The sequence below is a fragment of the Pinus tabuliformis genome, chromosome 9 (genome assembly GCF_031772625.1).
Source record: "Pinus tabuliformis cultivar Carrire ecotype Pingquan chromosome 9, CPIR1, whole genome shotgun sequence".
Taxonomy (NCBI): domain Eukaryota; kingdom Viridiplantae; phylum Streptophyta; class Pinopsida; order Pinales; family Pinaceae; genus Pinus; species Pinus tabuliformis.
Genome location: NC_142307.1, coordinates 490,345,301 through 490,417,389, shown reverse-complemented (window position 1 = coordinate 490,417,389; position 72,089 = coordinate 490,345,301). Strand labels below are relative to the sequence as shown.

At 36.7% G+C, this 72,089-nt stretch overlaps 1 protein-coding gene across 2 annotated transcripts; it reads right to left on the bottom strand.

The window, feature by feature from the left end:
• Positions 1 to 62,453: 62,453 nt before the first annotated feature.
• LOC149149353 (ribulose bisphosphate carboxylase/oxygenase activase, chloroplastic-like) lies at positions 62,454 to 67,409 on the bottom strand. 2 transcript variants are annotated; one of them, XM_089441013.1, is made up of 7 exons: positions 67,253 to 67,409; positions 65,622 to 65,947; positions 65,238 to 65,343; positions 65,055 to 65,140; positions 64,051 to 64,523; positions 62,978 to 63,259; positions 62,454 to 62,840 (listed from the first exon to the last, which is right to left on the bottom strand). In XM_089441013.1, exons 1-7 carry the CDS (start codon positions 67,295 to 67,297, stop codon positions 62,716 to 62,718), a joined length of 1,443 nt encoding a protein of 480 aa, XP_089297139.1. In that variant the 5' UTR covers positions 67,298 to 67,409; the 3' UTR covers positions 62,454 to 62,715. The 2 variants fall into 2 exon arrangements, with proteins under 2 accessions (XP_089297139.1, XP_089297138.1); XM_089441012.1 differs by having other exon boundaries at positions 65,622 to 65,950; positions 67,253 to 67,407.
• Positions 67,410 to 72,089: the final 4,680 nt, after the last annotated feature.

Sequence of the window (72,089 nt, the reverse complement as noted above, 5' to 3'; positions counted from 1 at the left end):
TAGTATCGTGACTTTATATTATTATTCTAAAATAGAGAGAGAGAGGAGATTGTGTGAGAGTGAAGAGGAAATTACATCAGATTTATTATAGGTTGTATCTCTTCATTTTGCTGGATAATATAAAAGGAAGTACTGGTCGTTTCTCCATAGACAGACTAGTTGTTTCTTCATGGACGTAACCCAAATTAGGTGAACCATGGTGTCTCTCTTTTTTTATGCATTTTTTGTATTTTTGTTTCTACAATATTTTATGTATTTCATTGCTCCATTAATTAATTTCTAACAACTAGTATCCAAAGACTTATTTGGCTGATAAACTCACAAGAGAGAAGGTTTCCTAGTTCAAGTGGGAGCAATGGTGAAGGATGGTAGGTTTAGGGCCGGGAAATTTAACAACCAAAACTACCAACTGTGGAAGATGCAGATGGAAGATTATATGTATCAGAAAGATCTGTACCTACCATTGAGTGGAAAATAAAAGAATTCGATGAGTATGATGGATGTAGAATGGGAGATTCTTGACAAAAAGGCACTAGGAACAATACGATTATGCCTGGCAGCACTGGTGGCATTTAAAATTCAAAGAAAATGACAAAAAAAGGTTTAATGATGACACTAGAAAAGATATATGAAAAACCCTTAGCCTCAAATAAGGTATTTCTTATGAAGCTTCTATTTAATATAGACATGTCATAAGGCAGATCTATTGTTGATCATTTAAATGAATTTAACATAGTTACAAGTCAGTTAAGTTCTGTTGGGCTAAATTTTGATGATGAAGTTAGGGCTCTGTTATTTCTGTGCTCATTTCCAAAAAGTTGGAATGGCTTAGTTATGGCTATTAGTAACTTTGTCTTTGGATCTAGTACTTTAAAGTTTGATAATGTTCTTAGTGCCATTATTAGCAAGGAAATGCGACAGAAAAGCTCTAATGAGACATCAAGTATTGCTTTGACTGCTGAGATTAGGGGAAGAAAAATGGAAAGAGGAAGTAGCCTAGGAAACACAGTAAGTTAAGAAAAGATAGATCCAAATCCAAATCAAGGATAATGTGCTGGAAATGTGGGAAGAAAGGACACCTAAAGAAAGACTACAAATCTCGGAAAGGAAAAGAAGGATATGGACAGTAAGAGAACAATCATGAAGCGAATGTGACAGGTGATGTGTTACAAGATGGTTTGATTCTTTCATTAGAAAATGTTTTTGATTCTTGGGTGTTTGATTCAGGGGCTTCATTCTATGCTACACCTAAGGAAACACTTTCATGACTATGTTCAAAGATATTTTGGACATGTTCATTTGGGCGATGATAAACATTGTAAAATGATTAGAATGGGTAAGGTTTTTATAAAGAAACAAAATGGAAACTAATAGATATTGAAGGAGGTAAGGCGTGTTCCAGATCTGAAGAAAAATCTAATTTCTACAAGGCAATTAGGTGGTGAATGTTGTGTAACTACATTCACATACACAACCTGGAATGTCACTAAAGGAGCCCTGGTAATAGTAAGAGAAAAAGTTGCTGCATTGTATTTATGCAATGGTATTTCTTATTATGTTAATGCTTTGACCTCCACAAGAGAAAATACGACATTGTGGCATCATAGGCTCGGGCGCATGAGTGAGAAAGGGATGTAAATTATTCATTCAATAAATTTGTTGCTAGGTCTGAAGCATATTGATTTGGATTTCTATGAACTTTTTGTTTACAAAAAAAAAAAGAGAGTGAGATTTATCAAAGTTGGGAAGGAAAAGAAGAGAAAAAAATTAACTTTTTTGCATACAGATGTATGGGTACCTTCTTAGGTATCATATCTTAGTGGGTCTCACTATTATGTTACTTTTGTTGATGATGCAGCTAGAAAAATATGGATTTATTGTATTCTAAATAAATCTGATATATTTGATACTTTTGAGAAATGGAAAGCTTTGGTTGAGAATGAGATAGGAAAGAAGCTGAAGTTTCTCAAACAATGGAGGTGAATACTACAACAAAGAGTTTTATAACTATTGTTCATAGAATTGGATTCATAGAGAGAAGATAGTTCCAGGAACACCACAGTAAAATGGTGTGTCTGAAATGATGAACAGGACAATCATGGAGCATGCAAGATGCATGAGATTTCATGAAATATTTCCCTTACAATTTTAGGCAGATGTTGTAGATATTTTTGTTTATCTAATAAATAGATAACCCTCAAGTTCCTTGGAGGGTGGTATTCGAAAGGAGGCATTGACAGGTAAAATGGTAAACTGCTTATTTTTAAAGACTTTTAGTTGTGAAGCCTTTTTCCACATCCATAAGGTAAATAGAACAAAACTTTAGGAGAAATAAAATAAATGTACCTTTATTGGATATGGTGTAAATGATTTTGGTTATCACTTATATGGTTATGAAAATCAAAAAATCATTAGGAGAAGAGATGTCATATTTAATGAAAAGGTCTTGTATAAGGATCATATGCAGGGAAGGAAACATAAAAAAGAAAACAAAAAATACACAGTGCTTGATGAGATCACAGAAAAAGTAAAGGTTCCTGAAAATCATAATGATCAGTGGCCACAACAACAACAACGACCACAATAGCAACAGACACCTCAAACACCTTAAAATGGTGTTAGAATATCTACCAGGATAAGTAAACCTCCTGAATGATACTCTCATTCATTATATTATGTATTGCTAACTGGTTCTGGTGAACTGGAAAGATATAAAGAAGAAATGCAAGTAGAATCTAGGAAGAAGTGGGGGCAATCTATCGAAGAAGAGATGGACTCCTTGATGAATAACCAGAATTAGGACTTAGTCAAGTTACATGTAGGTAAAACAACATTACAAAATAAATGGGTTTACAAGTTGAAGGAAGAAGATATTGAGAAACACAAGTATAAGGCTAGACTTCTGGATTCGCATTTCTCTTCTAGATTCGCATTTGTCTATTTCTTCTATGGCACGTCAATATCTCAAGATAGATTTTTCAACTACGATTCAAAGTTTTCATTTGCCCTTTAATTCTTTGCGGCGATCAACTGAGAACATTATGGAATTATCAGGATCTTTAAAATGAAAATTGGAAGAACGGGGTTTACTAATTTCTAAATATTATGGAGATTTTATGTTGCCTAAAACTATGATCACCCATATCTTGATATTGATCTAATGGTAAATTGTATCAAGCTATTGGAATGCATCTTTAGACGTACTTTTATCAAGTATTGTGAACCAATTCAAAAGCTATACATACCTGGGACTAGATAGGGGGTTTCTCGTTAAGAATATCTGAACACTTACATGGATCTTCTGGATTTGCATTCCTCTTCTGGATTCTCATTTCGGATCTGCTGGATTCACATTTCTCTATTTCTTCTGTGGCACGTCAATATCTCAAGATAGATTTTTCTTAGGGTTTCATGTTATTTCCAATCTTCTGTGGCACATCAATATTTGAGGGAAGATTCTTTGGAGAAACCGCAGCCTCAAAAATCTTTGGTTACCCTAGCCGCAGGGTTTTGGGGTTAATTTTACTGTTAAATCAAAATTTTCCAAAGGGCTTCTAGCTATTTCAAGTTTGATTCCACAAAGACCTATAATTTCAAGCCTAAAATAATCCAAATCGAAATATTTTAAAAACTTTTGTTTCTCTCTTGGACAGTTAGGGCTCTAGTTGATTAAAAGTAGATTTTGAGAGCCATTGTCTTTTTCCTAGCAAGATCGAGGTTTCTCTGGGGCAGATTGATCTATTCGCTGAGGATCGTCTTTGTTTCTGGACGTTGGTTTTCCTCACCACAAGTTTTGAAGGATCCTTGTCATTTATACAAAATTCCTTGGGCGTTCTCTGCAACTAGAACAAAATTCTTTAGATGGATTATCCGTTTTGATCTGGAAGAAATGTGAAAGCCTTCAGCGTTGAATTAATTCCTAGCATATCCCTTGGCTATAGGATCGAATTATCTTGAGGAGTCATGAGTACTTTTATGGGAGATATCTCCTTAGCTGTTCACATTCTTTCGCACGAGCATACATAAGCTTGGGAATCATCGATCATCTTTGATCCAGATGGCCCCAAGCTTCACAAAGATAGTTGTTGGCTTAGTTTCGTCCACCTCTGGGGGGCAAGCTTCTTCCCATATCATCATTGAAGCCCCAACTCCCTCTGTCTAGGTGGTCCAAACCTTACTCGATGAGGCTTTGAAGTTTTCTGAAAGTGCCCTAATTTGTCAATTCAATGGTTTTTGGTCATGGTTGAAAGCTCTCCACAATTGGATCTCAGAGGTATGGAAGCCTATCATTTCTAATGTAATTAATATCCACCCCTATGTTAGGGGTTTCTTTATAGTAGATTTTGAAAACCCTAAAACAGACAATGTATTCTAGATTCTAACCCTTGGTTTTGGGAAAACTTAGGCCTATTCATGAAGCCATGGAACCCATCATTCGATCCCTCAAAAACAATCATAACCTCAGCACCAGTTTGGGTGAGATTGCCAAACCTACCCTTGCATCTCTGGAATCTCCCCTCGCTAAAATCCATTGGAAATGCAATTGAGAAATTTACTGCAGGTCCCCAGAAACAAAGGAATATGCCAGAACCACCTATGCACGCATCTGTGTGGAAATGGATTTCAACGCCAGATTCCCAACTAAAATAAACTTAACAAGTAAAGACTATGTGTGGAACCAAAAACTCGATTATGAAAGTGTCCTCTTCAGATGCCAATCCTGCTTTGAGACAAGCCATCTAGCCAAAAATTACCCAAAATCCTCCTAGAAAAATTCTACTAGAAAGAATCACCACAAATCTACATGATGGGAAGGAGCGCAAAAATAACATTACACTGTCATCAAGGAGGAATACTCTCTAGAAAACTCTGAATCAAAAGAAATCAGGCACGAAAGAAACAACTCTCAAGACAAGAAGGGGGAAAGCCCCATCCAATAACAAAAAAGTGAACTCGAAAACCCCTCAAGCATCAAAAGTTATGATGATTTGAATACCATACAAAATAAATCCTCATTTAACAGCAAAGAAAATCTCCCAGACCAAACTTTTTCTTCAACTATCTTCGAAAGGACAAACACAACATATCGTGAAGCTAAAACACTTATGTCCCAAGAACCAGAAGAGATGAAGGAGATGCAAGATAAAGAAAGTTGGAAGATCATAAAGAAAAAAAGAAAGCTATAGCACCAATCTCGCCAAGAAAGACGAGAAGCCAAAAAATTAGGAACTAAGAAAATTATAGGTCCAATAGACCAATTTGGTCTCAGTGGACATTTGTAGGAATTTACAAGGTAAGTTCCTCAGATATAACACCAAAGGACACCACTCACAAATAGATCACAGATCAATACACTAGTATTGTTGACGTGGTTAAAACCATCAAAGAGGGAAACAGTCCATAGCCTGAGCCAACGTAGCCACTTCAGGAAATTTATTAATAAAAGAATGAAAATTTACATAAGCTTCTCTCATGAATGGTTTCCCTACAAATGACCCTCCATGCTCTTTAAATAGAGATCATGGACCAATCGAGTGCTAAGCCACGGATCAAGTGTCGGTAATACCGAGGAGAGAATGAACCATCATACCACTGAATATCATGATTGTTGGATTGTAAGTCACAAAAGTACATAGTAAAGAAACACACTTTACCTAACTCTACAGTAGACCAAGTTATACTTAAATATTTCCTATGTGTCAGAATATCCTAACATCCCCCCTTAAGAACAACTTGGGGTAGGATTGAAGGATGTACAAATATGACACAATAGGAGAAGGAAGGAGGCATTAGAGCCTATCTCCCCTTAGTGACAACTTCCTAAACTCCAACCATAAATCAAAGTTTAGTAAACTTTGCCTCTGTGAGAGCCTTTGTAAATATTTCTGCAACTTGATCATCTGTTGAACAATATTATACTTCAAGAACATGGTCGTGAATGATCTTTCGGATGAAGTGCATGTGCAGTTCAATGTGTTTGATGCGTTGATGTTGGACTGGATCTTTGCATAGTTGAATGGCACTTTGATTATCACACCAAAGTGTAGTCGAATGCTGCTTCTGAAAGCCAAACTCTGATAGGATCTGATGAAGCCACAGGGCTTCCTTACTAGCTTCTACAGCACCACAATACTCTTCTTCTGCTGAATAAAGAGAAATGACACTTTTTTTCTTGCAATCCTATGTAATACGTCCTGAACCAAAAGTGAACACATAAACTGCGGTAGACTTTTGATCATCAGGGTCACCGGCCCAATCAGAATTAGTGAAACCAACCAACAGAGGAGATGCTTCTACACTGTAATGAATCCCAAACTGAACTTTACCTTGAACATAACAAAGTATTCTTTTAGTTTCTTTCCAGTGACTTTCATGTGGCTTTTGCATAAACTGATCAATAAGGCCAACAACAAAGGAAAGGTCACGATGATTATGGGTCAGATACAAAAGTTTTTCTACAAGTTGACAGTATAAGGTAGCATCAACTTTAGGGGAAGTACAAGTGACTAAAATTTTGGCTCCAGATTGAAAGGGAGAAGGGGTTGGCTGACAGTCTTCCATGTGAAAATGGCGTAGAAGATCATAGGCATACTTGGACTGGGAAAGGGAAATACCTTCCTTGGATTGCAAGACTTGAAGACCAAGAAAATAATGCAAGTATCCTAAGTCTGTCATTTCAAACTTCTTTTTAAGGTTGGACTTCACATGGTTTATAAGGTTTGGATCACTAATAGTAAGGATAAGATCATCAACATAAAGAACAAGAATGATAAGAGACTTGCCACTTTCTTGGTGTAGATAGTATTGTCAGAATGACACCTAGAAAAACCAGTTTCTAAAAGAAAGCTATCCATTTTGGCATACCAAGCCCAAGGAGCTTGCTTGAGACCATAAAGGGATTTCTTAAGCTGACATACAAGGCTGGAGTTTGTTTGTATAAAGCCAGTAGGTTGTTCCATATAGATTTCTTCATGCAAATCCCCATGCAAGAAGGCAGATTTAACATCCATCTAATGGACTTCCCATTTGAAAGAGGCAGCAGGGGAAAGAACAAGGTGGATAGAGTTCATTTTGGCAACAGGGGAGAAGGTTTCAGTATAGTCAATGCCTTCAACTTGTGAAAAACCCTTAGCAACAAGATGATCTTTATGTTTATCAACTTTTCCATCTGGTCCATACTTGGTTCTGTAAACCCATTTGCATCTAATAAGTTTTTGTCCCTTTGGTAGAGGAACAAGATCCCATGTATCATTTGCCAATAATGAACGATATTCTTCATTCATAGCTATGTCCCAATCTGGATGGCCTCAAGCTTCTGCAAAGGTGTCAGGATCATAATTTGTTGAAGCTTGAGCGAGTAAAGAAGAGGCTCTATCGAATTGAGAACGTGTACGTCATTGATCTGTAGGATCACTGGCAAGAGTGCCTGCTGCATCCCGAGTAGCATGGACCCATTTTGGAAGATGAGGAGCTAAAGGAGGATCCTTAGAAGGTGGGGCAGGATTGTCATCCTTGCTTTCATCATCTGAAGAAGAAATATTTTCAAAAGTAGAAGAGATAGAGAGAGGTGGCACAGCCGTCGAACTAGGCTCGTAGGCCAATATATTTTCAGAAAACTTTACATCTCTTCTAATGATAACATTTTTGGACTTAAGTGGAATAAGTCTATATCCTTTAACATCTTCAGAATATCCAACAAAAATACATTTTTCACTCTTAGGTTCTAAAGCTTTATGTTTCTCATCTGGAATATGGGCCCATGCTTCACTTCCAGAAACACGAAAGTGAATTTCGTCCGGTTTAATTGAGCTCCATGCTTCTTCTGGAGTGATATTCTTTAAAACCTTAGTAGGAATGCGATTTATTATGTAATTTTCACAGTTAATTTCTTCTGCCCAAAAATTAAGACTAAATCCTTTAGATTGAAGCATACAATTAGCCATTTCCTTTAAGGTGTGATTCTTCCTTTCAGCTACACCATTTTGTTGTGGAGTATATGGAATAGTATGTTACATTTGAATTCCATTCTCAGTGCAAAAGTTGATGAATTTGTTGTTAACATATTCTCCGCCATTATCAGATCTTAGCTTAAGAAATTGATGTCCAGATCGTTTTTCAACAAAGGCCTTAACGGCCAAGAACATGTTAAGTATTTCACTCTTGAGTTTTAAGAAGTATACCCAAGTGTGTATGGAGAAATCATCAATGAAAGTTAAGAGATAGTAGTAGCCAGAGAATGAAACAACTGGAAGTGGACCACATAAATGATCCAGTTGGCTCTAGAGACACACAGGAAAAAGAGGACTTAGGGAAGCTCAAAAATCAAAGTGATCATAATGCTTTCAAACCAAGACCAAAGCATATATCTTGTCTTCCTAATCATGGTGGTGTGAACGGTTCGTAAAACTGAGCCCATATGCGAAAGTTAGGAGCAATCAAAGTTGAGTTGACTTTTTTATGACTGGGAAGGCTTAAGGAGGCCACAATTTTCACCAAACCCAGCCACTAGATTCCGGCCAGCTCTGGCAAGATTTCGAGCGAAATTGTGGGATCGTTAATTTGACTCCCACAACCTAAAATTCCGAAATTTTCAAAGTGTGTTATTATATAAATAAAACAAAAAAAATATTATTTAAGGCGAGTGGGGGCCACCAACCCCAACCACCACCCCCCCCCCATACCATAAATCAACATAATAAGATTTGGGGGCCATTGAGGGTCAAACCCGCCCGGCCCATGTGGGTTGGTCCCCGAGTGGGTAGCCCCATACACTTTACCAAATATAAACCAACAAACATCGCCTTTAATACTTGCACCCAAAACGGTCGGTTATAAAATGAAACAGTGTAGGGATTTGGTGGCGGGCCGCCCAATGTGGACCTAACCCCCCTTTTTTAACCAAAAAATATACAACTATTGTGTTAAGATAAGTGGAGGTGGGATTTGACCACCCGACCTCCCCCATAATAAATGGAGACCATACCAATCGGCCCGAACGAGCTTATTGAAAAATCTGCCCATATTTTTATATAGAACCCGAAAAACTTTGCAGTGCACATAGTTCGAGACAAAGATGGAGGAACCAAGAGCAGGCATGCAGATTGACGTGAATTAATTAATTTTTAATGCAAGAACCATGAATTTTGTAGGAGGGCCAAGTTTCCACTTTGTCAGATTTTGACAAATTTTATATGGATTCAACACCTCTCGTCGCCACGAATGCAATGGCGTTGTCCATTTCTCCATCAAATTTCTGCATTTTTCGGCCATTTTTAGGATGAAGGTGGAACCATGATTGCTGCAAAAATAGGGAGTGGAACCATGAGCCTTGAGATTTTCCCGAGAAGGTAAATTTTCTCCATGCCGGAATATAGTCAAGTTTATACTTGTTTTTCACGGTTTTCCACAGGGATCACAATGACAAGGTCAGATTCGCCATTTGAGTTGCAGATTTCCAATCCACCCATGGAGCAGAGTCTTTGAGGAATCCTGGGGGAATCTAAAAGATTCCTTGAGCCCCAGATTCTCAATTTTTCAGAATTCAAATTTTGGACAGTCGATTTTGCACTATTCGATGCCACAAATCTGATGGTGCATTTAGATTTTCCATTCTCTCATTTCATTTTTTAGCCACTTTTCTAAATGCCAGTGCAGGTGTCCACATTCATGTGTGAGTAATCATTTTCATGTGATCAATGCCGTGAGATTGATGGTCCAAACAGCTTCAGCAGTGTGACATCCTTTTCTTTAGATGACCCCTGGTTGTGAGGTATATGATTTGTTCATGTACTTCTTCTTTATGCATTATGTTGTAAAAATCCTTGATTGATGTTGGTGCAGGATCTTGTTTCTTACATGTTTTCTTGATTCCTTGCTTGATATGATGCGGAATCATCTATGTGATGTACTTGCTATCATGATTCTTCATGTTGTGTTTTGAGATCCCTTTGTTGTATGTTGATGGGATACTCATGTGTCGCCATGCATGTTTGCTTTGAGATCCCTTTTGTGCCATGTTGGCGAGATGCTCATCATGCATGAGTTTTTGTGTCATACTGATAGGGATCTTTTGACTGAGAGTTCGTGTAGTGGAACATCTCTTGGAGCCACTCCTTCGTGAGGGCATTTTCCAGGTATGATAACGACATCACCTCTATGTACATCATCACTATTGACAACACTTAATGCAGCGGCCTACACCATCTTGACACCGGGGCTTGGAGACATAATCCCTCCTGGACGAACTCCATTATCAACATCTTGAGTTTATGTTGCTGATGATTGCCATGTTCCTCTTCTTTACAGCATGCACATGTATTCACTCATGTTCTTTTAAAAATGCAATTTAACACATCACGAAAGTAAAAGGTCTTGGAAGGGCCCTTCATCACACCCAGACCTAGATCAATAAATCACTATGCACATGCTATAAAGGGGCTGAGGCGTGCCAAGAGGCACGTTTTTCAAAACTATCCCGATGATGTTTTCCGAGTACAGATCCGGAACAAACACCATCTCTGTAAGATACCATTGGAAGGCTTGTCACCATATTTTCTTTACATAGATTCTAAAGGGAGCAATAGTTTAAGTGACCAAATTGCTCATGCCAAAGTTTGCTCACTTCATCATTATGAGCAACAAATACGAAGGGAAGATTTGATGACCCAAAGTTGTTAAACTTATACAACCTTGTAGAATCATCAGCAATGCTAGTAGCTAAAATCTGTCTAGGATCTCATAGGTCCTTAATTACAACATTGTGAGGTGAAAATTCAATGATTTTACCTTCACCTAAATGAGTTATCTGATATACAGATAGAAGGTTGTTGGATAATGTTGGAACACATAATACATCATTAAATTGACCATTGTCTATATGGACAGTTCCATTCCCTACAACGCTAAGAGATTTATCATCACCAACATATATATTTTTGGTGTTACAATCATTTAAAGAAGAAGACATGGCTTTGTTTTTGTCCATGTGATAAGAAGCTCCAGAATCAATGAGCCACTCATGAGAATTAGAAGAAGAACATACATTTAGTACATATCCAGACTGAGATGCTTGACAACCACATGCAGAAAGTGTTATTCCTAAAGATGAAGTTGAAGTGGAAGAGTGCTCCAATTGGATGTTATGCTTCTTCATTGTTGCTTCTAAGGCTTCCATCTTCTTAAAGCATTTGGATTCTAAGTGGCCATCTTGATTACAAAAATGGCAATGTCTATCAGTCTTCTTCCCTTTGTTTTTATTTGCCTTATCATTTTGTTGAAATGATTTTTCATTTTGAGGCTGAAATTTTTTAGGACCCTTGTTTGGTTTAGGACCATTATTTTTAGGATACGACTTCTTAATATTCTTTGAATTTGGTTGCTGCTGGGCAGCTAAGGCTTTCTTAGAAGAGTTTCCAAGATTAAGAAGACCATGGTGTAAGAGTTTCTCTTGTTCTCTTATTAGAGAATCACAAAAGGAATCAAAGGATGGGGACTTGTAGTCTTTTCCTTGAGAAATGAAGGCTTCTCTTATAGAATGGAAGGTGGAAACAAACACAGAGTAGGCTGGTCCCAACTTAGTAAGAATGGAATAGATAAGGTTACCATCTTCTTTCTTAACCTTAACACCTTCCAAGATAAGTCTAAGGGTCTTGAACTTGGACAAAAAATCTTCAATGGAAGAAAAAATATTAGGGTCCAATGTAAGCAACTCATTTTCGAGCTGATGGGCTCTAAGTTCATTTCTAATTCCAAAAACTTTAGTGATCTGTTTCATTGCTTCGTTAGGAGTATCAAGTTCTGCGATATGGAATCTAAGGTATAGAGAAATAGACATCCCTATCAACCCACGTGCTTGATCTTGCCTATTTTCCCATTTAGCTGCCTTATCTTCATCTTTCGATTTGGTTTCTTGGCCTAAGGCTATTCTGTGAAGACCTTTACTTCTAAGTAAATCCACACTGTAGGACCACCATTGGAAGTAGTTGGTGTTGTCAAGAATAACTTGGCATGGACTTTCCATTTTAACAGAAACTGAAGCTATAGATGCTGAAAATAAATGTTCCAATGGAAAGATCTCAAAAAAATAGGCTGATTAAAAAAACGGCTCCAAAAACGGCTTCCAGATGAAGAAGTTATGGCTTTTTGAAGAAAAGTTGTTGAAGATGTCGATGTAGTGCGGGAATGTGCGAAAATGAATGATATTGTTATATTTAAAAAAATCGCCCCCTTTCCAAACTTAATCTAATTAGTTCAACAAAAATAAAGACTTGAACTCAAGCCCTCTATTCTCATAAAGTAGCTTTGGACCAAGTGAGCTAGATTAAAAGGTTAGTAGTTTTTGGAAAAGAGAAAGGTGGGTGGTTTTTTTTTTCTTTTTTTTTTTGCTTAAGCCACTGAAGCATTGGGATGCATGCTTACTTGAGAAAGCACTTTTTTGCCTACAAAATAAAATAACACAAAACTCAACACAAACATACAAAAAAAACAAACCTTATGGCTTGAAGTTATATTTACCCGGAAACTAAATATTTTCCTCATTGTTTCTGATTTTCCGAGATCACACTAAGATGCAGTGGAAAAGAGCATACGCATGAGAAAAAACCTTCCTTTTTGTTTCTGATTTGCCTAGATCATACAAATTTGCTGGGCAAAGATCATAAGAAGAAATGAAAGGTATAGATTCAATAATAAAAAAAAGAGCTAAATAAATTGAAATAAAAAGAGAGAAAATAACTAAAAACTGCAAATAAACACTATATACCTCCAGATCTTAAAAATGATGTAGCTAGGGATACCAAAAACATTTTCATGTGAAACAAAAGGGATTCCTCACTGGAACAGATGCTCCTAGCAGTGAGAAACAGTAGATCTAGGAAATGGCAGTCGGAAGCAGTTCTACCGGCTTTAGATTTGGATCACCAATGGATACGGCCCTTAACTTGGCTCTGATACCATGTAGGAATTTATAGGGTCAGTTCCTCAAATAGAACAACAAAGTACACTGCTCACAAATAGATCAGAGATCAATACACCAGTATTGTTGATGTGGTTAAAACCCTCAAAGAGGGAAACAGTCTATGACCTGAGCCAACGCAGCCACTTCAAGCAATTTATTAATAAAAGAGTGAAAATTTACATAAGCTTCTCTCATGAATGGTTTCCCTACAAATGACCCTCCATGCTCTTTAAATAGAGATCATGGACCAATCAGATGTTAAGCCACGAATCAAGTGTCGATAATACCAAGGTGAGAATGAACCGTTGGATCACTAGATATCGTGACCGTCGGATTATAAGTTACAAAAGTACATAGTAAAGAAACACACTTTACCTAACTCTACGCTAGAAAAAGTTATACTTAACTATTTCCTATGTGTCCGAATATCCTAACCACCACCACCATCATCATCATCACAAAATAAAGGTACAAACTTTGATAATAAAAAGATCTTTTGTTGTTAAAATGAATTTAATCGGAACTATTTTAAGTCTAGTGGCAATAGAAGATTTACATCTTGAGCAGTTAGATTTAAAGAAAACTCTTCTCCATGAGGATTTGGAGGAAGAAATATATATGCAGAAGCCAGAAGGGTATGAGGTCAAATGGAAGGAGAAGTTAATGTGAAAATTGAAGAAGAGGTTGTATGGATTAAAGCCGGCTCCAAGATAGTGGTATCTAAAATTTGATAGGTTTATGTCTAAACAAGATTATACTAGATGTGGCTCTAACCATTGTGTTTATCCTAAAAAGAAAAATAATTCCAACTATATTATATTGTTATTTTATGTAGATGACATGTTTGTTGCAGGGACTAACATGTAGGAAATAAATGTTCTCAAAGGAAATTTATCAAATTCATTTTCAATGAAGGTTTTGGGTGTTGTAAAACAAGTCCTTGGTATGAGAATAATTAGAGACAAGAAAAATCACAAATTAAAATTGTCTTAGAGTGAGTACATAGAAAAGTGTTGGAAAAATTTAATATGTAGGATGAAAAACTAGTTAGTACATCTTTGCCTAGAAATTTCAAAATTAGTAAGGAAATATCTCCCAAGACTCGGGAAGAGATTGATTATATGTGTAAAGTTCCATATGCATCAACAATTGGAAGCTTAATGTATGCAATGGTTTGCACAAGGCTCGACATTGCACATGCAGTGGGAGTTGTAAGCAGGTTTATGACCAATCCAGAAAAAGAGCATTGGATGGCAATGAATTGGATTCTCAAGTATTTGAAAGGTACCACAAATCAAGAATTATGCTTTGGTGGTTCAAACATTGCTCTACAAGGATATGTTGATGCAGATATGGAATTTGATAGAGATAACATGAGGAGAAGCACATGGTATGTGTTTACTGTAGGTGGAACAACTGCCATTTGGGTTTCAAAGCTGCAAAAAAGTGCACTTTCAATAACAGAAGTAGAGTATGTTTCTACTACAAAGGCTAGTAAAGAAATGATTTGGTTATAAAGGTTTCTAGATGAATTGGGAAAGAAGTAGGAGATGGGCAGGTTATACAGTGACAACCAGAGTTCAATTCATCTTGCAAAGAAATCTGTATTTCATTCCAAGACTAAACATATATAGCTCAAATACCATTTCATACAGTTAGTGTTGGAAGATGGATAATTGAAGATATAAAAGATACACACTAGCAAGAATCCTGTAGACATGTTAACAAAAGTTGTAACCAAGGAAACACTGAGATTCTTCTCACTTTCAATTGGTCTTCAAATATGATGATGAAGATGAGAAACATCTAATTCAAAAGTGGAAACATTGTCCAGAAAGTGAAGCAATGATGGAGTTGCTATAATCAGTCTCCAAGTGGGAGATTATTGGGTGTGGAGCCTAATTATCTTCGTGATTGTTCAGAGATTTTTGTTTCAATCTTGTTGGATCTCTATTCCTATCGGGGTGGAAACATTGCCTGTTTAATCACCATCAGGGGGTGACAATGACTTTTATGAGCCCCCCTAGAGAGGGTTCGAGGGAAATACCCCCGAAGTTAAAAATAGATGATAAGTTTCCTTGTAAAATATTGTAATTTCATAGTCAATCTGGGTTGGTCATTAGGTAGATGATCGCAAAGTAGAAGTTGTGTTAATTTAGGTTTTTTCCCTAGAAGGCAACCATCGGTTTATATGAGTGAATTGTATTGTGGCCGTGTATTATTATTATTTTGCGCAAGAGAGAAAGAGTGGAGGTTGTGTGAGAGAAAAGAGGAAATTACATTGAAACTATTGTAGGTTGTACCTATTCTTTTTGTTGGATAATATAAAATTAAGAATTGATTGTTTCTCCATGGACGTAGCCCAAATTGGGTGAACCACGTATATCTATGTCTCTCTTATTTTATGGATTTTTTGTATTTATGTTTCTGCAATATTTTATGTATTTCATTGCTCCATTAATTAAATTCTAACATTTTTAGGGGGTAAAAATTTGTCACTTTAAACAAAGTTACCAAGTTAATGAGAACTATAACCTAAAAACAAGAGTTGTAGCCCAAAACCCCCTATTTTTGCACAAAAATCATAAAAAAAGACACAACACATTTTGTTTATTTATTTATTTTTATTTTTATTTTTTATCAAGTTAAAATACCAATTTTTTAACAACAACATTAAAAACTAAAATTTTTGTGCAATAAACATGAAAAAACACCTCGAAACAAAAAGCGTTAATGTCGTATCAACATTTTTTTACCGATTATAAATATGAAAAAACACCTCGAAATCGAAAAGTGTTGAAGTTGTGTCAACATTTTTTTTGTAAATTAAAACTCCTACATTTTTAGTAATGACATTAAAATAAAATATCATGACTCTGAAAATTCTTAAATTTCCAATAATTTTGGATGATAGCACTAAAGTTAAAATATCATAACTCTAAAAAACCTAAAAATTCCAACAATTTTCAAACATGGCATTAAAGATAAATATCATGACTCTAAAAATCCTTAAAATTTTAAAATTTTTAAACCATGGTGTTAAAGATAAAATATCACGTGTCCAAAAAACATTAAAAATTTCAACAATTTTCAGCGATTTAATTAAATCCAAATATCATGACTATTAAAAACCTTAATTTCCAATATATTTTGACACCAAATATGATGACTAGAAAAACCTTTAAAATGAATACCTAAATCAAAGAGTCATTATATCAAATGCTAAAAGTATAACTATTTTAAAATCTTAGCCTAAGGCAACTGGAAACATTACAACAAAAACTTAAACATCAAACATGAAATTCACGTACAGTAGGGGTAGACTTGACTCATTGCAATGAAAACTTAAAAATCAACCATCAAATTGACACATAGTGAATGCTAACTTGATCTAATGTAGCAAATACTTAAAAATCATTGATCAATTTGATCGAGCAACGACACAACCCTTGTAACAAAAAAAGTAAATAAATAAATAAACAAACAAAAAACAAAAAAAATAAACCAAAAACATAGAAAGTAAAAATAAAATAATAAAAAAGTAAAAAAATAAATTAAAACATTAAAAAAAATGAACAAAAACTTTCAAAGATGGAAAAAAAATCAAGCATAAAAAAATAAAAATAAAAACCGATATAAATATTCAAACATATAAAAAACCAAAAAAGAAAACAACAACAATTATATATATATATAAAGAATATAAATAATAATAATAATAATACAAATATATTAAAATATATAATAATAATAAAATATAAAGCATATCACAAATTTAAAAATAAAATATATATATATATTAAAAAAAAATCAAGGTGGCCCCTCACCTACAACAATGTTGTGAGTGGGGGTCTATTCGAAGAATCAACCCCCCACCCTAGCCCTAGTGCCAAAGGGCCGTTAGTAGGGTAGTTGGAGTAGTGATCCCACACCTAGCCTTGATGCCAAAGGGCTACAAGTAGAGTGACAAGAGTGGTGGTCCTCCGCTCAATCCCGAAAACTCTTCAGCGATAGGGTCAGGTGGGTGGTTGCCCAAATTATTTTTTCCTTAATTATTTTTTCAATAGATTTTGTTTTTTAAATTAATTTATGGTACACTTTATATTTTATTATTATTATTATGTAATTTATATTTTAATTTTTAATTTATTTATTATATATATATATATATATAGAGAGAGAGAGAGAGAGAGAGAGAGAGAGAGAGAGAGAAACAAACAATTATAGATTTCCATTATAAAAGCTAGTTTCTCGGCCAAAACCCGTACATTTAACATTCATTTCTGAAAATACTACATTCTATTGTCCATAAAATGAGGCTACCTTCTACTAACCACAAAATGTAAAACCATTGTTTATAGCGGTGCTTGCCTACTATTCTAAAAAGATGCTTATTATAGACTCGATAAAATACTCCCACACACAAACCATATTTACATAACGTTAGACATACATTATCAAAAGAAATTCTCAAGCAAATTTATTGTTTCACCACAAAATTCACATCTTCAAATTTGAATTTAGCCAGTTAACCATGATGCTCTAGTCCTTGGGCTCTTGTTCCTTTCTTTCATGTTGGGCCTAAGCTGGGTTTAGCTTCTGCTAAGGCCAACTAGAATCCACCTAAGAAATTATCCTTGATCTCGTCAAGTTTGCAATGGATGACAACCGTCTCTATCTTATCTTCTCTCTATAGACAATCAAGTTTACTCTACAATGTCTCAATTTCCATGTTGACCGATAGTTGGAATGACTTCCTTTCAAATTCCTCAGTTTCATGATGGTGATCCAAGGTGGCCAATAAACCTTCCAAATTTTTCTGAAGTTGTCCCAACGAGGGGCTCATACTCTCATTCTTAAAACCTTGAGATGAGGAACCTATATGTTCCATGGGAAGGCCAAACAAGGATTTATGTGGCTAAAGGAGACAAATTTTCCTCAAATCACTAAAACAGACGATGCTTACTGTAGACGAGTCAACACATTAACTGATGATCCTTCTACTCAATGCCCTCCACTTATTCAAATTGCAACTTCCCACATTATATAAGAAATGATAATCCATTAGAGAAATTTTGATGTCTAAAATGAGACTCCTAAGGAATATTATAAAATAATAGTGGAAATAATAAAATAAGATTATATTACATAATTAAATTTTAGAGGGAAAAAAGAAAAACAAATTTTTCAACTTGTATTTTCAACTTATCTACATACAATTTCACTCAAAGTTCAAGCAGGATCACTCATTGGATGTGCAATTTAATTCCTCATCCAAGGAGTACCCATGTTGCATACTTTTGATGGATCCTACTACATGAAAAACGAGAAATACATGAAAAATATGATTGCAATAATGTTTTTTCATGTGTTTCTCATTTTTCGTGTAGTAGGGTCCATCAAAAGTATGCAACATGGATACTGATTGGATGAGGAATTAAATTATGCATCCAATGAGTGTTCCTGCTTGAAATTTGAGTAAAATTGTAGGGATATAAGTTGAAAATACGAGTTGATTTTTTTTTTAACCTTTTCACTTTTTTACTTCAAAAATGGTGAATCATCCCCTATGGTTGACATCATCATCTTGAATCCTATTAGCTCTTATAAATTTTATTTTGGTTGTACATTTTTGTTTTGAGACCCATTTTAGGCCTCAAACTTTCTCTAATGCAACCTCCAAACTTGTCATTTTGTCCTCCATTATTCATTCCTCCTGCAAAAATCAAAGGCAGAGAAATGTGATCCAAACTAGGAATGTCTTGGAAACCTCGCAAGTATTTCAAGTTGATACAAAGATGAGATGAAGGGAGAGTCTGCCCAAGGCAAAATTAAAAGAGATACTTTTCCCACGAAGCTCTTCAATCCATAGAGCCACTTACCTATTTTTATCACCATATGATGGATACACTTGTGCACATGGGAGGAAGAGGGATTATGCCAGGTATTAATGTAGAGGTACCATCACGATTGTTCCCAAATTTAGCACATAAAGGAAAATAAAAGTTTATCAATAAGTTCTATGATGGGCTCGATTTCAATTATGCCCCATATGCATTTGTATATTGACAATGGATTCAATTATTCATAGGAGGGCTATTACCTAATACTATGCAAATGCTTATTATGGTAACAGGCATAATGATATAGAACTATTACTTGTCTCTAGAACTCCCCGATCCGTGCAACACCCCTTATTTTTCAATGTTTCTGCATTTTAATTTAAGTGCTTAAGCACATGAAATAGTTCTATTTTTTCAAAATGGTTTAGTTCGATTAAAATTCTTTACAAGATTTGGGGGTTACTTTTGTTATACCTTTTAGTTTCTAGGACTCGTTGGATTACAAGCAGGGAGTCTCCAAAGACCATAATTTTGGTGATATTTCGGTAATTGCTAGATCAAGACATTTCCAAAGTGCAAGGTATTTTGCATGATTGTTGGTGGCAACCCCCAATCCCCAAGCATATTGTAGTTCGATTTTTTCACCGGGGTAGAGAATAACCCCTCACGCTCCCACCACCCCTAAAAATTTTATAATATTATTATATTTTTTTATTTGTTTTTTTCCTTTCCGATTTATTTCATATATTATTTATTTTTTTCTATTTTTGAAAAGCTTTGATTTATTTCTTTATTATTTTATATTTTAATTGTTTAATTAATTTTTAGTTATTTAATTCATTTTTCTTATTCCTTTTTTTTTAATTTCAAATAAATTTTGATTTTAATTTGTTTATAAGGTTTTAATTATTTAATTAGTTTTTTTTTCCAAATTTTTGTTTTAAATGTTTTTTATTTTCATCTTTTAATTTTTATTTTTATTTGTTTTTTTATTTCTTCTTCTTTTCTTCTTCTTTTTTAAACAAATTGTTTTTTTGTTATTTTGAATTTTTTCCTTTGTGTTATATATATATATATATATATATATATATATATATATATATATATATATATATATATATATATATATATATATATATATATAAGAATCAAAATAACAAAATAAATACTAAAGTTTTATGTGACTCATTATTTTTGGAAAAAAAAACTTCAAATACTATCATCTTTGGACATAAAATTTTTAAAATTCTTTTGTTTTTTCAACTCTTTCGCTCTAATTTTTTCCATAATTTTTTTTATTTGACATGTAATTTTTAGTGAAAAGGTCTCGAAATGTATATTTTTTTAATTATATTTATACACAAAATATATATTTTTTTCAAGTGTTCAAAATTATTATTTGTTTACTAGCAATTATTTTATGTGTATTGAAGTATTAATTAACCATACATAAATATATAAAAAAATCATAAATTCAAAATATTATTTTTATTATTATTTTTTTAACTTTGCAAAAAATGTTTGAATTTTTCATTACAAAAATACATTGCAAAGAAAAATAAAGACCATAAACTTGAAAAAACACTTAAAAAACAAACATCTCGGAAAGAAAACAATGAAGAAAAAAGACAACTTAAAAAATGGTTATTTAACTAACATGTTGATGTAAGTTTCAGGATATATGATTTGTACAAGTTTAATGATGTCCTACATTTTGAGTGGTCTCACCACCCATCATCAAGGACTCAAGTAAATCATATTAGAGTGGCCTTGCCACCCATCACCAGGGACTCAAGTAAAGCATAATAATATGATGTACTTAAGTCCCTTATGATGGGTGGTGAGACCAGTCGAAATATAGGACATCATTAAACCAACACACAACATATATCCAATAAATTACATCAACATAATTACGAGTTGTGGAGATACATATGCACAAATATTTAACTGACATTTTAAAAAATGCACATACTTAAGACAAGAAAATTGAACTGTAAAAAATATTCCCCCCACCCCCTATCCTACATTTTGATTGGTCTCACCACCCACCAGTAGGGACTCAAGTAAATCATAATAATATGATTTACTTGAGTCCCTAATGGTGGGTGGTGAGATCACTTGAATTGTAGGACATCATTAAACTTGCACACAACATATATCCATAAAATTACATCACCGTGATTAAGATCAGTGGTAATATATATGCACAAACATTTAGCCAACATTTAAAAAAAATCTACATACTTAAGAAAATTTAAAATGTAAAAAATATGTCTGACAACACCCCCCCCCCGAAAAAATAGGTTGAATTGTATCAACACTTTTCAAAATCAGCATGAAAATTTCCAACATTTAAAAATGATGTCCATATTTAATACATAAGAAAATTTGAAGTGTCAGAAATATGCCCCTCCACACCCCCCCACCCCCCTCCCACCCCCCAAAAATAAATCATCGATGTTGCATTAAAACATTTCAAAATGCACATGAAAAATACCAACATTTAAAAAAAAACATCCATAATTAATACATACGAAATTTTAAAGTGTTAAAAATATGCTCCTCCCCAAGAAAAGGTTAATGATGCATGAACACTTTTCAAAATCAACATGAAAATCATGATTTAATGTGACCTCTAGAAAAATGAAAATGCGGTACAGTTCTTTTTAAGTTTGTAACTTTGTTTTTAGTGCAAAGCACCCTTTTTTCTATTCTATACATAGATACATTTCCAATGACACAAAAATTTCCTCAATTAAAATCTATATACAAAAGTTACGCCACTCGAAAGTTGGGCTTCCTGTTTTAACCACCATAATTCGAGAGGATGCTACATCAGCCCCCATTACTCATGGAAAAGGGGATAACCACATGATCATGACTGTAGTATACCTAGGGGGGATATTATGGGGTACAGAGGGAGGTACCCAAGGGAATAATGTAATAATGTGATGGGCCATAGTTAATAAATAAAGTGGTTAACCTGCATCACGTAAGGGACCACATGCAGTTAGCAATAACGTGATAAGCCCATTGTATTAGACATATGGTATTGAGAGACCCATGGTAATGACCCATGATATTGTATGTATTAAGCCTATATAGAGAGGCTAGAGACTCCCCATTGAGATGTCAAGGATTATTGTATTGGAAAGCATATGGCTTGTGGAGTGTTCTCCTCCCTACCTTAAGGGTTTTGATTAATAAAGAGAAGCATTTCTATATTCAAATCTTGTTATTTCTGGGCTTATTTCTATTCTCATATATTTTCAGGTCAGATATATTACAATGATGAAGAAAACTCAAGAAGAGTCAATATTGTAACTCTTGTTAAGATTTGAAGGGGCCAAACTTAATCCTTAGTAGGTTATCGATCTATGTTATAACTGGGCCACTAGGAGGGAAAGGAGTTCCAATCTTTTCGAGTGCAATTTGTTCCACATATGAGAAAAATGGCTGAGAGCGATACGGAGAGAGCAAAAAAAGGGGATTGTCCACTGTAGTATCCCATGAGCCACAAACCTTACTTCTTTGTGCTTCCATCCATTTTCTATTCAGAGAAAGAGGGAAAAGTAGACTTACCTTATAGCTAGGTTTTCTCCCGAAAAGGTTTCCTAGGATATATCTTGTGTCAATTATTGTTTATGATTTTTTATTTCATTTTCCTCTATTTTCTGCATAATTATAATTTGCATGCATATGCAATAAACATTAATTAGCATATCCAATACTTCATCTTCAACCACCATTATTGGGACTCCTTTCTAAGAATGATAAATGTTGGTCATAAATAAATAAAATTGCTAAGATTGATCAACTTATAGTCAAGAGAGATTGGATATCTTTGTCAATCTCTACACTTTCACCTGAGGAATGTCACCAAGTCATGGTATTGGGAAGAAAGGAATAAGGTACTAAGTTGGTCTCATGCTATATATGGTATGGAGTGGGAAAATTTGTGATTCTAAAAAGACACTTTAATAAGAGATGAAGAGAGATTGGAGTGAGAAGAAATGATGGTTCAATATGATTATCAAGTTTCCCAATCACATATTATGCAGATATTATTGAACTTAGGAAATGACACTTGGTGGAAACCCTCATTGAAAAAGAAATCATGGTGTAAATGTTGTTGTCATTGATGTAAAATATAAGGGGAGACCAGATATGTCCAAGATAAAGATTGGAAAATTAAGATTGTTGGAAACATTATTTTGGACTTTAGATGCTAGTTTCTATACCCTGTCCTTGAAGGTATTTTTACTCTAATTTCCTAGATCAAATTGGATCATAGAATATATGGATGAAAACTTATTTTTATATCTTTACAATGGTATTTCACACTCCCTCTAACTCAATAGGAAACAGGATATATGAAATATTTTGTTAAACTTTACCCAACCAAAGTACAATTAGGTCAACCCAACCAATTTTACAAGTTGGCCTAAAAAAATAATAAATAAAGGATATATGAGTTCATTTGAAGCTTATCTAAGTAAGAAGATATTTGAGATTCACAAGAGGAGTTGAGGAATATCTTTGGGGTTATTTTTGGCATTTAAAGGTGGAAGCAAAGATGTGATTTATGGGGTGAATGTGTCGTCTTAGAATTTTCTGCATAAATTTTCTTTTGTTATGTTTCAAAGTGTGAAAATTGAAGGACCTATAGATATGATATTCATGTACCTTTGGTTAAAATTTTATGTGATCCTAGTTTCCTATAATTTAGGAGATATGCTTTGAGAATGTTAGGGTTCTTGAATGCTCCCGAAATATGCTTCAAAAAGATCAACTTGATATTTTTGCTATATATTTTCTTTTGGGATGTTTCAAACCATGAAACATGAAGGATATTGATTGAATATCATCATGTACATGTAATTGAAATTTTATACCTTGTTTTGCTAAAATTTTAGAGATATGCTCTAAGGATGCTAAGCTTCTTGAATGCTACTAAAATCTATTTCAAACAGATCAACTTGGGATTTTCACTATATATTGTCTTCTAGGATGTCTCAGATTGTGAAACTTAGATATAGATAAAATATTTTTATGTACCTATGATTTCAATTTCAAACCTTGGTTCATTATATCTTTATTTTTGTAAGTGTGACATTGGTGAAGCTACATCATGGTCATGTCCAAGAATAACGCCCAAATAGGGTAGGGAATTGAATCGATGACTTAACATCTAGGAATGCCTTAGCAGTGCTCCCAATCACCATCTCTCCAAGACCTTGTGGATTGGTTCATTATAATTTCATATATCTACTCTAAGGAAGTCAGGCTTCTTGAATACTCTTAAAATATGCTTCAAACAAGTTAGTTTGGCATTTTCATTGTAAATTTTCTTTTGTGATGTTCCAAACTATGAAAATTGGATGATATAGATAGAATATATTTTTGTACCTATGGTTATGTTGTAGCGGCTACAACCACCCTCCAAATTTTTTCCTTAGCCTATTTTGGAGCCTCCCTACCAACCTTACACAACACTTTGTCTTGCTTCGTCAAGTACTCAAGCTTCAAGTATTTTCCTTGCATAAAGGCATCCTGTCAATCACAGTTGATCCATTCCCCTCACAGGTTGCTCACCCAGACTTGGTCCAACTACAGGCTGAGCAGCTTCCTCTTGAAAATTGCACATTTCTGGAGGGCAACCAACCTTCCCTCCAGGAATTGCGCAATCCTCTATAGCAGCCTATTGGGCTCCAAGATTGCGCAATCCTACTAGCCAACCCTCCTTGTAGGATTTATGAAAATTTACCTAGCAGCAGGTTGTTCAACCCAAGATTTGCACAAATCTAGGCAGCAGTCGGCTACTCTGCCCAGAAATTATGTAAATCTCTTGGGCAGCCAGTCCAGCTCCTAGCTAGAAATGTGCATTTTTCTCCAGCAGTCGAGCAGTCTCTTGCATGCGTAGCTAAGTTGACTGATTCCCTCCGGGACTGAGAAAAATAGACTTGCACGCATGGGTTTCTTCTCCCAAGGCAACATGCAAATTCATCCTTTGTTTTAGGTATTTATGTTTGGCAGTTGGAGGTTACATGCAAGGAGCAATTCTGAAACCTCCCACCAAGTTTCGCTTCCCCTAGATTCGTGGCATGCGCGTCACAACCTCGATGTTATCAAAACTCATCAACCGTACGCTACAAAGCTCATCCCTCACATCAACCTTGCAGCTCTCAGATCCCACATCAAATCTATGAGGAGTCAACGCATTCATCTCAATTGTTTTTGGGTAAGCCCACCTCCCATGCCTTGTGCTGCATTTCTGTCGTTTTTTGTGTTTTTTCTTATAGGAGTATTGTTTACTTGATTTCTTTGAACACTTGTTATCGTTTACATATATACTAGCGTGTCCTAGCTCTGTTTCTATTTTCATTGCTATCTCATTATTGTCACATGCATGAAACTGTTTTGCACGGACGTTCACCCAACCGGCGAACTGCCTCACCCACATGCGTGTTGGTCTGTTTGTTGAATATTTCTTTCATGTTTTTCATGCACTGTCAATCACTTCTTCTATCACTTAGTTTCGCCATGCATTCACTGACTTGCTTTCAGTGGCCCATCGGCAAGTCGGGCCATCCTTGGCCTGGGCTCTGCCTTCACCAAGGTTTCATTACGCAATATGGGAAAGGAAGGCTCACCTTCCTTTCCATATTTGTGCATTCCTTCCTGGCACTGGCCTCCAGGACTGTTTTACAAATTTTTGTAGGACAGTGGCTACTTGGGCCAAGAAATTGCGTAGATCAGTCCCTATGCCAACAGTCCTTCCCAACTGGAATTGCGCATTGCGCAATCCCAACAGTCAGCAACTAGAATGGATTGTGCATTACACAGTTCCAGTAGTCAACTAGTCTCCTAGTAGCCTATAATGTGCCTTGAGCAGTCTTAACATTCGGTCTCCTGACCTCCCAATCAAAATTGCACAACCTTCATGATCATTCACCCAGGTATGTCGCAAGTCACTTCTTATGTTCATTTTGGTTTTCGACTGACAAATTTCTTTCTATGAGTGTTTCCATGTCTCCAGGTATTGCAGGTGTTCATTTGCCTCTCAGCAGTACAAGTATAATGGTTTCCAGGAGAGCGAAGATGAGGTCACCATTCAAAGCACGCTTGGGGAGGCAGCCGATCAAGTGTCTATGAGCTTGCCTACTCACAAATACATCAAGTTGTTTGTAGACAAGGACATCAAACGGAAGCATCACAGTGAGTAGCATCACGAATAGCAGTTGAAGACAACATACCAAATGCAAAAAATGCAAGAGGAGGGTTGTTGACAACATGAAGGCGGAACAAGGTTGCAAGCTAAAGTAGGTCCATTGATGTTGAAAGAAACTTTGGAGACTCAAGCTATGGAGTGATGGCACGACATGAAGATCATGTGAAGGTAGAAGGTGTAACAAAGAAGGATTTGCATGTGCTGAAGCAGAAACTCAGGAAGAATATGAAGCTGTGCAGACAGACGAATGAGTTGCAACAGGATCAGGAACAACAATGGCTGCAACGTGTGCTCACGAATGAAACTGTGCATGGACAAGTTAAATATCCATCCTAACAACTTACATGGAGTAGACATGGTGAGAAATGTGGTTGATCACATGCAAGGGATTCAGCAACATGCATGTCATTGTGCGCACGCATGCAATCCAACCCATTCAACACACTCACCAATGCGAATACAAGAAGCAAGTCCAACTGGAGTCAAACGAGTACTTCGGCAGGTTGATGCGCATGACCACCAGCACACACTTGAAGATCAACACGAACATTATGCATCAATGTGTTGTCGGTTCAACCGCACCCAAGAAGAACATGCGCATGTTAGTAGAAAAGTTGGATTAAGGGGTTGAACCAATGCATTGGTTTCAACGAAAGCAAGATTTTGCTTCAACAAGATGTCACAATGAGGTGCATGCACACGATCACGGATTACCAAGCTTGGCATCAGCTCAGTAGCTTCACCATCACAAGCATGTCAAAGACTTGGTCTCACAACAATGGACTGAGTGTCAGTGATGTCTTACAAGGCTTGCTCAAGCCATGTTGTCTCAGATGAGTACATGTGCATTGTAATGTTGAGTCATGTCAAGCGTAAGTCAAGTGTCAACAGTTGGATGTAACAGTCATAGAGTAGGTGAAGAGTCATGAGGATAGTTGAACTGTCACAAAGGGGAATGTCAAGGTTAACCCCACCCTTTGCCCTAAATAGTCCTTAATAACTCATTTTATAGGCTTTTGGTTAGCCAAGCTTCTACTAAGACTATTTTGAAAAAGGCTTAGACAGTATTGTAATGCGCCTTGGCTTCTCCACTACATGGAGCTAGTACATCTCTTTGGAGGAGTAGGCGGATGTGGCTGTAATGTTCCACTGTTGGGGCTAGTAGGTTGTTGGGTCCCTATAATACTAGTGATTACCCCATTAATATTGTATTTGCATCCCTTATTAATATTGTTGTGCCCCTATTATCCCCATATTGTTATTCTTGTGCCCCATATAATCCCTCTATTGTTATTTTTGTGACTTTATATTATTATTGTTAGGTCGGTTGGGTTATATTGTGACTCCTTAGACTCCTATATAGAAAGGAGGTTTTGTCATTTGAATCATCCAATAATTGTTCATTTATGTAATGTAAAGGAGGTTTCCCCCTCGAAGAGGCTGAATTCTAAGGCGTTGATCTATCTTTTCTATCTTTTCTTGAGCTAGTTTCATAACATTTGGTATCAGAGCTTTGGATTCTAGGGTTTCGCTGCTCCAAACAGGTCATCGTGGCATTTTCACTATAACTTCTTTTCTGTGACATTTCAAAAGCTAAAAAAAAAACCCATTTGAGAAGAAATTGTGCTGAATTGTAGGTCCAAATTTCAGAGCTATTTGCATTAAATTTGTGGAGATATGATCTGAGGAAGTTGGTCTTCTTGCAGTCTCCTGAATTTCATTCCAAACAGGTGACCTGGGGAAAATCGTCATAACTTTCTCCCTGAGCATCTGATTGAAATTTCGTAAGAAGGTATAGAAATAGGACAGATTGTAGTTTCTTTTATATATTTTTCAGAGCCAAAGGTTTAAACAGTGACTCGTGGCACGTCGTACAAGTTCGCTCTACTGAACTAGTCTATAATCAGGTCACTGTGGGAGATTTTGCATAACTCTTCCTTGGAGAATCCAATTTGGATCAGATTGGTGGCATTTGAAATAGGACACAAATGGCTATTGCAAGTTGCAATTTCAGAATTGGATGATCTAAAAGTACAGAGATACATTAGAGGCAATATCGAGCTCCTAGAAAGTGAAAAAAGGTGTGTAGATTCTTTTAAAAATTTGCTTAAGATTGGTTTGAAAATTTATTTTGAAGGAATTCAAAGGGCATAGTAGAGCATTATTATCGGTAACGGATTCCCCGAGAAAATAAAATGCAAACACCTAGTAAGCAACCTAAAAGCCCTAGCATGACTCATGAAGAAGAGGAAGAAATGCTACATGATATATCAAAATTACAAGAACAAGTGCAACAAATGTCACGCTCACAAAAGCTAACAGACGCTAAGATAAATGGCATGGAATCTAATATGAAGGGCATGGATGATTTGAAGATAGATTTGAAGACAGATTTGAAGAGAGACATGGCGGATTTGAAGAAAAATTTGACAAATTTTCTACAAGAAATACTTACTAATGGTGAAAAAGTTGTAAAGGAAACTCATGATGCGAACAAAAGAAATTTTAATCATGATTTCATAGACTCTAATGTGGGATCCAAAACCCACCATATTCCAAAAATCGATATGACGAAGTTTGATGGCAAGGATCCCGCAACATGAATATTACAGATGGAGCAATTTTTCGATCTCAATAATGTGAAAAACAGACAAAAGGTACGTATTGCAACTTTATATTTGGAACCAAATCAGTTTGTGTGGTATCAATGGATTTGCTCTCGTAAACAAATTATCACTTGGGCAATTTTTACAGGAGAATTGATAGCACATTATGAGGATACAAAAAGCAACACTTTTTTTAGTCAATTGATAAGTCTCAAACAAAAGGGTTCAATAATGGAGCACATTAAGGAGTTCTAAAAATTGAACATAAGGGTAAAAAATATTCCAGAGGAGCATAGGATTGATGTGTTCATAGGGTCTTTAAAGGATAATATCCAACATGATGTTCGCCTTTGGGAACCTGATTTATTAGAGAAGGCATTCAGGTTAGCAAGAAAAATGGAAATCAAAATTATGGCAACCAGGAAGCATACAACTCACAACTATAAATATGGAAGTGTTGTTGCCCCTAGTCTTCCACAACCTATAAGGTTGACACCACAACAATTGGAAGAAAAAAGAGCAAAAGGGCTTTGTTATAGTTGTGATAGCAAATACACTAAAGGTCATAAGTGTGCTGAGAAGAAATTATTCTACATAGATTGCAAAGAGGAAGAAGAAAAGGAGCAAGAAAGGTCAAAAGAAGAGCATATACTCCAGGAACAAAGCCTAGATAAAGAAGAAATGAACCCGACCATATCTTGTAATGCATTGGCTGGAATTACCACTCCTCAAACCATTAATATAGAAGGACAAATCAAGAAGAAAAAGGTAATAGTGTTGATTGATTCAGGAAGTACCCACAATTTTATTGATTGTAAGGTAGCAAAAGAATTGAATTGCTTCTTATATCCAGCACCAGAGTGTCAAGTGATGGTTGCAAATGGAGGAACAATAAATTGTAGGTTTTAACCCTGTACAGAAATTGCCTGCATATGAATTCTTAAACAAAGAAAATAAACAATGCGAGAGCATAACCCATAAAACACATATGCACAGAGATTTTTCCCTGGATCCCAAAACCGGGACTACCAGCTTGATTTTTCATTATGTTCCTTTCAATGTTACAATACATATTTATACATGCTGAAGCATCCAATACCATGGACCGAAAACCATCGCGTCCAATACCATGGACCGAAAACCATCCCGTCCAAAAAACATGTGCGAAAATCATGCACAAAACCATAGGTGGGTCCGCCCAACCTAACATATGGTCCGAAACCAAAATTTTCCGGGGCGCTGCCCTGGACCCCATAAAGTGGGGTTACGGGTGCCCTTCAAACCCCCTATTAAATACGTGGAAAGAATATAACACAACCCAACAATCTCCCACTTGTTGTTTTCTTTCAACAGGGGGCCACAGGAGGGCTTAGTCATTTTTTCAGCCCTGAGATTCCCATTGCTTCTCTACACCAAGAACTTCTCAGAGCTCACAGATTTTGTCAATGCATCTGCAGTATTCTTCAAAGTGTCCACCTTTACCAACAACACCTTTCTGTCTTCTATCATATCCCTCACAAAGTGATACTGAACATCAATGTGCTTTGTCTTTGAATGATAAGCAGGGTTCTTTGCCAAGAAAATTGCACTTTGGCTGTCACAGTCTATTCTTATAGCTCCCTGTACTAACCCCATACTTGAACACAATCTCTGCAACCAAACTGCTTCCTTGCTTGCATGAGTGGCTGCCATGTATTCTGCCTCTGTAGTTGATAGTGCCACTACAGATTGTTTCTTACTCATCCAACTGACTGCACCTCCAAATAGGTTAAACACATACCCACTTGTAGATCTTCTCTGATCCAAATCTCCAGCCCAGTCTGCATCAACAAAGCCATGAATATCCAACACTCTGTCCAATCCTGGTCTTCCTTGGTAGCACAAACCATAATCACTAGTGCCACGCAAATACCTGAAAACCCGCTTCACTGTTGTCCAGTGCTCCTTCCCAGGTTTTGACATAAACCTGCTCAATACTCCCACTGAATGTGCAATGTCTGGTCTAGTACAGACCATTTCATACATCAAGCTACCCACTGCACTTGCATATGGAACATGGGACATGTCCTCTTCCTCTTCTTGTGTCTTGGGACACTGTTCAGCAGATAACCTCACACCTACAGGAATAGGAACCTTCACCGGTTTACTATCCTGCATATTAAACCTTTGGAGTATTGTCTCGACATACTTCCTCTGGTTTAACCAAAGCTTCCTCTTTGACCGATCTCTTTTAATTTCCATGCCCAAAATATAGTTTGCAGCACCAAGATCTTTCATGTCAAATTTGGAGGACAATTGGGTCTTCAAATCCTGGATAATTTCTTTGTCATTTCCAACCAGCAACATATCATCCACATACAAGACCAGATAAATAATACGGTCACCAATTAATTTAAAATACACACAATGATCTGCTTTGCTTCTGGTGAAGCCAAGTCCCCGTATAAATGTATCAAATTTTTGATACCACATCCTTTGTGACTGTTTTAACCCATACAGAGACTTCTTTAACTTGCATACCAGTTCTTTCTTACCCTTCACCGCAAAGCCTTCAAGTTGCTTCATGTAGATTTCCTCTTCCAAATCCCCATGAAGAAATGTTGTCTTCACATCCATCTGTTCTACCTCAAAATCAAAAGCAACAACAACAGATAAAAGTAATCTAATAGAAGTTACCTTGGCAACAGGAGAAAAAATATCACCAAAATAAATTCCCGACACCTGGGAATAACCTTTTGCTACCAACCGAGCTTTGTATTTCTCCACCTTTCCTTCTGCATTTGTCTTCTTCTTGAACACCCATTTGCTGTCAATGGGTTTCCTTCCAGCCGGCAACTCCACCAGATCCCAAGCCTCATTTTTGTGCAAAGATGCCATTTCATCGACCATGGCCTCTTTCCAGAGTTTTCCATCCTCTGAATCCACTGCTTCCTTCACAGTTCTGGGATCATTATCAGTAACAGACAAAGCAAAATTTGAACTGAAAGTAGATGGACTATACCTTTCTGGCTGCCTTCTTTCTCGAACTGATCTTCTCATAGCCGGAGTTTGTGGCTGTTCATGTTCTGATTCCTCCTCTGCTACAGAGTCTGATTCTTCCTCCTTTGGCTCAAACTCTATCTTCTCAGGTTCCTTTGGTTGGACTTCATGTTGAATAACATATTTTACCTCTCTAAACAGCACATCTCAGCTATACACAACCTTCCGTGTGACTGGGTTCCAAAGCTTATAACCCTTTAAACCATCCTTATACCCAATAAAGATGCACTTTTCAGATTTGGTTCGTTTCTCCTTTGGAACATGTACATATGCATCACATCCAAATACCCTTAGATGTGAAAGAGAGGGTTTCTTACCAGTCCATACTTCTTGTGGAGTATTATCCTCCAACACTGATGAAGGTGATCTGTTGATCAAGTAACATGCAGTATCCACCGCCTCTGCCCAGAATTCCTGTCCTAACCCGGCACCACTGAGCATGCTTCTTGCCCTTTCCATCAACGTCTTGTTCATTCTTTCTGCAACTCCATTTTGCTGAGGTGTATATGGAGTAGTCTTCTGCCATGATATACCACACTTCTTACAAAATTCTTCAAATTCCTTGCTGCAAAATTCTCCACCATTATCTGTCCTCAGCGCCTTTATCTTCTTCTCTGTCTGATTTTCCACCAGAGCCTTAAATTCTTTAAACCTGTCAAAGACTTCAGATTTCTTCTTAAGAAAATATATCCATGTATTCCTTGAGAAGTCATCTATGAATGATACATAGTACACAGACTTACCCAGTGATGGAACCTTCACAGGTCCAAACACATCACTGTGAACAAGCTCTAATATCTATTTCGTCCTCTTACCACCAGAGGGGAAACTCACCCGATTCTGCTTCCCATATACACAATTTTCATAGAAATCAAAATCCAGAGAGCTATTATTCATACCTTCTACCATACCTTTACCATGAAGTATTCGAAGGCCCTTCTCTCCAATATGTCCAAGCCTTTGATTCCACAACATGGTCTTCTCTCCAGAGACCACTAGATTCTCTACTCCATTTTCAGGAACCATAGAACTATTGCACCCATCAACAACAATGCTACCTTACAGCTTGTACAGAGTTCCAATCCGAACTCCCCGCATTAATATCAGTGCTCCTCGAACCATCTTGCAGGTATCTTTCTCGAACACCGTCTTTACACCTGCATCATCCAACTTGCTTACATAAATCAGATTTCTGGCCAATGCAGGAATATGTAGAACACCCGGAAGTTTTCTAACCCTTCCACCTTGCAACTTCAACTTTACTTTTCCCCGACCAATGATTCTAGCCTTCCTATCATCTCCTAAGAAGACATCACCACCATCGTATTTCTCATACTCGCAGAACCAGAACCACTCTCTATGGGGAGTGAAGTGAAAGGATGCACCTGAGTCAATCAACCATGCCTCATGATCTACATGTGTACTTGAAGAAGCCAAGTACACATCCCCACCTTCATCTGAGGTGGTTTTCACCTCTGCAGAAGGAGCATCATCAGATCCCTTTCCTTTATCAGGAGCTTTAGATTTACAATCCCTTCTGAAGTGCCCTTCCTTTCCGCATTTCTAGCACACCACCTTTGTAGGTTTTCCTGGAGATTTAGATCTCCCTCTAGATTTAGATCTCCCACTCGATGACTTATTTTTGTTTCTGTTCTGGGACTGTCCTCATACAGACAAGGCATCACCATTCTAGTTGTCCATATTTTTCCGTCTCATCTCCTCCGTCAGCAAGGCTGAGACTATTTCATCAAACTGCAAAGCAGTTGCATTGCTACCTATTGCACTAACCAGACTATCCCACGAATTTGGTAGAGAACACAACAAACTGATGCACTTATCTTCATCTGAAATTTTAATATCAACAGATAATAACTGACTTACCACAGTATTAAAGGCATTCATATGCTCTGTCACCGAGTCTCCATCTTTCATCCTCAGGTTATACAGCTTTTTCTGCAGGAACAGTTTATTCACCAGAGACTTAGATTGGTACAAAGTCCCTAACTTGACCCACAAAGCCTTTGCCGTAGCTTCCCCTGATACATTTAACAATATTGAATCCGAGACACATAATCGTATTGTGCTCTTTGCCTTCCGATCCAACTTCTTCCATTCTTCATCTGTCACTCCCGATGGTTTAGTACCCGGATCTACCGCAATCCACTGATCTTTATCCACCAACAGATCCTCCATCTTGAGTTTCCACAACTCAAAATTCTGACCATTGAACTTCTCAATCTCTATCTTTCCACTGCTCGCCATCTTCTTTCACCACCAGAATCGATCTCGCAGATCTCCCACTGAACAGGGTCTACCACCGGCCCGAGCGAAACCCCTCAACAACAAAGGCGTCCCCTTGAAGCCAAAACAGCTCTAATACCAAATGTAGGTTTTAAGCCTGTATAGAAATTACCTGCATATGAATTCTTAAACAAAGAAAATAAACAATGCGAGAGCATAACCCATAAAACACATATGCACAGAGATTTTTCCCTGGATCCCAAAACCGGGACTACCAGCTTGATTTTTCATTATGTTCCTTTCAATGTTACAATACATATTTATACATGCTGAAGCATCCAATACCATGGACCGAAAACCATCGCGTCCAATACCATTGACCGAAAACCATCACGTCCAAAAAACATGTGCGAAAATCATGCACAAAACCATAGGTGGGTCCGCCCAACCTAACATATGGTCCGAAACCAAAATTTTCTGGGGCGCTACCCCGGACCCCATAAAGTGGGGTTACGGGTGCCCTTCAAACCCCCTATTAACTACGTGGAAAGAATATAACACAACCCAACATAAATTGCTCTAGAAAGTGCCATAATATCAAGCTATTGATGGGAGAATATGTATTGACTAGCCCAATGTTTTCCATTCCAATGGGAGGTGCTGATGTTGTACTAGGAGTCCAATGGCTACAATCCTTGGGTACAATAGCTTTTAATTTTCAAGAACTTTTCATGAAATTTTTGTGGAAGGAAAGTTAGTTTAATTAAGGGGTATTACAGGGAAACCAGGAAAGATAATCAGCTCTAATGGTATGAAAAAGCTTCTAAAAAAGGAACAAAGGGGTGTAATTGCACAATTATGTTTGCGAGATGTTTCCACATTGGAATCATCTATTTCTCCAGATCTCCAAAAAGTCTTGAACAATCATTCCAAGGTATTTGAGACTCCCAAGGGTCTCCCACCTATTCGTGAACATGATCATGTTATTCATATAATTCCAGGAAGTGTTCCTCCAAACATCAAGCCGTACAGATATCCCTATGCCCAAAAGAGTGAAATTGAACATATGGTTGTAGAAATGCTAGAGGCTGGTATAATTCAACCAAGTCAAAGTTCTTTCTCTGCTCCAGTAGTATTAGTGCACAAGAAGGATGGATCATGGTGCATGTGTCCGGATTATAGGGAGCTAAACAAGCTCACTATTAAGGATAAGTTTCCCATTCCTGTCATTGATGAATTACTGGATGAATTGCATGGATCAATTTACTTCACCAAGTTGGATCTTCGTTCAGGATATCATCAAATCAGAATGAAGACTGAAGACATTCCGAAAACAGCATTTAGAACTCATGAGGGTCATTATGAATTTTTGGTCATGCCTTTTGGCCTTACCAATGCACCTTCAACATTTCAAGGTTTGATGAATTCCATTTTCAAACCATTCCTTAGAAAATTTGTGTTAGTATTTTTGGATGATATACTAATCTACAGCAAGTCTTGCAAGGATCATGTTGAACATGTTGACAGGGTGCTACAACTATTGGAGGACAAACAATTATATGCAAAAAGATCCAAATGTTTCTTTGGAGTACAAGAGGTGTAATATCTGGGTCATATTGTATCTCATGAAGGAGTTAAGGTAGACCCTAGCAAAATTAAAGCTGTTAAGGAATGGAAAATCCCCACATCCATAAAGCATCTACGAGGATTTATTGGATTGACAGGGTATTATCACAAGTTTGTTAAGAATTATGGGAGAATAGCAGCACCTCTAACAACATTATTGAAGAAAGATGCATTTTCATGGACTCCAGAAGCAACAAAGGCCTTCGAACATCTTAAAGAGGCAATGTGCCAAGCACCGGTCTTAGCTACACCAGATTTAACAAAAACCTTTATTGTGGAATGTGATGCTTCAGGAAATGGAATTGGTGTTAGTTTAATGCAAGATGAAAGACCCACTGCTTTTGAAAGTCGTCCAATCAAGGGAAAGTTTTTACACAAAGCTTTTTATGAGAAGGAAATGTTGGCAATACTCCATGCACTTAAGAAATGGCGACCCTACCTAATGGGAAGACACTTCAAGGTAAAAATAGATCATGATACCCTTAAATACTTTTTAGAACAAAGAATATCCAGCAACAAAAGTGGGTCACAAAGATGTTGGGTTATGACTTTGAAATCATCTACAAAAAAGGGAAGCAAAATGTGGTGGCAGACGCACTCTCAAGAAAGGATGAGGACATGGAAGCATTGTTGTGCACCATTTCTATTATCCAACCAGATTGGATAAACGAAGCAAGGGAGGAATGGAAGAATGACGAAGAAGTGTGGGCACTTATTCGAAAGTTACAACAAGATTCCAGCACGTCTGATACATTTAGCTGGCAAAATGATTCTTTATGGTACAAAGATCGCTTATACCTCTGTAAGAATTCCCAACTAAAACAAAAGATTCTTATGGAATTGCACACTTCTCCCTTAGGAGGGCACTCAGGATTTTTAAAAACTTACCACAGGGTTAAGAAGGAATTTTTTTGGGATGGCCTTAAATCAGATATTCAAAAGTTTGTGGCGGAATGTTTGGTTTTCCAACAAAATAAAGTTGAAAAAATTAAGACCTCGGGTCTATTACAACCTTTATCCATTCCAAGCCAACATTGGGAGGAGGTTTCAATGGATTTTATCATAGGTTTACCCAAGTCTGAGGGAAAAAGTGTCATCATGGTGGTAGTTGACAGACTTACCAAGTATGCACACTTTTGTGCATTATCACATCCATTTAAATCCAGTACAATATCTACTACATTTATGGAAACAATTCAAAAGCTACATGGAAACCCAAAGATTATTTTAAGTGACAGAGATCCCATTTTCACTAGAAATTTTTGGACAGAATTATTTTCTTGTCTTGGTACTCAGTTAGCTCATAGCTCATCTTATCATCCTCAACCTGATGGGCAAACTGAGATAGTAAACAAATGTTTGGAAGGATATCTTCGTTGCTTTGTATCTGATAAACAAACACAATGGGTCAAATGGTTGCCTCTAGCTGAATGGTGGTATAACACTTCATTCCATACAACAACAAAAATGAACCCATTTATGGCACTTTATGGATATCAGCCACCATCCATCACATTATATTTAAGAGAAAATTCTAAGGTTCAAGCAGTGGAACATCATATCGAACATCAACAAGAAGTCCTCCAACTCTTAAAGGATAACCTCGTGTTGGCACAAAATAGAATGAAACAACAGGTAGATCAACATCGTAGTGAAAGAAGTTTTGATGTAGGTGATTGGGTATTCCTACAGCTACAACCATATAAGCAAATGTCCCTCGAGCAGGCTAAGAAGGATAATAAATTATCACCAAAGTATTATGGTCCATACAAGGTGTTGCAAAAATTAGTACTGTGGCATACAAATTGGAGCTTCCTGTAACTTCTCGATTGCACCCAGTTTTCCATGTTTCATGTTTAAAGAAGGTTATAGGCGACAAGCTCCCAGTTCAAACAATATTGCTAGAACTTGACGAGGAAGGAAAAATTATATTGGAACCGGAAGCAGTCACAGAAACAAGAACTCGACAGCTACAAAATCGATCAATTTCAGAGTATCTTATCAAGTGGAAGAACTTATCCGTTGAAGATTCCACATGGGAGGATGAGAATTTTATACAGAAGCATCCAGAACTACTCAAGCGTTGAGCACAACACTTTTTTGAAGGAGAGGGGCATGTTCGGTCCCTATAATACTAGTGATTACCCCATTAATATTGTAGTTGCATCCCTTATTAATTTTTTTGTGCCCCTATTATCCCCATATTGTTATTACTGTGCCCCATAGAATCCATCTATTGTTATTTTTGTGGCTTTACATTATTATTGTTAGGTCAGTTGGGTTATATTGTGACTCCTTAGACTCCTATATATAGAAAGGAGGTTTTTTCATTTGAATCATCTAAGAATTGTTCATTTATGTAATGTAAAGGAGGTTGCCCCCTCGAAGAGGCTGAATTCTAAGGCATTGATCTATCTTTTCTATCTTTTATTGAGCTGGTTTCATAACATAGGTTTACATGGATGTATTGTATGATTGTGACTTACACTTCTTTATATAATAAGAGCCAACACATTTTCATCCATATTTTGTTATTGTAGTTGGACTGCTCTAGTTTCTTTAATGATATGTGTTGTTTAACTTACGTACTTGTGTATGGACTGATTCACATGCAATTATATGAATCATGTTGTTAATCTGTTTCATATGTTGTTAATGATGTCACCATCTATGTTAACTACTCTGCCAGGCATCAAACAAACCTTTCACTTGAACCTTGCTATAACAACTGTCACACTCGTCTTGGACTGATCTATGAGTGTTGTAAATGTTATCTTACCTTGTATGATGTGACTGTTGCATCCAAGTGGACTGCTCTGCCAAAAGCTATGCATGTCCTTTGTGTTGGATGTTCCTAGCTGAGTTGGGATTGATCCCTTTCAACCGGGAACTCACATTCACCTCCTTCCCCCTTCGAAGTGTTGGAACCTCTAATACACCTTCCTTGACTCACCGAATCAATGACACCCTTGCTGCTGAAAGAGTTATTCTACTTTCCTCTGTGCGACACCATAGTCAAGGCATTACCTTATGACCCACTATTGGGACTCCTACACCAAATAGTGTGAGGTCTAATTGGGACTTCTTACTAGGTAGATCCCGTTGACATGTTGGCAGGTCCAGCACTACCAACATTTATGGCATTAGAAGGAGGGTCTGATGTCAAGTTCTGCCCTCTCATCCATTTTTGAACCTTTGCATACCTTTCATGGAGTCTTGCACTCTTCTTCCCCAAAGGTGTTTTTTGAATCGTGAAGGTGTCTCCATCTCAGGGAAGATTTTTGATCTCTTTTCCACTCACATGTATGATGGTGCAGGCGAAGTAGCCTATCCTGAGCACTTATATAACTTTATTTTCATGATTTATGAGGAAGATGATTTTTCTAATGAATAGGCTAGTTTGTTGCTTGCATACGCACTTCACGAATCTCCATTTCGTTGGGTACTCAGCCTACCAACTGACACCATGCACTCATTTGAGCACTTATGTGATCTCATTAAAGACACGTTCTATCATTTTTATCCATACTATCTTAACTAGAAACTCTTATAGCAATGAAGGGCTACGCATGAATCCGTTATTGATTTTTGGCAGTGCTTTTGTGACTTGCAGTTTCAAGCTCCGAAGAGCCAAATTAAATTTAATTATCTTTGGGACTGGTTCGAGTATTTCCTTAAGAAATCTTCCCGTCCCAAGAGGAAGCTTGATATCAAGCCTCGCTCAACATTCTTCATTGATGGAACTGAGGAATCTCATTTGGGAGCGGGCATTGTCTCAACTAAATATCCACCTCCCTCTTGCTTTAGGATAAAATTCACGGTGTATGGAGAACGGAGATACCCTCAAAGGTCTTCCCGGGACCTTTGGCAGACTGTAAAATTATCTACAGCCATCACAAAGTTACATGCATTTCCATAAAAATTAATCAACTATCAAAGCAAAACAGATGGATTACCTCAAGCCTCCATGTAGATTTGTTGGAGAGCATAATGCATCTAGGTGGAAGTCCCTTGAGCCATCTCCAAATCAAGTCCTGCACATAGAAGAGACAAGCATAATCACAACATACAACCTTGATAACTAATGCATGAATACATAAAAGACATATAATTACACATAACTAAGCTACTCATGCTAAACGGTATTAACACATATTTCATTAAATTTGGAATCAAATAATGGATCTAGAATTTCAAAACAACCAAAAAGCTCAATTTTGTTGATGTCCTTGTAATAAAATATTTCCAATTTTAATGACATATGTGTTTATTGGACAAGCAAATAAATGAATGATAGTGCCAACACCACGGAGTAGATAGTACAGCTACAGTTCTATATTAATGTCGGAAGAGTGATTACAACCATCTGTTTCATCGGCCTTACCTTACCCCTCCAGCTTCTCCCTCTCTCTCCATTCTTACCAACTTCTTATGCTTAGATTTGAGACTATACTCAACAATCAAGTAAGCTATCCTTTCAAATGATCTGACCTCTATCACAATAGCCCTAGCTTTTCTTATGTAGAATTAAAGTTAGGGTTGCCAAGTTCCTCCATGAGTTCCTTAAGGTAAAATCAATGATGTTGCTATGCTTTTGAGCTCTTTCCCATTTTCCTCCTTCATTAGGATTTAGAAATCCCACAAATAGGTCGGACTTGAGATGTTTCCTTTCTTTTTTGAGTAGATGTAGGAGCAAATATCTAGATATTTATGAGTCAATTCACTCCTTTGACCTTTAGAACTTCATTAGGATCCACTAACGTTGTTCCTGAACTAACAACTAGAGTTAGTAGGGCCACTAACGCTCCCTTAGGCTTACAGAGAAGCTTTATAAAGCAGGTTATAGTGTATAGCTAGTGCTAGTGTGGAAACAAGGCATGTGATCTTGGTCTTTGCTTCAGCTATCATGTCTTTCCCCTCTAAGCTAATGAGGGAGTCATTTTGTTGTATAACAGATGCCCCCTAAAGTATGAGTTCAGAGGCTATGACGATGGCTGAAATACTTTACTTAACTGTAATTTTCCTTATTCAATAAAAAGAGAGAGAGGATCGGAGCTTCGGGCGATACGGGAAACATGATACAACACATATATATAGAACAACTAAAAGCATGTCTTGAGTCAGGCATTTCCATGCTCAATGGATATTTCAGAGTGATTTTCTCATAAAAGAGATATGACAATGTTGGCCGCCAATAAGCACAATGCGGATCCGGTGTCATAATAGGATCATTCTGATGAGCTGTCTCCAAAAAACAATATACGCAACTTGGGAGAGGAAGCAAGGCTGAGTGATGAAAGCCTCTACCCAAGGTTCTAATCTCCGCTTCACCGAACATCATAGATCAATACATGTGAATATATGCGTTGATGTCGAACATGCATGAAATAATCTGATTACTAGTCAATAATGGAGACTATTAACAGATGCGAGGAAGGCCACCAATAATGGTGATGGCCTCCAAGATGCCTCATACAATCTAATGAGTGTAAAAGATGGTTTTGTCATCGAACACCCATAGAATTGCTTAACCAGGAGCTAATAATGAGAACCCTTGATCAAACACAAGGTGGCCTGCCACTAATGTTTGCAAGTACCAAGGCATTGCATGTGTTTCTGGGTTGTCTTCCTAGATAGAGTGTTGAAGTTGATAGGAAGATACTTGTCAAAAGGGAGGCCATAATTTGTCCTACATCAATCGACACGAAACAGGACAAGAATGATTTGTTTTTTGAGGAATCTTTGAGCATTGGGTCTAAACAACAGAGGGTGTGATGAAAGGATATGCTTGATGGGTTGATGGAGGAAACAAAAGGTTAACCCTTGAACAATAGAAGGCACGACAACAGTTTTAACCATATAGCACTAGACTCATGAACACCAAAGAGTGTTAGGATACATAGATGCAAGAACATTGGGGTATTTAGGCTAAACTCATAGGATGGTAGGATTCATATTTAGAGGCCATCACAAGGAAGGTTTATTTGAGGGAGTGCCATGTTCAAGGGAACAACTGCTACCAAACCACTCTTTCTAATACTGAATGTAGTTGTATTGTCTACTTTCCCCGTCTAATTAGTTTAGTGAGTCCAGACGGGTAAAATCGTCGATCTTTTCATATTTAAAGAGTCTGAAAAGGATCACAAAAAGAGTGACTCTATACCCTATCTGATTAGTTTAATGAGTCCAAACAGGCAAACTCGTTGAGCTTTTCATGTTTTGAGTGTCTGAAAAGGATCATAAAAAGAGCGACTCTATATCTTGTTTGTTTAATTTAATTAGTCCATACGAGACAACTCGGTGGTATTTTCATATTTAGTGAGTCTAAAAAGATCGTAAAGAATGACTTCATGGTGATCCCTTTGTCATAGTTGTTAACCAGGTGCGCCAAAAGGTTAATAGTCTACCCAGATCCGTTACTTTTCTGTGAGTTAATCTATTGAATCTAGATAAAGAGAAACCTATGTCCAATAGATGTTGACCTCATTTTGTTACAAGTACGAGTAGACAGACTAAACTCGTTTTTTGTCGTGAATTTTTAATGAGTTATGCGACAACAAACTCAATACCTTCATCAAATTTTAACGAGTCAAATGAAGAAAAGACAAGGTATCCTTTTCAGTTTATAGAGCAAGGAAAAAGAGATAAAAGAATTGCTGATCCCTTTGTCATAGTTGTTAACCAGGTGCGCCAAAAGGTTAATAGTCTACCCAGATCCGTTACTTTTCTGTGAGTTAATCTATTGAATCTAGATAAAGAGAAACCTATGTCCAATAGATGTTGACCTCATTTTGTTACAAGTACGAGTAGACAGACTAAACTCGTTTTTTGTCGTGAATTTTTAATGAGTTATGCGACAACAAACTCAATACCTTCATCAAATTTTAACGAGTCAAATGAAGAAAAGACAAGGTATCCTTTTCAGTTTATAGAGCAAGGAAAAAGAGATAAAAGAATTGCTCATTCCTTCTTCGTAGATTTAACAAGCCGTAAAAGGGAAAAACTCGAAGAATTTTTTGATTTTAAGAGCGAGAAATGGTCCCAAAAAAGCAAGTGCTCTGGTTGCTGCCATATATTTTTAACAAGCCCAGTGACAAAAACTCGGGATTTTTTAGTTTAATGAGCAAGAAAATTACCTAAAAGAATGCTCAGGCCATCTTTATAAATGTTTAACAAGCCTAAAGAAAAAGAGCGAGAAAAAAGCACCTAAAAAGAATGCTCTAATGATATTTTTCAGTTTAATGAGATAGAAAAAGAGCGAAAAAGAGTTGCTTGGACTGTCGTCGTATGTGTTTAATGAGCCCAACAATGAAAAACTTGGGGATTTTTCAGTTTTTGAGAGAGAAAACATCCCATAAAAGAAAGCGCTCATATCTTCTTTGTAGTAGTTTAATGAGCCCAAAGAAGGAGACTCAAGGTTTTTCGGATTAACGAGCAATAAAAATACCATAAAAAGAATGCTTGATCTTCTTCATGGTAGCTTAACGAGCCCAAAGAAGGAGACTCAAGGATTTTTCGGATTAAAGAACAAGAAAAATACCATAAAAAGAATGCTCAACACTTCTTGATCTCATGCTTGACAATAGAAGGGTCTATAACATGCATTTCCTCATAAGACCAAAGGTAAAACATCGCAAAAATTATTAAAAGGGTAGGTGAAGCTCACAATTTCCTCAGGATTGCGGTTGGCTCCAATCTGTATGTTTTCCACAATGCCTGTCGTGACAGAAATATTAATGAGCAATGTCTTTGAAATATTTCCCATGTTTCCTTTCGAACCCAAAGTTTGTATAGTCATATATGGTGAGGAAACAATTTCAGGTGCATCAGGTGACAGGATTTGAAGAGGCATCATGTCCAAATTAGATATTGAAACATGATGGTGCGAGTCCTCCCAAGGTTGCTCTTCTAAACTCATGATCTCTATAATAGTTTCGTCCGTAGGTAGGACTTTATTAAGGGGATCAAAAGAAGGAGTCATTATGGGAGGGGCAGTGGTATTGTTGGCTGTAACCAAAGTGACCAGAGATTTGGGTGCAGATTGAGTGGCTTGGTAGGCCAATTTAGCTGGTGACAGCAACATTTGTTCTTCGTAAGTGTCAATGTCTGAAGGAGCCGGTAGGATCCATGGATTAGTCGGTTCATGAGGAATGGATGAAAGCATATTGACCGTTTGTGGAACCTTTGGTAGCTGAAGAGGGAAACAACCCATCAGGGAAGAAGCCTTCAGTAGACTAGTACCGATACTGACGTAAGAGTCAGGTACACCACCCACTAAGGGTACAGAGCTGCTAGGTAACGGAGAGTAATCTGGGGTGCAAAAGGACAACTAGTCCACTGTGACTATCTTTCCATCCAAGGGAAATAGGATGATACGAAAGACTAAAGACACAATGGCATTCATGGCATAAGTCCAAGTGCGGCCCAAAAGTAGATTATAGTCGAGTTTATGATCCACGACTTCAATATCCACCGTTACCATTTTCCCACTCGAGGTGATGGGATAGATAGCTAGGTAACCTTTTGGGATGAAAGTGTGACCGTTGAAAGCTTTAAGGGAATTCGATGGTGGGGATAGGATTGGAGAACCCAAAGCAAGCCAACATGAAGCTGACATGACACAGGTAGAAGCACCTTCATTGATGACAGTTCTATGTATACCTTTACCTTTCAAAAAGATTTTCACCTAAAATGCAAGCTAGTGGGAAAGGGGAGGTTTACCTTTTGCCATGTTGAAAATTGCAAGCATGGAATCCTGTGGGTCAATACCACCAATAGTTGAAAGCAAATATTTCCTTTGTGTTGGACATGTGTTGGGTGTGGAGCCTGATTATCTTTTGTATTCAAAGGTTTCAGCTGGATGTATACCCCAGGAAGTTTGTACACCCCTCCACGCAGGGGGTTGGGGGGCAACTTGTCCCCCTCGTGAGGGTTCGGGGGTGCCCATCCCCCCCTAGCTGGGGGGTCTGGGGGCTAGCATTCCCCCAGCAGGGCTGCCCCTGAAGCTAAAAACAGATGTAAAATTTCCTTGTAAAAGTATAGTAGTTTCTAGTCAATCTGGGTTGTTCATTAGGTGAATGATCTGACGATAGAAGTTATGTTTAATTTAGGGTCTTTTGCCCTAGAAGGAAACCCCCTCACTATATATGAGGGAATTGTATTGCATCTATGTACATCTTTATTCTAAGTGAGGAAAAGAGAGGAGATTGAGAGCGAAGAGGGAGTTACAATGGATCTGTTGTAGGATTTATCTCTTCAGCTTGCTGGATAATATAATAAAAGAAGGACTGGTTGTTTCTTCGTGGAGGTAGCCCAAACTAGGTGAACCACGTATATCTATGTCTCTCTTGTTTAATGCATTTTCTGTGTTTATATTTCTATAATATATTATGTGTTCCATTGCTCTGTAATATATAATTTTCTAACAACATGTTTGTAATACTTCAAGTGCCGACATAGCCGATGGTGCTTGTGCCAAGACTTCTACAATGTTGTAGTTTTGGGCGGCACATGTGGATGTATTATGTGTTATGCATCGAAGTGCCCCTTTAGGGGGGCGAATCACAAGGTCAGCAACCGGCCTTTTGATATGCAAATCATTGGGAGGCAATGGGTTTTGACTTGAGAAAGGTTCCTCTAAATGAGTGACAGGAGCTCCATAGGATTTGGCTCTTGTTTGTAGATCTACCATTTCAAATGTGTAAACGGTAGAAGGTCCTTCACCAACTGAAGGATGTTTCAAACCACTGTTGTACCCTTGTGGGGGTTGGGTTGGTTTTCAATGAGGTGTTGTTGTTGCTGAGTGGGGAAAGGATTATTAAGGACAGTGGGGGTCCTACCAGTATCCTTTTTAGCAATGAAATTTGTGCATTCCTAAAGACGCGGACACAGATATTTCATGTTGTCTTGTGCACATATTTTGCAAGGGAATCAGGCAGGTTTATCCTTTCCATCATCAGTAGGTGCAACAACCTTCTGCTTTGGGTTTTGCTACTTTGTTGACTGCTCCTCAAAAGGAGCAGTCTTTTTCTTATTCTTCTTTTTCTTACCACCAGATTTTCACATAGAGTGCACAAAGTTTATCGCAGTGGTAGGAAGAGCAATCAATTTAGTAGAGGGGTACACAGGCATCTAGGCAATGTGACCACTAAGTTGTTTTACAACAGTTTCGGAGGTTGCGCTGATAATCCCATCGGCGTGTGCTCCGAGGCGCTGACTAGTGGAAGCATTGGAGTTGCAAGGGCATTGGGGATTACGTCATAAAGAGTACTAGACTTTGAATATATCAGATTTAAGTGTTAGGCACGACATATGGATTGGTCTTCTATGACCGCACCACCTAAGGTGACATCCTTAGCGATTTGAGGGACTAGGGACTTGTAGAACCAATCTGCTAAGAGATAGTCTGGGAGCAGAGCTTTGACTAACCTCTGCCTATGTCTCCATTAATGTATATGATCAGAGATGTGAGTGGCAGTATCCTAACATAATGAAGTGAGGGGCTCTGTCCCAGTCTCATAGCGGATGGATAGCTAGAAGTGCTTTAAGAATTCCATCGCTAAAGCATCGAAGGTATTTACTGACGCGTGTGATAACTCAATGTACCACTTAGCTGCATCGCCAGTGAGGGTGCGGGGAAAAAGACTTAACCGGACACTATCATCCACCATGGAGTTAGAAACACACCAAAGATGATAAGTGGTGATATGGGTGCCCGGATCCTCCCCTTGTTTCCCTTCAAACTTGGGGATGTCTGTTGGTATTTTATGCGAGATTGACAGCAAAAGTAAGTTATGATGGATGGGGTCATGTGTAAGTTCTTACAAGTCAGGGACATCCAATGTTGCTAAGAAAGGCAAAGTGTGTGGTGTCCCCAACTCGGACCAAGGCGATGACATATGACTTGAGGATCCTTGTGGTCCTCCCATCGTTTGAGTCCCAATATTATACATAGGCTACGTGGTATAGTAGTTGCCTTGGGGTATGGCATTATAATGTGGATTTCCATGGGGATTCTGATGCTGGGGTATAACATTGCCCCCAGGATAAGTGGTGCCCCCTTGACTCATTTGAGGTTGTGAGTAGGGTGCCCCCATGGATTGGTTGGACCCTCCTTGAGGATTCAAGCCCAACATAAAACTAACCATATGTCCTTGACTGCCATAAGGACTACTCATGTCAATCAGTGGCTGACCATGCATAACTAAAAATGGAGGGGGAACTGTTACGTTCCTACCAGTATATGCATATTGGGAGTGCCCCCAAATACCGAAATCTGGGGGTTATAACTATACAGTGGGCACCAACCATATTGTTGGTTGAAGGGACCCGCATTCACTATGCTATATTGAGCATGATGAGGAGCACTATATGTAGCACTTGTCAAAGGTATAGAGTTTGACACTAAAGGGGTGGAACCCAGCATCGGCTGGGTTCCACTTGTGGAGGGTATCATGTGAGGGTTTGTACTTGGGACAAATGGGATAGCAGGGGTCGACTAGGGAAGTGGTGGGGGACCAAAAGTGTCCACAAAGTTCCACAACCCATTAGTTGTCAACGGGATGGATGGAAATGTTCCAACTAAAGAAACAGGGAGTACAAGTGCCACGGGAACCAAGAGTGGGTCCAACGGGTTCGTGAGCGGAGGGTTAAAGGGAGGAAGAAATCCTGCAATAAAGAAATCCTTTGGCAAACTTGAATCATCGGTTGTCGAAATAGATTCCGTGTGAGATCTAGGAGACTTATATCCCGAAGATGGGGAATCTGGTTCACTGGAGCTCAGCAGATCTTCCACAATGAGTGGAGGAAGTCCTAACAATCGTCTAGATTGGCGACGAGGGCCAGATGTATCCATGGGGACTATTAATTTTTATCAATAAATTTTATCATGATATTTGTTAAAGTCTTAGTGATAACACTCGGGTACCTAAAAAATATAAAAAATACACTAAGCTGATCAATCAGCAAATAGAGGGAAATGACCATGTCTGATAAGCACCGATCACTGGAGATGAACCTAGTATCACAATGAATAATAGAGAGGGTTGGCCAAATGTACAGTTATGGTTACTCTAGAGCTTCGCCCGAACCTCAGATTGAGGGGCTAAGTACTCTTGTGAAGACAAGCACCCTCCCAAAAACTGAAGACAGAGTAGGTTTGTCTATGTTAGGTACCAGGGTAGCCCACCCCAGTCACCTTGTGTAAGTCCCTAAAAGTTTTGCCACTAAGGATACCTTAGATCACAAACACCACAGGGGGGGACATAGTCGTAGACAGTACGCTGTGTGGGTAGGATACCTAAGTCCCCGACTCGGCTTCAAAATCCCTGAAGGGATCCCCAATACATAGAATACCCAAAGGATTTGTAAGAGAAGGCGGGATACCTTCACTTACAGTCCGATGTTGTCTCATATTTAGCTCCGCTTTAACAAGAGTGGTCTCAGTAGTATGAGTGCAAAAGGAATTTTCTCTCTTTTAATGACACTAGTTTTGGTTTCTGATCTTGGGCAGTTTACTCACACTGCCTATCCCAATATCCTAGCCTAAACTAATGTTGTTTCCTCAATAAAGAGTTATTGATTGATTTTAGGTAAATTTTATGTGTACTTTTTTAGTGTCTTCAGTAGGGGAGTTGACGTACGAAATGTGATGGGACTCGGACTCAAAAATCATGCAAAAGACAATGCTTAAAAAATATTCAATTTAATGAAACAAGTTGTATTCTACAGGTGAGAGTCTTTCACATATTCATATTCGTTCCATGCATCCTAGTCATTATAACATATGCATAACCAACAAAAATCTTTCCAATGCTTTCTAACAATTATTTGAAACCAAAATAGAGTCGATTTTAACCAATTACGTAGAAGAATGAATAAAAAATGTGGATCTTTCTTTTATAAAAAAATGTTTTAAGAAAGAAAAAAAAACTTATTTCCTAAAAAAAATTATTTCAGGACACCGATCTTGCTAACAAAATGCAGCTGCAGATCCTTTTCAGTCCATGAGTAGGCTTCCCATCCCTTTGAGTTTACAGACACAACTGTATGTCAAGATTTGGGGGACTAACACTTTGTAGCAGTGGCCACAGAGAGTTACTGGGTCCACTAACGCTCTGTTTGTGCAGACACAGAGCTTTATAAAGCACTGTTTAGTCTGCTAACCTACGTTAGCGTGGGAAAATAGCTCAAAACATGGTCTTTAGGATTAGATTCAAAGCTGAATATATGAAGGCAGAATGCATCAAGGTTTTTTGGTGGGTCAGAAAGGGAATGCAGAAGTATAGGGAGGTCCTAGGAGGAGGACGAAATTGAGAACTGTCCGGGTGAACTGGGAACTAGATGTATAGTCCCCAGTGGAGTCGCCAATTCTGTTATAGGGTAAAATGCACAGTGTATGGAGAATGGAGATACCCTCAAAGGTCTTCCTGAGACCTTTGGAAGACTGTAAGATTATCTGCAGCCATCACAAAGTTACATACATGTCCATAAACATTAATCAAATATCAAAGCAAAATAGATGGATTACCTCAAGCCTCCATGTAGATTTGTTGGAGAGCATAATGCAACTAGGTGGAAGTCCCTTGAGCTGGCTCTAGATCAATTCCTGCACATAGAAGAGACAAGCATAATCACAGCATACAACCTTGATAACTAATACATGAATACATAAAAGACATCTAGTTACACATAACTAAGCTACTCATGCTCAAAGGTATTGGACAAACAAATAAATGAATGATAGTACCAACACCACGGAGTAGATAGTACAACTACAGTTCTATATTAATGTCGAAAGAGTGATTACAACCATCTGTTGCATCAGCCTTCCCTTACCCCTCCAACTTCTCTCTCTCCATCCCTTCTTACCAACATCATATTCTTAGATTTGAGACTATGCTCAACAATCAAGTAAGCTATCCTTTCAAATGATCTTACCTCTATCACAATAGCCCTAGCTTTTCTTATGTAGAATTCGAATTAGGGTTTCCAAGTTCCTTCATGAGTTCCTTAAGGTAAAAGCAATGATGTTGCCATGCTTTTGAGCTCTTTCCCATTTGCCTCCTTCATTAGGATTTAGAAATCCCACAAATAGGTTGAACTTGAGATGTTTCCTTGCTTTTTTGAGTAGATTTACGAGCAAATATCTAGATATTTATGAGTCAATTCGCTGCTTTGACCTTTAGAACTTCATTAGGATCCATTAACACTATTATCAAACTAACAACTAGTGTTAGTACGGTCACTAACGCTCCCTTAGGCTTACAGAGAAACTTTATAAAGTAGGTTGCCAGTGTATAGCCAGTGTTAGTGTGGAAACAAGGCATGTGATCTTGGTCTTTGCTTCAGCTATCATGTCTTTCCCCTCTGAGTTGATGAGGGGGTCATTTTATTGTATAGCACCTCTCATTCAACAGCTCCACCACTGCCTAGTGATGTTGAGGATCATGCTCACACACATGTTCATCCTTCACACTCTCCCAACATCACTCCACTCAATTTTTGCACAGATTTGGTTATGAGTCCTTCTCATATGCATTCTTTTCTTTGACCTTCATCTTTTCACTCAGGTGTTCCTCTAGATGATGTTCTCTTGTGTTCATCCATTCTAAACTCTCCACTTGTTGTGAACGAGGAACAACCCACTGACGGAGTCGATGTTGCACAACCAACATGCATTGTCATTCATGAAGAGTATGAGTGGGAGCTTGAACATCAACAATCGGCGAAGGATGACTCCCTTTTGTCTGAGTCCCCTCTGTTCTTTCTTAATCTTTCTGGTGAACCTTCCATCCATGATTTTTCATGTGTATCTTCATCCACAGATGCACCCATTGTTGATCACTCGCAAGACTCACCAGATGTTAGTCCATCATTTGACAACGGAGAGGATAAGTTACTCATTTAAAATCCACTTGATCCTTAATATGTATTTTTTTCAAAACACAGAGGATGAGTTTGTTTGCTTTTCATCTACCCCTCTGTATGATTCATCCAACCATGAGGATGCCAACCAACATACTGAATTTTCCGATCTTGGTTGTCATGATCTCTTCACCTCATCAACCGATCACAATGTTGATTCACTCATTGTTAATCTATCTAAGCCACTGGTCTATGAAGATCCATCTATCAACGAAGTTGAAACCCCACAGACCATCAAGGCACTTCAACCCAAGCTGATGGTTATGTCAGGCCCTCATTGTCATGAGGTTGGTTTCACTTCCGATCAAGAAATTGTTCAAACAATCAAGGCTCCTCATCACTCATCTGTATGCACTCAAGATCAATCCAACACTTAGATTTTACTTCCTCCACTCGAACTACACGATCCCATTGCTCATGCATTGGAGGAGTCTTACATTGCAAGCACTCATGCATGACGCAAGCTATATTTGTTTCTTTCATTTTCTGGCATGTCACAGTCAAGGGTGTGCTTATGCTTCAAAGTTGCACGTAGTGTCACACAGCACCATGATAAGTTCGGGAACTGTCCATCATGCACATGCACTCACTTATGTCCCATGGGCACTTTGAATCACGAAGTGTGGTTGTCTTCAGTGTTATATCTTTCTTGCTCATTAGTTCACACAACTGGGTTGCTCGCAGACCAAGCCTTCACCAACATGGGTCTACCAATGCACCGGTGGCTTCATTGGAAGTATCACTTCACGTGGTCAGGCCCATGTACCATTAGTGTAGGAGTAGGAGTAGTGTTTTCTTTCAGTTGTTTCCTTGCATGCTTGTTTACTTACGTGCTTTGTTTGCTTGTTTGTTTGTTTACTTGCTTCGCTTTCATTTGTTGCTTTTTCTCTTGCTTTTCTTTGTTGATTGTTAGTTTTTTCGCTTGTTTCGTTCATAGGTTATTTTTGCATGAAACCATGTATGACCCTTGAAGCAAGCTAGGTAAAGTACAAGAGGTCTCATATAGTTATCACTATTTGGTTATCTATCATCTTGCCTCTGTATAATGATCTTGTTACTTTCAGTCCATGATACATCGAAGGAAAATACATATTGTTAGAAGTGAACCTTGGTGTAAACACAATGCTTGCACGCTAACTAGTGTCACCTTCTCTAGTCAATTATTTTTGGGTTAACCCTTGTCAATTCAGTCAAGTAGAGTAAGGTGAGGGGGAAAAACTTAATAGGCATGTCAGAGATATAATAACCTACTTCTCTAATGGAACAACCTCTTCTTCTATCAATAAGTCGGGATCCCTCTTTTGCCTCTAAAATGAATAAGGAAAAAGAAGAGAAAGGCTTCCTATGCAGGGAGGTGATGCAAGTAACTCCATCAAGGTACGGACCAAGCTCATTGGAAGCGGAGCCATGCTTGTGTTCCTATGTGACTCCACTGGGTTACTGTCCAGGCCAGATGGCTGTGGAGCAACACCAGAGATGAAACTAAGACTCCGACAACTATACTACTTGTGCACTTATATACCCCTCAACCCCAATCGAAACAATTGTGTTTCCTTGTCTTGGAATGTGTGTCATCAACCAAGAGTCTGGCAGATGCTACATATTACAATCAAACTATTGTGAAGCCAAGATGAGCTGAGAGTTGAACAATACTTCTGGAGGTGTTAGACTTGCTTTTCACGAACAAAGTCCACTTAGAGAGCTAGAAGTATACCAGTGTTTTGCCAAGTGTTGTACCGGCTACAACCACCCTCCAAAATTTTTCCTTAGCATGTTTTGGAACCTCCCTACCAACCTTCCACAACACTTTGTCTTACCTCATCAAGTACTCAAGATTCAAGTGTTTTCCTCGCACAAAGGTAGCCTATCGATCATAGTTGATCCATTCCCCTCATAGGCTACTCTCTCGGACTTGTTCTAGCTACAAGCTAAACAACTTCTCCTTGAAAATTGCGCAGTTTTGGAGGGAAACAAGCCTTCGCTCCATGAATTGCACAATCCTCTCTAACAACCTGTTGGGCTCCAAGATTGCGCAATCCTGTCAGCCAACCCTCCTAGCAGGATTTGTACAAATTTTCCCAGCAGGAGGTTGTTCAACTTAGGATATTCACAAATCTAGGCAACAATCAGTTTCTCTGCCTAGAAATTACGTAAATCTCCTAGGCAGCCAGCCCAACTCCCAGCCATAAATGCACATTTATCTCCAACAGTTGAGCAATATCTTGCATGTGTGAAACTGAGAAAAACAAACTTTCATGCATGGCCTGCTTCTCCCAAGGAAACATGCAAAGGCATCCCTTGTTTTAGGGATCCATGTTTGGCAGTTGGAGGTTACACGCAAGGAGGAATTTTGAAACCTCCCACCAAGTGTCGCTTCCCCTAGATTCGTGGCATGTGCGTCACAACCTCAATGTTATCAAAACTCATCAACCAGATGCTGTAGAGCTCATCCCTTAGATCAAAAGTGTAGCTCTCACGTCCCACATCACATTTAGGAGCAGTTGACACATTCATCTCAGTTGTTTTGGGGTAAGCCCACTTCCCATGCCTTATGCTGCATTTTTGTCACTTTTTTGTGTTTTTGCTTGTAGGAGTATTGTTTGCTTGATTTCTTTGAATGTTTGCTATCATTTACATATGTACTAGCTTGTCCTCACTTTTTTTCAGTTTTCGTTGCTATCTCACTGCTGTCGCATGCATGAAACTGATTTGCATGGACATTTTCCCAACACGCGAACTCCCTCACTCACATGCATGTTAATCTGTTTTCTTAATCTGTCATTCATGTCTTGCACGCATTATCAATCACTTTTGCTATCACTTAGTGTCACCATGCATTTGCTGACTTACTTGATTTTAGTCACCCGTTGATGAGTCAGGCCAACCTTGGCCCAGGCTCTGCCTTCACCAAGCCTGAATTGCGCAATCTGGGAAAGGAAGGCTCACCTTCCTCTCCATATTTGTGCATTCCTGCCTGGCACTGGCCTCCAGAACTATTTTGCACATTTCCGGAGAACAGTGGTTGCTTGGCCCAAGAAATTGTGCAGATCTGTCCCTAAGACAGCACTCCTTCCCAGCTGGAATTGTGCATTGCGTAATCCCAGTAGTCAACAACCAGAATAGACTGTGCATTACGTAGTTCCAGCAGTAAGCCAGTCTCCCAATAGACTAGACTATGCCTTGAGTAGTCTTAGCAGTCAGTCTCCCAACCTCTTGGCTGAAAATGTGCAACCTTCATGATCATTCACCTAGGCATGTTACAAGTCAATTCTCATGTTCATTTTGGTTTTCAACTGACAGATTGATTGCTATGAGTGTTTCCATGTCTCCAGGTATCGTAGGTGTTCATCTGCCTCTTAGAAGTATAGGTACAATGGTTTCCATGAGAGAGGAGACGAGGACACCATTCAGAGCATGCTTGGGGATGTAGTCAATCAAGTGTCTATGAGCTTGCCTACTCATGAAGACATCAAGTTGTTTGTAGACAAGGACATCAAGCGGAAGCATCACAATGAGCAACATCATGAACAACAACTGAAGACAACATACCAAATGCAATGAATGCAAGAGGAGGTTTCTTGACAACACAAAGGTGGAACAAGGTTGCAAGCTCAAGCAAGTCCATTGATGATGAAATAAAATTTGGAGACTTCGGCTATGGAGTGACAGCATGACATGAAGACCGCGCGAAGGTAGAAGATGTAGCAAAAAAAGAGTTGCATGTCCTGAAGCAGCAACTTTGGAAGAACATGAAGTTGAGCAGACAGAGGAATGAGTTGACGCAGGATCAGGAACAGTAGTGGGCACAACATGCGCTCACGTATGAAACTGCGCCCAGATAAGTTAAATATCCATCCCAGTAGATAACATGGAGTAGACATGGTGAGAAGTGTGGTTGATCACATCCAAGGGATTCAGCAGCATGCATGGCATTGTGCACACACATGCAATCTAACCCATTCAACACACTCACCAATGCGAAGACAAGAAGCAAGTCCAACTGGAGTCGAACGGTTACTTCGGTAAGTTGATGTGCATGACGACCAGCACACCCAAGAAGACCATGCACATGTTAGTAGATGAGTTGGATGAAGGGGCCGAACCAATGTACCGGTTGCAACAAAAGCAAGAGTTCTCTTCAGCAGGATGTCACCATGAGGTGCATGCACACCATCACGAATGACTAAGCTTGGCATCATCTCACCAGCTTCACCATCACAAGCATGTCATAGTGTTGGTCTCACCATAGCGGACTGAGTATCAGTGATGTCTTGCAAAGCTTACTCAAGCCATGTTGTCTCACATGAGTACATGTGCATTGTAATATTGAGTCATGTCAAGCGTAATTCAAGTGCCAACAGTTGGATGTAACATTCATAGAGTAGGTGAAGAGTGATGAGGGTAGTTGAATTGTCACAAAGGGGAATGTCAAGGGTCATCCCACCCTTTGCCCTAAATAGTCCTTCATAACTCATTGTACATGCTTTTAGTCAACCAAGCTTCTACTAAGACTATTTTGAAGAAGGCTTGGACAGTATTGTAACGCACCTTGGCTTCTCCACTACAAGGAGCTAGTACATCTCTTTCGAGGAGCAGGCGAATGTGGTTGCAACGTTCCACTATTGGGGCTAGAAAGTTTACATGGATGTATTGTATGATTGTGATTTACACTTCTTTATATAATAAGAGCTAGCGCATTTTCATGCATATGTTGTTATTATAGTTGGACTGCTCCGGTTTCTTTAATGATATGTGTTGTTTAACTTACGTACTTGTGTATGGGATAATTCACATGAAATTATATGAATTATGTTGTTAATGTGTTGCATATGTTGTTAATGATGTCACTGTCTATGTCGAATGCTCTGCCAGGCATCAGATAGACCTTTCACTTGAACCTTGCTATAACAACTGTCACACTTGTCTCAAACTGATCCGTGAGTGTTTTACATGTTATCTTACCTTGTATGATGTGACTGTCGAATCCGAGTGGACTACTCCACCAGAAGCTGTGCATGTCCTTTGTGTTGTATGTTCCTAGCTGAGTTGGGGCTGATCCCTTTCAAACTAGAACTCACATTCACCTCCTCCCCCCTTCAAAGTGTTGGAACCTCTCATACACCTTCCTTGACTCACGGCATCAGTGACACCCTTGCTACTGACAGAGTTATTCTACTTGCCTCTGTGCGACACCGAGGTCAAGGCATTACCTTACGACCCACTATTGGGACTCCTACACCAAATGGTTTGAGATCTAATTGCGACTTCTTACCATGGAGATCCCCTTGACATGTTTTTGGGTCCATCACTGTTAATAGGTTAAAATTCAAACATTGTTTCACTATAATTTTTAGATATGCTTCGAGGAAGTTAGGCTTCCTAATTTCTCCTTAAATATTCTTCTAACAAGTTAGCTTGGAATTTTTATTGTAACTTTTCTTCTTGGATGTTTTAGACCATGAAAATTGCAGGATACATATTAAATACCTTCCTATACTTGTAGATAAAATTTTAGACCTCAATTCATAATAATTTCAAAGATATGATATGAGGAAGTTACACTTCATGAATGCTCCGAAAATATGCTTCAAACATGTCAGTTTGGTATTTTTGTTATAGATTTATTGTTGTGACGTTTTTTAATATGAAATTTGAAATATATTAAGATGATATCTCAAAGTACATATGGTTTTAATTTAATATATTTCTCACTATAATTTTGGAGATATGATCCAAGGAAGTTAGTCTTTATGAATGTTCCTAAAACATGCTTCAAAACATGTCATCTTGGAATTTTTGCTATAACTTTCTTTCTAAGATGTTTCAAACTATGAAATATGGAGGAGACAAAGAAGTAATATAAGGGTACTTTTGGTAGAAATTTCAGACCTTTTTTTTTATAATTTCAAAGATATTATTTGAGAAAGTTAGTATTCCCGAAAGCTCCTGATACATGCTTCAAACATGTTAGCATGGAGTTTCACTATAAATTTTTCTCTAAGACGTTTCATAATGTGAAATATGGAGGAAAAAGAGAAGATATATCAAGGTATATGTAGTAGAAATTTTGTATCTTTTTTCATTATAATTGCATAAATATGATATAAGGAATTTAGTGTTCTAGAATGCTCCTCAAACATGATTTAAATAGGTCAACTTGGCATCTTTGCTATAAATTTATTTCTAAAATGTTTAAGACTATTAAATATGGAGGAAATAGAGAATATATCTATAACTATCTATGGTAGAAATTTTAGAACCAAAATTGTAAAAATAGATATGTGGCATGTTGTGCAAATTCATTCTTTGGAAGAAGCCAAAAGAAACAAGTTTTGGAAGAAGTAGACCTAGTGAAAGAAGAAGAAACAAGTAGACTTAGTGAAGGAAGAACAAACTAACATACTTCATGAAGGAAGAAGAAACAACAAGACTTGGTGAAAGAAGCAGTAGCTAACAAACATTATAAAGAAGAGAGTAGATTCAATGAAGTATGTTGGTGCCTACGAATATTTGCAATAGTGGGGATTGGCGTATCTTATAGTTTGACACCTATAAGATCATTCGTATAAAGAAATTTTGAGGTTTTATTTCAAAAGGTTTCCATGTATATTTTTTCATTTATTCATTTTTTCAAATTGATGATTTATAATGTTCATATGTTTAAATACGAAAAAATTGGGATTATATTAATTCAACCCCCCTCTCACTGTAATTGTGAATCCAACAAATTTGAGAGTTTGGGAATATCTAAGGAGAAAAAGTGATATTGAAAACCATCTTTAGTGAGCTTGTAAGAATTATGGAGAAATTAGGTGTGGCAAGAGCAAGAGGGGTGACATACTACCCTGACAAATACAAAGAGACCAAGTATGCATGGGGACTAGGCACAATGATAACAAATAAGGCTAAATTCCTAGCATTGTGGAAAGGCTTAGAACTCACCAAGAACAAAGGTATACAAAAGTTCAAAATTATTGGGGACTCTATGATAGTAATTATAATGCTATCTACGTCATTTACATCAATTGATTCTATACTACTCCCTATAGTGAGAAGAATAATCCTTTTTTTGAAAAAATTTAAAGAATTCTCCTTCTTTCATGTCCTAAGAAATCTTAATGGATTGCCTAATGGTTTGGCCAACCAAGGAATGCAGTTAGGCACATGTGTATTAGAATAAACCGAATAAGCAAAGGTCACATCCCCATGCCATATATATGATCATGGATCGAATCCCATCAAAGGTGGGTGGTAATCGAGAACATCACCTCAAGGAATTTAATTATCACATGCACATGGGTTGACACTAAGGATTAATTCGAGCAAAATTGGATTCCTTAAACAAATATGTGATAAGCCTAGAAGTTTTTCCCTTTTCCTAAGCATATCTCAACCAGATCCATAGGTAGTTGGAAGGCATCGATTCTTATCATTGCGATTTCACATAGGTTGGTATTAATGTCAAAGGATGATTTTAGGCCAAATCCATAGACAATTGGAAGGAAACAAGCTTAAGGATGTGAGTTCCCAAGGGTTGGTATTAATAATGAAGGGAAGAATGTTATTCTTCCAACGATTCTCTATTAATTCATCACAAAGAATGTTGGTATGGATTCTCACAAAGGACAGATCTAAGATTGTCATGGAGATTAGAGGGGATTAGTATTTATGGCAATAGTGGAGAGTGATGGAGGGAGTCTAGTCAATGGGGGTCTATATATGGAAACCCCTTTGGGTTTTTGGTCAATTATTCTCATTTCCCTCAGTGTTTCTCATGTTCTTTTTTCTATTAATTTGTGTAACGATGGCACCAAAAGGTGTTCAGTCCCTGGAGGATGAATTGGCAGGGTGGAAGAGGGCGACAAATTTTCTCTTCAAACTATTAATAACTTAATGGGTCACCTTGATCTTCTGACTCGTAGGATAGATCTGATGGAAAGCGACAGAGAGGAAAAAGGTGATTCTAATGGAAGCTATGTTCGAGAGCTTGGAGGCGAGCATTGAAAAGAAGCTCATTAGGTTTGAGGTAGAACTAATATCTTGTAGCACAAAGCTCGTCAGTGATGGTATCTTTACAAAGTTTAACAAAATTCTAGCATGGAAACCTATCCTCAGTACCAAGGAGACACAAGAATCATTTAGAGAGGGCACAACAGTTGAAGGAATAGGAAGAGGAAAGTATGTCTTCCTGATGGACAAGGATGAAACCGAACCTTCTAAGCCACCCTAAATTATAGTTATTTTATGTATTGCAAGTTTATTTTGTTATTGGATCAATTTTGTTGGTTATATGGAAGTACCATTATAGAATCTTAGTCCAAAGATCTTGTAGAGGCAACAAGACCCTACTCTAGATCTATTGGAACATGGAAGCTATAGAGATCAAAGAGTTATGTTTTGTATTATCTGATGTAAATGGTTATGTCCATGTAATCTAGGCTTTATGACATAAATATAGTCGTTTTGTTAAAAAAATATGGAGAAATTCATAGTGGGTCAAGCAATCAACTAATAAGGGTTTCCCAAAAGGAGATCAACACAATCTAGCAGGGTGACATTGTAGATGCCTATATCTTAAAATTTTGGGCTAATAACAAAGGTAGCCTCATTTTTTCAAGAAATTAATAATCATGGGTTTCCATCATTCACCTAGCCAAGCTGATAAGGGATGTAATGAGGAGTCAACAAAGGGCCAAATCTTTCATAAGGGTAGCAAATACTAGGTTTTTCTAGCTACCATTGTTAGGAATAATTGTAGCTAATCAATCCTTGTGAGTAAATAATAACTCACAATCTAATGGTTTTTAATCTATAGACATGTAAACAAGCTGGGGATATGATTTGATGGGAATAACAATGTTGATAACTTGATTACTATGGGGCAAAAGAAAACAAAAAATATTAAGATTTTGAAAACCATGTCTTTAAAATGAAGTAGTACTATGGGAAAAAGTTTGAAGAAAACTATAGTATTGGCCAATAGGGTTGAATGAAGGGTGAGAATTTGGGGAAGATGAGGTAGAGTTGGGGTTCCTAAGGGAAAAATATTAAGGTTTATAGAGAGGAAAAAATCATTTTCCCAACTTCCATTTAGCTAGCAGAGTGTGTTGAAATGTGTGTGTGTGTATGTATGTGAGAGAGAGAGAGAGAGAGGAACTAGAAACTATAATGATTTTATTTCACAAAATTGGTAATGAAATATAATTAAAATTGAATATTAGTACCTATTTTAGATCAAATTTGTAGAGCTACACTTGGATCTTCCAAAACACATCAATTACTATTGACCCATCTAGCTTGAACATTGTAAAAAATGGAGCCATTGGAATAGATTCCCTCACTCTATCCTATAGGATAGAATTGGCCTCAAATGGTTGTGGAAAATGTGCTCCAAGTAGTGATGTCATGTGAATTCACTATGGTTTTCTTGATGTTGAGTTCAATGTAGAAAGATGCATCATTGACAAACATTTGTTAAATGTGTTCCCATCAGTGTTCAATTAGTCCCCCAAGATGCAAGGTTTCCATCGTGATCTTGTCATATTTCAGAATTTCATATTTGTGGTTCAAATAAGTGGAGAATGATTTGATCTAGGCACCCACTTACATGCCATCCCATCAATAGATACTATGAATTTGGCAATAATTACTTTGGAATGTTATTGAGTTTTTGCAAGGGGTTGTTTTTCAATACACACACGCACACACATTTCTAATCCACTTTCAATCATATTTACCGTATTTCGTTGTATTCACTCAACACAAGGGGATGCTAAAAATGAAGCATCCCTCTCAATCGCAACCAACTAAACATTGTAATTATTATTATTGTATTTCTAGACTTGGTTAAAGCTAACTCAAGGGATTCAACATTATGCCATAACTCCTCCTTGGCAAAAATCCTTACCAATTAAGTTATATAAATATAACTCCCCATGATAGTTTACACATCTTAACATAATTGAGTGGACCTAATGGTGTAATGAATATCTGTATGTTGTCCTTTTATTTTGATATTTAAAAATTGAACTTAACATATGTAATGGATTTTAGTGAGCTTTTCTTTCACACTTTCAATTTTAAAATATAAGATTATATCTTAAAAAGATAATTGTATAATTTAAAATTTATATTTAATATTATGTTAATTATAAAAAAATAAATTATGTTGTTGATATATATATGTGTGTGTGTGTGAAAGTAATTGTGTAGAATATAAAAAGCATCTTAATTTTTTTTTATCTAATTATGAAAATATTCATATTTAAAAAAAAAAATACACAATGTTAATTATCATAAAAAAATACTAAATAAATAAATTTAAAAATCACATATTTTAAATTTCCTTTTAAAACCATACTTCAAGAATTGAATTTAATGATATAATCATGTTAAATTTATCATAAAAAAATAAAAAATAAAAAATTATTAACTAAAGGTATAAATACCTCGTTTATCAAAAATAAAATTTAATTGAATTTAATGAAATAATCATGTTAATTTTATCATAGAAAAAAATATTAACTAAAAACATAAATCTCTCAATCTATAGCATATTTCAGTCTATCCACGGTAAATTGTCAATTTGAAGGTTTGGGAAAAATCTCATTTCTTTTAAATATATCAATTTTATAAATAATACATATAAAACAAGGGTTACATAGTAGCTAATACCTGCCGCTAAACTTAAATATAGCTTAATGAAACAAAAAAAATAATAAAGACAAAGATTTCATCACAAAAATAAGAAAACTAATAAAATATTGTATTGTTGAATGACATCACCAAAAATTAAAAAATATGATTAAGTAATATTGTTTATATTAAGATACATATATCTATATGTGTGTGTTTTATTTTTATTAATATATATAATTGTCTATAACTAAATTTATTAAAATATGTTTTTAATATAATAATAAGTCACCTTAAATTGAAAATATTGTGAAAATATTATAATTCATGAAAATAAAAATAATAAAAAAAAGAAAAAAATAATCAAAACATTAAATGAAAAGTAAGTAAAACTAGAAACCAAAAATTAGTAACTAATAGAAATGGAAGTTACTAAACAACCCATAATAAGACCTCAACCAATCACTTTACAAATAAATAAATTTAAATAAAATAAAAAAACAACAAAAATTGAGTTCCTAATATTAAACTATGGATAAATGTCTTTTTTTTTTTTTGATAAAATACAAACTAATACAAAGTCAAAAACAAAACTGAATGTGTTATACCATATCGCGATAAGTATAATAATTTGTAATATTTGAATTATTAATAAATCATATTTATTATATTTATTTGATTATTAAAAACTATAATAATTACTTTTATAAATATAATCATATTATTTACATAATTTTATTTTCAATTTAATATACTTTATTAATTAAATATTAATATATATTAATAATATTTTTTTAATTAATATAAAAACTAAAGAACACATAAATCCTATGTTGATATTGCCTCTTCTTAATTCATTATCTGATCCAGTTACACTATAATATCAACTTCAATCTGAATCAGAATAAGTCATATTTATTTGATTATTAGAAACTATAATAACTACTTTTATAAATATAATCATATTATTTACATAATTTTATTTTCAATTTAATATATTTTATTAATTAAATATTAATATTTATTAATAATATTTTTTTAATTAATATAAAAACTAAAGCACACATAAATCCTATGTTTATATGGCCTCTTCTGAATTCATTATCTGACCCAGTTACACTATAATATCAACTTCAATCTAAATCAGAATAAGGTGCTATTAAAATGGAATCTCATCATGATGTCCTCTTAAAAAGAAAACCATCCTTGGTGTTTGCTTTACCTTTTCTTTATCATGTGTATTTTCAAAGAAGTTAATATTAAAAATCCAAACCATACAAGGTTGCAAATAGAAAACATATGCTCACTGATTATGAGAAAACACACAGCTTCAGTAAAAGGATAAAGAGTTAAGAAAGAAACATTCCAACTAATATTTATTTGTTAAAAAAAGCTTACATTCCACACAATAGAGAGACCCCTAAATACATAATTGAGGAGCTCAGTAAGTCTGCATATGGTGTGCAAATTGCACAGACAGATGAGTCCAGTCTTTCTCTAAAGAATTATACTACTACTTCCACCAACATTCTCCTGCTTCAGTTGCTTCTAATACAGTCATTGCTTCTGATTATATAGGAAAAAAACATAGAATGGGAAGAAAATAGATGCCTATTGCTCCTTGAAATCATAAGAACAGGTTCCATTGTCACTCCTCGCTGTCGGATCATAATTGGCGGCCCTTGGATCAGTGCAGCCTTCAGGAACAGGCAAATTCACATGCTGGGCAGCTTGACCTGTAGTCCCCACCATCAAAGTCAGGAGATCCCTCTTTCCTGCCACCCAATCCTAATCCTAAATCTACTACTACCTATTCATGCACATATACATATATCTTAACTTCCCAGTGTGGTTCAGGGATAAGAAAACTAACCAAAGAAGGTTCCCCTATTGATGGAATCCTCATTAGCATCTCCTAGAGCAGCCTCAGCCATGTACTTGTCAGCCAATTGCACGCGTTTCACATTATCTTGCTCTGCAACAAGCATGTTACCATACTCAAGAAGCTTGTCAATTGTCATTGCAGGCTTTTCGAATGTTGGAGGGCCATCCCTAGAGTTAACAAGGCTCCTGCCAATGTTTTCAATCCCTTTTTGTGAGATCCACTTTCGCACCTCGTCATCATAGACCCTTGCCCTCAAGGCACCAAAGAAGTCTGCAAAAGGAGAAACTTTTAGTTAGAATAAGCAGCTGTCAACCCAACTGTAATGATTTGTTTTTTGAAATTTCCATAATTGCACCTGAAAACAGCATGCCTACAAATAGCATTGAGTAAAGCAGGTCTCAAATTTAGGCCAGATTCTTTTTGGGAAAGTATACTGCTATTGTATCTTCACAGAGGTGGCCAAGTGGTCAAGACATGTAGATGTCTTAGCCAATAGCCAGCTTCAATTTTCAGGGACATAAAGTCATACTGTTGCACAATGTACATATCTTCTCTAGCTACAAAGAAATCTTGTATAAAAGCAAGAGCGTTGCACAATGTACATATGTTCTGTAGCTAGCTACAAAGAAATCTTGTATAAAAGTAAGAGCGTTGCACAATGTACATATGTTCTCTATCTAGCTACAAAGAAATCTTGTATAAAAGGAACAGGGTTATCTTGAATTTTGGAACTACCGTAGTTTTGTTTAAGACTCTCAGTAGACTTTTTATTTATTTTTATTTTGATTAGGATGAGCTTTTAGGGCTAGCATATCAGCAGGATTGTGCAAAGCTTATAGTTTTAATTCCGACAAAATACTTCCATCTTCAACCCTTCTCAAGAGATTTGAAATTGAGACCAGACAAAGACTAGGCAAACCAACTGATCTACAACTCATGATAAGACTCTCAATAGACTTAGTGGCTTTACTATATATGTACTGAATACTTTTCCTGAATAATTTTTTAAAACTGTCCGGCAGAGAAAGGAGTTGTGAAGAAATTCAGTGCAATACACATACCAATTGACTGGCCTGGGAAGGAATCTACAAGTCTCACAACGTCACTCTCGATCACATTGTCCGCTCGGAAAATACCCGTACAGACTCCAATTCTGTCTTCACGAGTAGGAGCCCAATAGAACTTCTCCATACGCCCATCACGAATCAATGGAGCATACAAAGTTGAGAAATCATTTCCTGTCACAACAATTGGAACACGAGGATTTTCTTCCTTGTTGTACATTCCAGGCAACTGAACATTCGTTGGGTTATCAGCAATGTTCATGAGGGTGGCATTGACCATCTGGTTGTTCACAGTGTACTGAGTTGTACTACCCATTCTTCCAGCTCCTGCATCCAGATCATTAATGAAGAGCACACACATCTTTCCTTTCTTGACAATGTCGGCCGCTTCACGGTATCGCTTTCTGACCAATTTTGCGGGCTCTCCTGCATCTCCACTCTCCAGTTCACCGGCACTCATCATAATTGGGCTATAGAGACATAAAAGCCAAACATAAGCGAGGAACAATGACTTGTTGAAACAGGGAGGATTTTAAGGAACCGTAACCCTTAAATTAGCACTAGAAGCAATTTGGGAAAACTATAAGAAAGCTACAAAAGTTTTTAAGCTACCAAAAGTTATAGAATAAACGTATTTCCTTTATACACATTGATCAATATTAGAAACAGAAAATTTCCCTTGAATTTTAGACTTCATTGTTATGTGTGATATAGCATTAAGTAGCCTAAACTTTGTAGCTTTTCCACAAAATCTCTCTGATTGATCCAAATTAGTCTCTATGGCCACACTAAGCAAGTACACAGTTCTATTGGTCCAGCAGTTAATATTTTCTCTAAGCATGTTGCAGAAAACATCACTCTTAATATCTAAAGAACATCTTCCATGATAAAACTCATTGTGTGTTTGTGTTTACTTTCCAAAAAATTGAATGACACCACACATATTACATGACAGCAGACGAAATTTGGGCCAAAGGAAAAGAATGGGAAATATTCCTCACTTGATTCCCAATTTTGCAAATACAAGCTCACATTGGAAGGACTTTCCTTGACCTTTGCCTCCCCAAATACCAAGAATGAGAGGAACCTATAAAAGCATCAAAAATTTGTAATCAGCAGAGGGATTTCCTCTTGACTTCAAGAATATACTGAAAATTCTTGACCAAAGGGAGAGCATCCCTTACCTTAATGTTAGGCAAGTTCATGAAGTTCTTCGAGATGTGAACAACAAGCTTGTCCATAAAAGCAGGAGCAATGTAGTAACCATCCATCATGTTGTCTAATGAATACCTGGTAAGAAAGAAAAATTCAGTATATTATCAAGCAAATTCTACTCTGGTGTTAATTTATAATTTCAGACACCATCCAAGTTAAAAAATGGAGATGCAATTAATCATCTAGTAGTACTTGACTTAGTTCTTAAGAACTCTAAGCAAGTTTTATAGACTAAAGATATGTGGTCCATATTTTGATTGGAAGCATCTATAATAACAAAATAGTAAATCTGGATATAGAAAAATATTCAGCTGACTAACTGAAAGGAAAAGACACAATTCAGAGAAACTTACGTTCGCTGAGCAGTACTGATATAGTCATAGCTACTCATAATAGCATTGTGTGTGCCACTTCCCATCGGTGCTTGGAAAAGTGAATCAACCTTTCCCTTTCCACGTCTAATATCCTGTTGGTCATCAGATTCATCATATGCAAGACCTTTCCATCTGTCCTTCTCAGTCTGCTTGGACTCATCAATTTCAGCAACAACTCTGAAGTGATTTGCCTTTGTGGAAGCGTGGAATGCATTTGAGCTGGTCTTCTTCAATCCACACCCAAAAAATGCAGTGCTAGGGAGAGTCTTTAGGATTGATGCTTGTCCAGTGGACAAAGGCAGATTCTTCTAGCACAAAATGATCAATCTTTAGTACAACTATTATCAGAAGACAAGATATTTAACAAAGAAAGAGTCTTAGCGAGATAGAGATACCCTCCAAAAAGACAGTTTGCAGGTTTAATGAGATACTCGTTGTATGGATAGAAATCTAAAGTGCGAGGCCTAAATCTGATGGTGTAGACTTCCAGGGTGATGGTCATGGGTGCCTAATAAGAATGGAGTTACATTTGAACGTATCACCAGGTCAAAATCAAACATCAAGATCTAAAGGGAATGTTTCTCATTTAGATTATCATTAGAGATGGGCTGAATACAAATTACGAGCACACAAAACAAACAAAAAGGACCCATTTGAGCATGGCTACTCATTCGAATAGCAAGCAAGTAGACACTGTCAAAAATGATATTTCACGAGGCATTTCCAGAGATCCAAACTATGAGCTCAAAACCAAAACAACATCCATTGGGCTTGCCTAGAAATATGGATTGCAAGCACAAAACGTAAAATTATCTATTTATCCATGGCTAGAATTCTATCTGGCAAGCTCAAAACTAGAACAGCTTTATTTGATCATGGCTAGATATTCAGATAGCAAGCTCAAAAGTAAAGAAGTATTCCTTGGGACAAACTAGGAAATCCAAGGAACAAGCTCAAGACTTTATAGGAATATTTATTTGGACATGGGTAGAAATCTAAGCAGCCGGCTGGGAATTTAGAAAATTATATTAATTGCGGTATCTACCTTGAAATGTCCAAGTTGCAAGCTCAAAAAAAAAAGACTACTCATGTAGGCCTTACATGAATATGCAATCTCAAATTGAAAACCAAAAAAAAAAACTTAATTGCCAATGGTCAGACAAGTGCAACCTCCAAGTCTCAAAAACTATTGATTTAGTCACGGCTAGATTCTCAATACCAGGCCCAAAACAATAACATCATAACATGGGTATGCTCAGAAATCCAAGATGCAAGCTCAGAACAGGTGGCAAAGGCATATTGTCCACAGAGAGAGAAGTACGAAGACATCCAATTGACAAGCTCAAGTACAGTAAACTGAAATTCAAAACTACAGAGAGCCCTATTGTAAGCTGTGAACTAAACAAAATCATCATTTTGGCAGTAACTTTATGTAGACAGAAGTCAGAATTGGAAGACCAATGCCATCAAAACTTCATTTGAAGCAGATGCAAGCTAAAAACTCAGAAATCACCAATTGGGTTATTACAGAGTATGCCAATTAAGTCTAATTTGTTCAACATTGCTTGGAATGAACAGATAATTGATAGGAGAAAGTTATGCACACTGACCGAAGAGACAGTGATGGAGCCAACAGCGGCTGCAGCAGTCGCCATGGTGGAACAGATGATGCTGGCCAGAAATAGGAATTTATGGCGAGCTAGAGAACTCTATGTTATATATAACCAAATCAGAGTGCAGGCCTGGACTTATCCAACGTACACTTCTATAGGTGTGATTTATATCAATACTTGAACATTTGCTGTATTATTTTCTAGAGGATAAACCTGATAGGTTCTTAGTGGCTACAAATCTTGTGCCTTATCATGATGGCACGTGTCCAACCTCATCCTCCTGATTCCCCTTTCAGAGAAAACTTGTCCACTCATCTCTCTTGTGTCAGTCAAGGTGGCTGGATTGTAAGATGCGGTTTGATTGGAAGTTGATTATTCTGTTTTTTCCTGCATAAGTAAATGCAGAGAAAATTAACAAAGATGCCATAACTACCGAACAATTTTGCGATTGCAGATGTATAATATCTCCATCAGTCACGGTAAGATTGTGGGCGTTCATGGATTTTGATTAAAATGCATCAATAATCTCGAACATGGTAGAAAATTGAGGATCTAAAATGAGAGAAGGAAAATGGAATCTCTCCGTCGCATTCCAATTTCATGGAAATCACTAAACTGCACTGGACAAGCCTTGTAAGAAAAATAGGAAATAATTGAATATTAGCTTTGGGAAATTTACTTGGGAAGTTTGTGAAAGCTTGTACTAAATAGAATAGGATAATTTAAAATTTATATTAAATTATTGGTTGTATGTGGCCTATGTGTTCAGATAGAAATTATAATAATAGAATCAATTCAGAAATTATAATAATAGAATCAATTTATGTGATAAGGTAATTGTTAATTTATTTTTAACAGGTGGAAAAATTTATCATAATTTAATTGTCAAATCATTAGTGAAGATAACCATTTTTTGTAGTGAATGTTGACTGATTCATTTTTTTAATCAAGGAAAATCATCCGACCTGGAATAATCCGCTGGTGGTCCATAGGGGCAGTGTTTCACTCCTACCAGATGCCTCTGGGTTAACCTGTTTCCTTAAATCCAAAGAAAACAAGCTCTTAGCCAAACAAAAGCATTTTTAAAACATACTCTAAACCCTGAGAAACAATTATCAATTTTTAACAATATATTAAATAAAAATAATTTATTTTAATTATTATAAATATTAAAAAAATAAATAATTTAAATAAATTTTAAAAAATATAAATAAGCATAACCATCCATCAATTTTAAATCCAAAGTAAAAATGAATATAACCATTTATATTACAAAACCAAATAATTAAATTTCATTTCCTATATATCACACAAGCCTTCCTAATGTACATAATAAATATGATATAATTGTGAGACAATGTATAATAGGTAAGAATATAATTGTTATTTTTTAGATATTAATAATATAATATAATATGGATAAAAATAAATATAACTACTGATTATAAAGCCAAATGATTAAATTTCAGGTCTTATATCACATAGGCCTTGACCTTCCAGTGAAGTAGCATATGAATTTATATGGCAAATGTGTTATAATTATGAGACCATGTGTAATGAGTAAGAGCATAGTTGTTATTTTTCTAAATTTTATATATTGTGTGTTATTTTATTTAATATTTAAATTTATATTAAATAAGTTAGATGTGAGAGGGGAGGTTTTAAGTAATAAGAAATTAAGAATGTAGAATTATTAAAAATATAAAGTTATTATTATTTTTATCATTAATATTTATGAAATAATATAAAAGGTATAATTTTTTTTAAATCATGGTGAATTGGTAATATATTGGAGTAATTTGGGTGAGTTTTAAAATCAAATATTTTAGCTACCACTATAACACCAAGGGTATATCCACCACTCTGCGAGCCAAATGGAAAGTTGTATTATTGTCAACAATAAGAAATGTTGTATTCAATACAATGTTCTTTTCTCTATTATACAACATCACATCAATGGTATTCATGAACAATCTTCCATGATTTTTAAATAGAATTCATGACTCAATGAAGTGATAATATATATCAGGTGTTATGAATATCAAGAATATATGAGTTGTCATATAATATATGCACAAGATACAATGGTGGACATTAGATAACTCAAGTACAAAAATGCATTAAATATTACATGGCTAATATATTATATACCAAGTTGGTCTTAAGTAACTTTCCAATGTTTAATGTCTTGGATCAAGTGACAGGGACATATGCTCACTCGAGGATAGAACAATCACCAATGCCACCTCTCCTGCTTCCTAAGTATCCATTAAACAGTAGCATAGGATACCCCTCTCATGCCTAGTAGTTATGAGGTTAGAATGTGGTTTGGTTGGCGTGCCATTCCATAATGGCCACAGTCATCATGGTTTCCTCCTTGCTCTCAATAGATCTATAAAACATTCGCTACCCATGCTTTGCAATGAATGGTAGGGAATACAAAAATGTTTTAGTTGGGTGGATTTATCCCTTTTATTTGTTTCTAATTTTGTTTCAACCTATTATTGGTGTCATTATCACATGCAAGACCTTTGCTTTTGGTTCTCTCTACTCCAACCCTTTGCAAGTCTACCCCGTAAATCCATCTTCTTCCTCTCTATTTTATGCTTTGCACATGGTTCATGATAAGAAGAGCCATCACTGATGCAGTTTATAGCACAAACCCATAATTGATGCCTAGCATGAGGCAAAAAATTCGAGGCCATTTTCCATTGTTGTATATCCCTTGTCATTTGAGATGCCATTGAAGTTGTAGAAGTGGAGACCCAACTAGAAACAAACTTTCTAAGTGATGAGGCTATTTGTGAAGAGATTGAGCCATCACACTTTAGACCTGTCCTAGCAGGTGAAAACGATAATGGGGAAGATTTTCATCAAACATAGTAAAGAGTACCAAGCCATTCCTCTTCAGTTGGATGGGCTACACCTACAAATCAAGGAAGTTAAATGTAAATTCACTACATAGGGTTATAAATCTATAGAAATGGAACCCCTAACATCAATTGTAGCTTATGTCTAGGTCTTAGGGAAAATTTTAAGAACCCCCCCTAAATTTATAAATATAATAAATGGGCGAATCTCCATGGTATATAGGAAAAATGGAAGGCGATTTTATCAATAATATAATATGTATATATAATTTTTTAGCGAATCTCTCACCAGGCATGGCGAATATTTTACTCAATTATAAAATGAATATTTTACTCAATTATAAAATCTTGTAAGATCTTGGCGAGTCTTTCACTAAATAATAAAACTTTGTAAAGTCCTAGTGAATCTTAGCATAGGCTACATGTTGGTTTAATTCCCCCATTTAAATAGGCTACATTCCAGGTGAATACCATGGGTCAATACCATGTGCTATTTTGGTGAATACCATGGGTCAATACCATGTGCCATTTTTATTTTTATTAATTTTAATATTAGGGTTAATAATGGTTTTTTGCATGGTATTAATAACAATCTAGTCATGGTATTTGTCCCATAGTATTTTGGCCATAGGTTTCACCTAAATATAACCCATTTTTTGAGTGTTCGTAAATATAAGGTGACTTATGGAGTAAATATAAAAAAAAATGTTTTATTTGTTTACCATACCTCTCGTTTATTTATATTTTTATTAATTTACCATACCTCTTTTACAAATATGGTATTTGGCCCATAGGATTCACTTAAATAAAACCTCTTTCTTGAGCCTTCATAAATAGAAGGAGGGTTATGGAATAAATATAAAAAGAGGTTTTATTTATTTACGATACGTTAGTTTATTTATATTTTTATTTATTTACCATACCTTTTGAGTAAGTATAAAAAGACGTTTTATTTATTTACCATACCTCCACTTTACTTATATTTTTATTTGTTTACACCCTTACATGTATATAAGGTGACTTATGGAGTAAATATAAAAAATGTTTTATTTATTTACCATACCTCTCATTTATTTATATTTTTATTAATTTACCATACCTCTTTTATAAATATGGTATTTGGCCCATAGGATTCACTTAAATAAAACCTATTCTTGAAAATGGGCGAATGGATTCACTTAAATAAAACCTATTCTTGAAAATGGGCGAATGGAAGGTTGTAAGTCCTAATTTCAAGGGCTAAATTTACCTTTTTTACCCTCTCCCTTAAAATAAGGTGGGCTATTTGAGATGATTTGTAAAAATGTACTATGATACAAAATATTCGCCCACTAAAAATTTAAAACCCCTTAATTTCGCCAAAGGGCGAACATTCACCCCTAAAATTATCCTTGCTAGGTCTCTTACTCAAAGGACACTACTCTCCATGTTTTATTTATGGCATGCATTGGTTACATGGTTTTTTTTTGCTAGTTTTCGTTTACTAGGGAATATTTCTCATCCATCGAATAGCTATAGATAGATAGCACATTTAGGTTCCCAAACAATTATACATAGTTTCTTGTGCTCATGTTATAATTTTTCACAGATTATATTACTCAAAAATCCTAGAAAAAATAACTAATTTTTAGTTGTTGGTCTGGTTTTCCTAGCGACAGGAAAACAACTTTGTCTACATACTTTTTATTTTTTCTCAGTTAATATAAATACTACGACTTTCCTAAAAAATGGAAGACAAAAATTTCTAATGTTTAATATCCCTTTAAGATCAACATGTGTTAGGTAAGAGGATTTACAAAGTGATAGAAGGAGAATGAAATGGGCATTGATAATACCTATCAATCTTTAATGATAACTTCCACCATTCATAACTTAGATCAAAGATGGAAAATGATGTTCTATCAAGGGATTATTGTATAATTCTTTGATACCATACAAGATAGAGGTAGGTAACCTTATGAATA

Excerpts from the sequence above, each read along its gene's own strand:
- LOC149149353 (XM_089441012.1), bottom strand. The coding sequence starts at position 67,297 with ATGGCGACTGCTGCAGCCGCTGTTGGCTCCATCACTGTCTCTTCG. Across the intron at positions 63,260-64,050 it reads CTTCCCAGGCCAGTCAATTG|ACTTCTTTGGTGCCTTGAGG; the intron begins GTATGTGTATTG and ends CTCCTTTTGCAG. Across the intron at positions 62,841-62,977 it reads CAATAGGGGAACCTTCTTTG|GTCAAGCTGCCCAGCATGTG; the intron begins GTTAGTTTTCTT and ends TGGGGACTACAG.